The sequence below is a fragment of the Anthonomus grandis genome, chromosome 5 (assembly GCF_022605725.1).
Source record: "Anthonomus grandis grandis chromosome 5, icAntGran1.3, whole genome shotgun sequence".
NCBI classification, from domain to species: domain Eukaryota; kingdom Metazoa; phylum Arthropoda; class Insecta; order Coleoptera; family Curculionidae; genus Anthonomus; species Anthonomus grandis.
Window position 1 is genome coordinate 37,072,143 of NC_065550.1, and position 60,948 is coordinate 37,133,090.

Genomic DNA, 60,948 nt, shown 5'->3' on the forward strand with positions numbered 1-60,948 from the left:
ACATTTTCTAAGTGATCCAGCCATCCAGCGGGTATTTTATTTCCACATTTCCAGACTAACGAGCGGGATTTATATCGAAAAAGGGAGTGAAGGCGTCTTACAAATCGAACCGTTTCCGTTTCTTTTCTTACCGTCGTTGGAAGAAGAGAAAATCCTTTTAAGCAAATCGAATCTCCCTCTCGCCTACTTCTAATCTCCTTTAACTCCAAAACACCGTGGTCGCTTTAAATATGCTTATTTTCGGCTTACGCCTGCTGTGTATACCTTTATATATATATTAGCATTGTCGATAAAATAAATATGGGAAAATAAATTTTAAAACAAAAATAACGAAATAATCATCATGACAATCCAAATCAGCGCCATCTTCAATAGTCAAAGTAAGCTTTGCCAAGGTTACCTGAAATCGCCAGCAAAAAAAACAAAATTCAATAATAATAACAACATAAATAATTACACAATAAGCTTTTACAGCACCAAACAAATCACAAAAACATTCTTCTTTCTAATGATCTGTGCTGTAGTATAGTATGTAAATACGCTACCGGGTGACACAGAAAAGAGGGAACACTTAATAACTTTTCAAGATAAACAAATGAAATATGGTATATCGATAGAATAGTTATAAGATCATCTTTTGACATAATTTATTATTTTCCATCACTTCCGGTTTAACAGAAAATGACACTAACTTTCTTATTTTAAATGGGACACTGGAAATGATTTTTTTAGGTAGTTAAATATTGAGGAACTGTGTTTTTCTACCTAAACTGCTTGGAAGAATTTTTTCCAGTCAATTAAAACCTCCTTTTTTAGGTTGTTATGCTCTTTCTTTTGAAACGAAACCTATTACTTACGTATATAAACTGTTTGGAAAACGCTGATTCTTTCCAGGCAGTTGAAAATCTAGAATAAACATTAACCTCCTCAATTGTCTGGAAAAGAAATATTTGATTTATTCCAAGAACTTCAGCCAGTAACCAGGTTTCTGCACTTCAACTACCTGGAAGAGAAAAATGATTTATTTGTCATTTGTAAAATAAATCGTTGATTTTATCGGTTTCAGGCTTTTGAAGAAACTTTTGATTTCTTCTTAACCTTTGATCTTCCTTGAAGATTCTATTTTCTATCTATATATAGTTATTTTATTAAGAAGAATTTTTGCAATTCTCAATTATTATTATAAGTATGTTACCAGTAATTGGCAACCACAATAACATTTTATTTAAATTTGATTTAATTGTGCTAATTTGTCTGTGAAAATAAATCTCGATTGTTATATAACTTTTTTCAATAAATAACTTATTATTTCGTCGATACTGCAGGCATAAATTAAATTTTAAATGTTAATCTTGGAGTATTCGTTGCCACTTTGTTATGTCTTCGTTTTCCAGCCTTGAGTGTGTTTGAGTAAATTTTTTCTTATATTTTAAGAGGCTTTATATACCAATTTTTTTAATTAATTGAAAATAAAAATATTGTGTTTTGTTAGTTACATTATTTTAGGGTGCTTTAAACACCACATACGCGCTTTTTAGTTCGTTTGTGTTATCGGTTTCGTGTAATCGCTATTCAGTGCGCATTATCCTTAATATTTATAAATTTTCTTATGTAAGAAAAAAAAATTATTATTATTGTGACTATAATGTTAATTGGAATAATGACGTCATTTATCAATTAACAACATGTGTCTACACCATTAAGTAAAAAATATTTGTCAGCCGACATCACCGTCATAATTTGACAAGTTGGCGCCATTTTCGGGGTGTTCTTTAGATGTAATTTTAACAAAAATCAACGTAAACAATGCGAAAGCGAGCGAATATTTTTCCACATGAAAAAACGCCGAAAATCGCCATAAATTAATACTACAGTTTTCGACCGTAAGGGAATTCTCATTTCGGGGATTCGGGGAGGTCCAAACCTAAATAATTATTGTTTTCTCTACTGTATATGCGGCATTTTTTTTAATTAAAAAAGCCACAAGGTAATTTGAAAATGTTTTGTCCAAAGGTCACTGTGACGTGAAATTTTTTTTTCGGATATATGTTTTTAATATTCCCAAAAAGGTATGTTTGTATACAGGCTGTCCGGAAGCTAGATGCAATCCTTTAAGGGGGTGATAACTGACTTAATTTCAAATATTTTAAGCTAAATATGTGTAGGTCGAAATTTGTTTATAATTTTTTTTTTTTGGCAATTTTTGCATTTTTCTCAAGAAATACCAAAATTTCACACTTAACACGTTGACTGCCATGTGTATATATATTATACACAGCGTGTGTGTCACTGTGTATAAAATATATACATAGTTCTATTGATGACTGCAGGCCGCGTGTATACGATTTACGCACACATTACGTGTATTTCTTATGGGTTCTCTATTTGTCCGGCGTAGGACTAACATATAATGTGATTGGCGTGAAAATATTTTTCTATTTTTTTGAAAATATAGCTGTTTTAAATTTTGCATTGCAAAAAAGTGCCCAATAATGCGGGTCTAAGTTGGATAGGATTTTCTTTGTTTTTTAGTAAGAAAATACGGCATTTTAGGTTAGGAAATGTAACATAAAGTAAATTGGAAAATGTTTTATTAAAAAAAAAATAGAAGGTGATAACTAAAAATGACTTCTAAACTAATGGAAAAATACACCAAATATTTAAAACATCGTGGAAAAAATGGCATAATTGATAAAAATATGGAAAATCCCTTTATTACTTTAATTTGGCTTTATGAATTACAAAAAAACATTCAACACATATTGGTGGTTTACCTGGACAGGCATAGGTATAAATTTTAGCGGTTCTGTATAGTATTTACACACACGGCGCAGATTGATAAAAAATAATACTGCGCCGCGTGTATACATATTATACATGCTTCTAAACAAGGTCAAATACAAAAAAAAGTGTCTCTTGCTATTTTATTTGGATCTAAAATCTACTTATTAGAAAACAAAATGAATACAACACTCCCGGCGCACCTGACCCAAGTTCTGATAATATAAATCTATTTGCATGGATAATTAGTTCCAGTGGCTTTAAAACAATTTAATGAAATTCCAGTACTAACAATAATCAATAAACTTTTTTATCAATTAAATAATTCCGGTGATCATAAAACATTTTAGATCCGTTATTAGACAATTTTTAACCACGTATCAGGCATTAATAAATTCCTTTGAAATTTGTCAAAATTTTAAAATTTAGGTAAGTTCCAGTGGTTCTTAAACTATTTTAACAAAACATGTATATGTCAGTCTTTTTGGCAAATTGAGATTTACTTTTAAAAGATACATCAATAAACTTTGGAAAAACTGAAAGGATAATAATAGTACCTTTCATGTATGTATATCAGTGCCTCTCAAACAACTGTTAATAGCTATTGACAATTTTGACATCGAAATTAGTTCGGTGATTCTCAAACAACTTGACAAACTTTAACTCTGAACAAAAAAAAATAGAAATTATTCGTCAGAGGTTCTAAAACAATTAAAACGACTTGCAAACATTTTTTTAATGAAACACTAACTAGGTAAGTAATAAAATTCAGTGCTTCTCAAACAACTTGATAAAATTCCAATAAGTACCACTAAAAATGCTTAAATATAAATCGAGTTCCAGTGCTTCTAAAATAATTTAAATCTATTTTAAGGAACTCGATAATAATAAATCATTAAAAAGTTACAATATTGATTAAAATTGATATTAAATGTAGATTCAGTTGAGTGGTTCTAAAACGGCTGAAAAATCCATTTACATGAATAACTAATTCCAGTGGTTCTCAAACAACTAAATGAAATTATTTTTGGTAATAAAAATACTTCAACATTTATAAATTCCAGTGGTCCTTAAGCCTCTTAAATTTTTAAAGATTTATTAGTTTTAAGATTTTTAGGCATAAACGAGTTTCAGTGCTTCTCAAACAATTAAGTATAGTTCCATTACGTATTCACATTCACTTGAAATGTTTAAATTTTAATCGAGTGTCAGTTGAAATCAGTTTTCAAGCATAAATTGGTTCCAGTGCTTCTCAAACATTTTAATAAAATTTCATCAAGTACAAAATTTAGTAAAAAAAATTGATATTTTCAGGTATATTTCTTCAGTGCTTCTAAAACAATTAAAATCTATTTCTAGTTGTTAATGAGCTCCAGTGCTTCTCAAACGACTTAATATAGTTCTATTGCGTAATAATATTAAATAATTTTTTTAAAATGTTAATTGAGTTCAGTGGTTCTAAATGACTTAAAAATCCATTTCAATAAATAATTAATTCTATTAAGGAGTAACGACATTTAATAAAATATTTTATAAATTAAATACTTCCAGCGGTCCTAAAACAATTTGCAAGTATTAATCAGCTCCAGCGCTTCTGAAACAACTTAATATAGTTCTATTGGGTAATAATTTTCAATAAAAAATTTGAAATGTTAAATGAGTTCAGTGGTTCTAAAGCGACTTAAAAATCCATTTGCAATAATCATTAGTCCCAGAGACCTTCAGACAATTTGATAAAATTCTTCAATAAAAATTTTGAATAATTTAAATGCAGTGGTTCTAAAACAATTTAAATCCATTAGTTACAGTGGTTCCCAAACAGTTATCATAACAAAACATGTATATCAGTGCCTCTCGAACAACTTAAATTAATTCGGTGATACTCAAAAAACTTGATAAACTTTTACTGAACATTAAAAAAATAGAAGCTATTTGTCAGGGGTTCTGAAACAACTAAAATAACTTTGCAAAGATTTTTTTAATGAAACACTAGTTAAGTAAGTAATAAAATCCAGTGGTTCTCAAACAACTAAATGAAATTATTTTTATTATATATTAACTTCAATTATCATTTTTCAGCATTAATGAGTTCCAGTGCTTCTCAAACAACTTAATATAGCTCTATTGGGTAATAATATTCAATAAAAAAATTTAAATGTAATTTGAATTCAGTGGTTCTAAAACGATTTAAAAATGCATTTCAATGAACAGTTTCAGTTATCTTTAAACGATTTGATAAAATTCCATTAAGAAATAATGACATTTAATAAAATATTTGATGAATTTAATACTTCCAGTGGTCCTAAAACAATTTAAATCCATTATTGGACAGTTTTTAATAAAATATAAACTTCAATTGACATTTTTTAGTATAGATGAGTTTTAGTGCTTCTCAAACAATTTCACAAGCTTTTACCAAAACCTTCAATAAAAATGTGTAAATATTTAAATGCAGTGGTTCTAAAACCATTTAATAAGATTCCATATTAAGTACTAACAACATTTATTTAATTAAATATTTTTAACAGTCCTAAAACCATTGACATTGACTTCAATTGACATTTATCAGTATAAATGAGTTTCAGTGTTTCCCAAACAATTTCACTAAAACCTTCAATAAAAATATTTAAATATTTCAAAGTTTCTAAAACAAGCAAACAGAGCTCCAGTGCTTCTCAAACAACTTAATAAAGTTCTATTGGGTAATAATATTTAATAAAAAAAATTAAATGAAAATTGAGTTCAGTGGTTCTAAAACAACTTAAAAATCCATTAAATTAATAATTAGTTTCAGTGGTCTTCAAATAAATTCTATAAATAAAGTGGTCCTAAAACGATTTAATTCTAATTGCAAGTATTAATGAGCTACAGTGCATCTCAAACAATTTTATAAAATTCCACTGAAATCTTCAATAAAATTTTTTAATTATTTAAATGCAGTGGTTCTAAAACAATTTAAATCCATTAGTTCCAGTTGTTTTCAAATTATTTAATAAGATTCCAAACATTTCTTTAATAAAATAATTCTAATAGCCTTAAAACCATTGACATTGACTTCAATTAGCATTTTCGGGTATAAATGAGTTTCAGTGCTTCTCAAACAATTTCACAACCTTCCACTAAAATGTTTAATAACAATATTCAATTATTTAAATCCAGTAGTTCTAAAACAGGAGTAAAAGGATTCCAATGCCTCTCAAACAACTTGTAAATTGAGCTCAGGGGTTTTAAAATCCGTTTGCATGAATATTTAATTTCAGTGTTGTTCTAAGCCATCTTTATAAAATTCCATTAAGCTCTAACATAAAATCGATTGCAGGTAATTTTTAACTGAATCATAGTTTCAATTGAGCATCTTCAGGCATGACTTTTCAAACTACTTAACTATATTTTGAAGCCCTAATGAGTTCCAGTGCTTCTCAATAAAACTCGTATAAAAAAACGTATCAAGATTTTTTTTAAATGTTCCCATTGTTAAATGTGTGTCAGTGGTTCTCAATCAAACAAATTAAGTCCGAATGCCTTGCCGTAAGCATGAATAACTTAAATTAATATAAGGAACATAATGTGATAAAAAGGCACGTTTATAAGAGCTTTCTATGCAAATTTGAACTACTTATGGCTGGCAAAATATCAGTTTCTCTCTCTCTCTATTTCGCACAATTAAAAAGCAGCGGAGTTTGCCTATTTCTGCAGAAATTGCGGGCGTGAGCGTGCATTTGCCAAGATTGCATTACCCACAATGCTTTTCTCTAATAATAATTAAAAAGTTCAGTTTTTTTCTTTCTCTCTCTCTCTCTCTCTCTCTCTGTGTCATGGATTGTTTCGGACTTTCGAACAGAAAAACTTTACCGAAGTAGGCGTCAACTCGAACTTTCCGAAGAAGAAGAAGAAGAGGAGGAAGGAGAGAAGTAAAACAGTTGAAATTTCGCACCGACGACAACACAAAGTTTGATGACAAGCAAATTGAATATTTTGACCCGGATCTACCTTTACATGTGTGTTTTGCCTAAAATATGCAAACTAACTTTCCGAGAACTTTGCGAGACTTGAGGGATTTATCTTGTTCTTGTGCAAAACGGGCAAGTCATCTTTTGTTTTTTTTTTAATATCCTCTAAAGTTTAACACATTTACTAGGAGATGCAAATGGTGACTTTTATTCACCCTAACGCATTAACACGCCGATTCATATTAAATATCTCAAAAATAATTAATACAAGTATTGTAAAGAAATTTTTAACAAAATATTAAAAAGTTGACGAAAATCAACCAACGCTTTGTATTTTTGTAGACTTGTCAAAAGCAGTTGACACTGTAGATCACAATTTTGTTTTTTAAGTAACTGGAAATGCATGGCACTCACAGCAATCTCAGAAAAGTGACATTTGGAATATATATGAACAGTCTTTTACATTTATCCATGATAGAAAAAATTATATAAAGTACGCAGATGACACCGTAATACTCTATATAGGAAAAACTTGGCACAGTCTAAAAACTGAAGCAGAAAGGCATTTTTTGGAAACGGTTTAAGGCAAATAAATTATCAGTTAATGTTGATAAAACAAAATACGTAAATTTCACTTCATACGAAAGAAACTTACGAGAATTGAATCTTTTAAAAATCAATAAATATTCTAGAGACAAGTACCATAAATTAATAATCAGCATCTAAAATTGAATACACAAATAAAAGAACTTACGGGAAAGATCAGAGGATTGGTTCCGAAATTTAAGAGTATCTAACAATGCCTAGAATAAATAAAACAACTTAATACGTTGTAATATTCTCTAGTTCAGTCTCGATTAAGTTATTAGCTAACCTAAGACAACTAAATACTGTACAAAAATGAATAATTAAAGTTACTTTACGATGAAACAAAAATAATAGACATGCGACAAATATATTCTTTTACTCTTTTAATAAACGTTAAAAAAAACAATCAAATTCAAAAAGGCACATAGATCTAATTGATCCATGCAATTCAGTTATATCTGCAAATGATTTTAAATTGTTTTAGAACCGCTGCCTTTAAATATTTAAACATTTTTATTGGAACTTTTAGTGGAAGCTTGTGAAATTGTTTTAGAAGCACCGGAACTCATTTATACTAGAAAATGTCAATTGAAGTTAATATTGTTATTAAAAATTATCTAACAATTCATTTAAATTGTTTTAGGACTACTGAAAATATTTAATTTGAAATGTCGTTAATAATTAATAGAATTTTATAAAATTGTTTGAAGACCACTGGAACTGATTTTTAGGCCGTTTTAAACCCAATTTATATGTAATATGTTTTATTGAATATTAATTCTTAACTAATAGTTTCGTAATTATATTAAGTTGTTTCAGATGCACTGGAGCTGATTAATAACGACAAATGGATTTAGATTGTTTTAAAATCACTGAAACTCGAATAAAATTTTTATTGAATTTTAGTATGTAATGGAACTATATTTAGTTGTTTGGGAAGCACTGAAACTTTTTTTTGAGGTAGATGATTTTTTTTTAATGAAAAATGTTTTAAAATCACTGAAACTCGAATAAAATTTTTATTGAATTTTAGTATGTAATGAAACTATATTTAGTTGTTTGGGAAGCACTGAAACTTTTTTTTGAGGTAGATGATTTTTTTTTAATGAAAAATCCAGAAAATAGCTATAACTCAAAAATCACTCCACTTACAGTTCTGAAAATTTGTACACACATTCCTCAATTCATTTCATTGCACACCTATTTGAGGATTTTCCAAAAAAATTTAAAAATTTTGAGAAAAAAAATTTTTGAAGAAGATAATTTTTTTTTATTGAGAAATCCAGAAAATAGCTATAACTCAAAGGCCACTCAACTTACAGTTCTGAAATATTGTACACACATTCTTCAATTAATTTAATTGGACACCTATTTCAGGGTTTTTCAAAAAAATTAAAATATTTTGATAAAAAAAAATTTTTGAGGAAGATAATTTTTTTTTATTGAGAAATCCAGAAAATAGCTATAACTCAAAAACCACTCAACTTACAGTTTTGAAAATTTGTACACACATTCCCCAATTAATTTAATTGGACACATATTCTAGGGTTTTCCAAAAAAATTAAAACATTTTGAGAAAAAAAATTTTTTTTGAGGAAGATGATTTTTTTTTATTGAGAAATCCAGAAAATAGCTATAACTCAAAAGCCACTCAATTTGGAGTTTTGAAAATTTGTACACACATTTCTCAATTAATTTAATTGGACATCTATTTCAGGGTTTTCCAAAAAAATTAAAACATTTTGAGAAAAAAAAAATTTTTTGAGGAAGAAGATTTTTTTTTATTGAGAAATCCAGAAAATAGCTATAACTCATAAACCACTCAACTTACAGTTCTGAAAATTTGTACACACATTCCCCAACTAATTTAATTGGACACCTATTTCAGGATTTTCCAAAAAATTTAAAACATTTTGAGAAAAAAAAAATTTTTTGAGGAAGATATTTTTTTTTATTGAAAAATCCAGAAAATAGCTATAACTCAAAAGCCACTCAACTTATAGTTCTGAAAATGTGTACACACATTCCTCAATTAATTTAATTGGATACATATTTTGGGGTTTTCCAAAAAAATTAAAACATTTTGAGAAAAAATTTTTTTTTTGAGGAAAATGATTTTTTTTAATGAAAAATCCAGAAAATAGCTATAACTCAAAAATCACTTAACTTACAGTTCTGCATATTTGTACACACATTCCTCAACTAATTTAATTGAACACCTATTTCAAAGTTTTCCAAAAAATTTAAAACATTTTGAGAAAAAAAAAATTTTTTGAGGAAGATATTTTTTTTTATTGAGAAATCCAGAAAATAGCTATAACTCAAAAGCCACTCAACTTATAGTTCTGAAAATGTGTACACACATTCCTCAATTAATTTAATTGGATACATATTTCAGGGTTTTTCAAAAAAATTAAAACATTTTGAGAAAAAAAAAATTTTGAGGAAGATGATTTTTTTTTATTGAGAAATCAAAAAAATATCTATAACTCAAATGCCACTTAACTTACAATTTTTAAAATTTGTACACACATTCCTCAATTAATTTAATTGGATACATATTTTAGGGTTTTCCAAAAAAATTAAAACATTTTGAGAAAAATTTTTTTTTTGAGGAAAATGATTTTTTTTAATGAAAAATCCAGAAAATAGCTATAACTCAAAAATCACTTAACTTACAGTTCTGCATATTTGTACACACATTCCTCAACTAATTTAATTGAACACCTATTTCAAAGTTTTCCAAAAATATTAAAACATTCTGAGAAAAAAAAAAATTTTTGAGGAAGAATTTTTTTTTTTTATTGAGAAATCAGAAAATAGCTATAACTCAAAAACCACTCAACTTACAGTTTTGAAAATTTGTACACATATTCCTCAATTAATTTCATTGGACACCTATTTCAGGATTTTCCAAAAAAATTTTAATATTTTGAGAAAAAAATTGTTTTGAGGAAGATGATTTTTTTTTATTGAGAAATCCAGAAAATAGCTATAACTCAAAAACCACTCAACTTACAATTCTGAAAATTTGTACACATATTCCTCAATTAATTTCATTGGACACCTATTTCAGGATTTTCCAAAAAAATTTTAACATTTTGAGAAAAAAATTGTTTTGAGGAAGATGATTTTTTATTATTGAGAAATGCAGAAAAAAGCTATAGCTCATAAACCACTCAACTTACAGTTCTGAAAATTTGTACACACATTCCTCAATTAATTTCATTGGATACCTATTTCAGGGTTTTCCAAAAAAATTAAAACATTTTGAGAAAAAATTTTTTTTTGAGGAAGATGATTTTTTTTTATTGAGAAATCCAGAAAATAGCTATAACTCAAAAACCACTCAACTTACAGTTCTAAAAATTTGTACACACATTCCTCAATTAATTTTATTGGATACCTATTTTAGCGTTTTCCAAAAAAAATCAAAATATTTTGAAAAAAAAAATCTTTTTGAGGAAGATAATTTTTTTTTATTGAGAAATCCAGAAAATATCTTTAACTCAAAAACCACTCAACTTAATGTTCTGAAAATTTGTACACACATTCCTCAATTAATTTAATTGGAAACCTATTTCAGGATTTTCCAAAAAAAAATTAATATTTTGAGAAAAAAAAATTTTTGAGGAAGCTAATTTTTTTTATTGAGAAATCCAGAAAATAGGTATAACTCAAAAACCACTCAACTTACAGTTCTGAAAATTTGTACATACATTCCTCAATTAATTTAATTGGACACCTATTTCAGCATTTTTCAAAAAAATTAAAACGTTTTGAGAAAAAAATCTTTTTGTGGACGATGATTTTTTTTAATGAAAAATCCAGAAAATATAATACAATTTATTGAATATTATTTACCACTGAAAATAATCTTATTTGGCTGTTTGAATACCACTGGAAATAATTATTCATGCAAATAAATTTTTGTTGTAGAACCACTGAACTGGATTTACATTTAATCATTTTGAAACAATATCGTAACTTTTTAAAAATTTATCGATTGGTTTGAGGATCACTGGAACCCACTTACGTCTACAATTAGACCTAAATGGTTTTAGAAGCACTGGAACTCGATTTATATTTAAGCAGTTTTAATGGTACGTAAATTTGATCAAGTTGTTTAAAAAGTACTGAAATTTATTAATTCATAAAAATGTTCTACTGAAATTGGTATTTCTAAATTGCAAACGAATGAATGTTGATAGTTGTTTGAGAGGCACTGATATACATTTTTATTAAAATAGTTTGAGAACCACTGAAAAATAATTTCTATTAAAAAATGTCCAATGAATAAAATATTATCAAATTGTTTGAGAGCCACTGGAACTAATAAAATTATTCGTTTAAATGAATTTTTAAGCCATTTTAGAACCACTGGAATTCGATTTAAATTATATATTTACCTACTATATAGAACTATATTAAATTGTTTGAGAAGCACTGGAGCTCATTTATGTTTTAAAACAATCAATTTATACTTGAGAATGTTCAATTTAAAGTTATTTGAGAAGCACTGGAAATAATTATGCGTGAATTATTTAATATAAATGAGTACACACATTTCCTGCAAATAGACTTTATTTGTTTGAGAACCACTGAAATATAATGTTTAGTAAAAAATGCAAAAAGAATGGAATTTTATTAAATAGTTTGAGAACTTTAAAATTTTGGTACCGATTGGATTATTATCAAGTATGTACGTAGGTTCAGATCCACTAGACAAACTAATGCGCATAATGTGCCTCGTATCAATGCTTATGCCTAATATGGGTTAAACGGTTCAGTTGTTTGAGAACTACTGCCTAAAAATGTTCATCATCAATTCAATCAAAATAAATAACGATCGCATTTGCGACACAATTTCTCTTTAGCTAAATCAATTTCCAGTTGGAAGTTTGTCTCTTTTATTTTCTCCATTAAGAGAGGGAGGGAAGGAGGGTGGTAGGGCGGTTTTATATTCATCCATCCATCATCTGGTGTATTGGATTATATTTCCTTTCACTTTGAACAACTTTATTGATATTAAACAAAGACAGATTATCAATTTATGATGATGTTCTTCTTGTCGTTAGACGAGGGAATGTTTTATTTCGCATTTTGATGTAATGTAAGGTTTTCATCAAGTTGTTTGAGAACCACTGGGATCCATTTGTGCCCTCCTAAGCTCAATAAATTAAATTAATGATATTTAATTAAAAAAAGTGTTTGCAAAAGGATTTTAGTTGTTTGGAAGTCACTGAAAGTCAATTTATATTTAAATAGTATATAGTGTGGTGACTTTAACTGGAATAAATTCAGTTAAAACTAATCAAATTTTATCTCGCAAAATTCCTGAGACCCGTCGATTTTTGTTTAATTATTTTTCACATTTCAAAATAGTTTTTGTATTTTTTCACCTTCACAGGGGGAGGTCCAAATTAACCCTAACTTTTTTTTTTCAAATGGAAAGCCACTTTTTTTAAACTGTCATTGAAAAGAGCCCTTTTTCTTGATTAAATTGCCCTATTTACTTTTGTCTTGATTATCTAAAGGAGAAATGCGAAAAAAAATAAAAACCATTAAATTATTAAAAGTTGCGTTTAATGTATAAGATGCTCAAAATGAGCACCATTTACTTGTTGGCAAATCCCAAGACGATAATAAAATTCGTTTCTGACATTTTCTAACACTTCTGGAGATATTTGTTGGATTTCTTGCCTAATACGTTCTTTGAGTTCGTCTAGGTTTCCTGGTTTGCTCATATAAATTTGACTTTTCAAATGTCAAATGGTGAGATCGGGAGAACGTGCCGGCCACTCGATTGCACCCCTTCTACCAATCCATCTGTTTGGAAAATTGTCATCTAAATACTGGCGTACATTACGGGCATAATGTGGGGGAGCACCATCTTGTTGCATCCAGATTCTTTCATCATACAAATCTGGATCGAACTGACTCGGATATAAGGCACGTACGATTGGAACTAGTTCATGTCCAAGAAATTCTAGATATCTTTCCCCAGTTAAAGTATCATTGAAGAATATCGGCCCTATAACTTGTCTCTTGCCCAAACATTAGTTTTCTGGGGATATTGTGTATTAGTTTCCCTTACCCAGTGTGGGTTCTTGTCAGACCAGTAGTAGCGACAGTTCTGCTCATTAACATGGCTATTTAGGGTTAATGTAGCCTCATCAGAAAAAAGGACCCACTCCGAAGATATGCGATTTTCGTCAATGGCGTTTATCATTAATTCACAGAACTGAACTCTGCGATCTGGATCGCCTTCCAATAACTCTTGAACGGGTTGCATTTTATAAGGTCGTTTGTTTGCACTTTTTAAAATTTTTAGCACAGATTTATGATGAATAGAGTTTTCGCGAGCTACTCTACTGGCTGCAGTTACCGGATTTTCTTCCATCGCTAACAATACATTTAATTGGGTGTTTTCATCGATTTTAGAAGACCTTTGTCTTGAAACATCCCTCACGTGCCCAACTTCTCGAAATCTGCTTTCGATTTTACCTTGGTTAATAGATGGCAAATCTGGATATTTCTGCCTGAATAAGTGGACAACCTCTAGCTGAGTACGACTTCTGTCCCCATAACCAATCATCATTAAGATTTCAATCTTGTGGGATTCGGATAAGTAAGGCATTTTTGCAATATAAGTTAACTTATTTAACAACTGGTTGAAATTCACTTTAACAGTGACACTACAACAATGTCAGGAAATGTTTCGATACCAATAAAATTTGTTTATTTTCACGCCAAAAATTTACCAACACAAAATATTTCGAGACTTTTAATAATTTAATGTGTTTTTTTTCGTATTTCTCCTTTAGATAATCACAAAAGTAAATAGGGCAATTTAATCAAGAAAAAGGGCTCTTTTCAATGACAGTTTAAAAAAAGTGGCTTTCCATTTGAAAAAAAAGTTTGGGTTAATTTGGACCCCCCCCCTGTAGGTGAAAAAATACAAAAACTATTTTGAAAAGTGAAAAAAAATAAACATAAATCGACGAGATAAATTTTGATTAGTTTTAACTGAATTTATTCCAGTTAAAGTCACCACACTGTATAAAATAATAAAGTCGGGTCAACCCCCTTATTTAAATAAGTTATTTACTACTCTCTCGCATTTACACAATGCTTGTGGAATAACTTGCCAAATAATATTGAAGATTTACCACTTAATAAATTTTACACCAAGGTTAAGCAAATTCTTCGCGACTCCCAACGAGATGCCTAGTATAGTATGTTTAACATAAACTGCAAAATCAACTAAGACCAAAGATAAGCTGGCCTGGTTAATCTTTCTTTTATAGTTCTCTATCGTCCATTCTTGTTGCCTTCCGTCGCATGCCAGCCAAATTGCTTTGCCATTTTTTGGTTCGGCCCTTTTTGGTTTTAGTTTTGTTCTTTTTTTATTTTGTGTTTATTTATAATCTTTTCAGTTTCAATATGATGGTTTGTAATGACATTATGTTGTTAAGGCCTTTTTCATGCATTTGCGCTATCGGTTTTATATAATCGCTAAGCAGTTCCTTTTACCAAAAATCGTCAAATTTTATTTTCTCATTATATTTATGACTATTTTTTTTGGTAATAAACTTTTTTTGACTGTTGACTTTGACTTAAATATAGAGGGTGATACCTTTTTAAATTAACATCCTGTATGTCATTAAATTGTATGAAAATTTTAATTCATACGCTTTAAAACTGTTTCTATGCCTTATCTAAAGAAGCCTTATTTACATAATAAAGTTTATTTTTGTAAGATATTTAGGATTGTTATCGCATTAGAGACAAAGTTTATCATTTTAGACGTGCTTAAGATGTTTTTAAATTAAGTTCAGTTTTCTTTTTAATGTTGAAGATGGTGCATTTTGAAATTTCGGGCAAAGTTGGCCTGGTTACAGGCGGTGCCTCTGGTTTAGGCCTTTATTATGCCAAAGCCTTGTTGGGAAAAGGTGCTAAGGTAGGAAAACTAGCATTAAAAGAAAGAAAAAAACAAAAACTTTTTTTTTATATTTTAGGGGGTTACTTTGGCTGATTTAGATCCTAAAGTAGGTCAGCAAGCTTTAGCAGAAATAGAAAAGGAGTTTGGTGAAAATAAGGCCGTTTTTGTTAAATGTGATGTTACTGATTACAATCAGTTCGAAGGTAAGTAATGTGTGTATGTATTTTTTTTTTTCATAAAAAATACCGTACCTATTTTTTCCTTCCAGGTATAGTTATATTAGTTATTTATGTAACAAGTGTATAAATAAAACGATTCGTTTTTTATGAATGGAAAATTTTTCGCAACACACGATGGTTAAATAAACGTTTATTTTTGGTTTACACCACATGTACATTTTTGGTTGAACTTCAATTATTGTTAATGTTTTACTCACGTTTAACAAGAAGGGTTATTACATCCTAATATTATAGAATTATTATTTTATAAAAGTCAAACGTTTAAGTATGGTATATGGTGAAATATTTTAAGACGTGTATAAAATGCAATGAATTTTTTTTTTAATTTGCAGAAGTGTTTTATGCATCAGGGGGCATTTTTCGACGTACAAAGAAAAAAAATAATTTTTACCAATGGAGTAAATATTATTTAATGAAAAAAAAGTACAGCAGCAAATTTTATTTTTTAAATCCTTGTTTAGTTTTAAGCAAATTTGTATTCTTAAATTTTTTTAAATTTGTATATCTTATTTGGCATAGCTATTGTTTCATACACGCATGCATTTCCTACATTTTTCTTAGTTTCTTTGGATATTATATTATTTTATTACACTATAAATATAACGTCTATGAAAAGTATCTCGTATCCTACACAGTGTACTACATATGTGATATCGGGGCCATTTTGACACTTATTTGAAGTAAAGACTAACTATGTAAATTCCTTGTAATTATTTTTAAATGCCGAAATTTTCTTCTTTGTGTAAACAGAAACATATCTGATGAACAGAATAATATACGTATACTCTACAGTTTAATAAATATACCTTGACCATATACGGTTGACAAATATACCATTTAGGTTTGTATGAAAAATTATAGATTTTTTATGACCTCCAATTTTCCTAAAAATCAATTTTTTCTCAAGCAATTATCTACTGCAAAAAAAAAACAATTTTGCATTAATTCTACCCTTACCCCCCCACCCACCCCACACAAATTACCAGTAAAAAAAATTGTTTCCAATAATCATTCTTTTCCAAAATAATACTAATGAATAACAGCTGATTTCGTCGTTAATATCCAATTTAATTAATAAGTTTGTTTATTGAAATTTCATATAATTATATATGTATATTATTAAATATTTAATATAAAAAAACAGTGCTATTAGATTGAATATTATGAACAAAACACAGTGATTTTTCAGAAGAATCTGATCAAATATTTGAGAACTATTAATAGAGTTTAGAAATTAGATATGTAAATTTCATATCCATTTTTTTAAACGAAAATTTTCTCCTTTTTTTAAACAGAATAGTATATGATATATGTATATTCTACAGATAACATACAAAACCAAAAATTTACTAAAAAAATCGATGAATAACGGTAATAATATATGATGTGTTGCTTGGATAGTTTTGAGTTTTTCTGCTCAAAAAACATAGTTTATTAATTTTTTTTGCTTATAATTATTTAACTTTTAACTAAAGTCTTCCATTTTCTAGTGCCTGGAAAAAAAACATATTTCTTTATCTTACAAAAAACACTCTTAAATGTGCATTTTAATTGCTAATAAATATTATATAAACACTCTTTTACTCACTTTCCACCCTCATTTAATAATAAATTCATCAATTTTAGATGCATTTAAGGAGACCATCAAAGCATTCGGGAATATTGACATTTTAATAAACAACGCCGGCATTATGAACGATTCTGTATGGGACAAGGAAGTAGACATTAATGTTGTAAGTATTTTTAATTTTGAAACTTAATTCATTCAATATAATTCGAAACATCTCATAGAAAGGAGTTATCAATGGAATGCTCCTTGGCCTAGATAACTACATCCCTAAACATAAATCAGGTGCAGAAGGAGTCATCCTGAACGTTTCTTCTACCGCAGGAGTAGGAAAGTATGGTTGCTTACCAGTTTATGTGGCAACGAAGTTTGCTGTCCATGGTTTAACCCTTTCGTGGGGTTTACCAAGCCACTATGAAAGAACCAAAGTGAGGGTGGTGGGAATATGCCCTGGACCGACTGATACACCTCTGATAAGAGACATGGCATGTAGAAATTTGGGGGATGCCTATGAGAAAATCCGTCAGGAGGAAGTTAAAGTTATGAAGTCTCAAACGTAAGTGGATTTTTTTTCTAAATGGTATTTTGGGGTTAAAGGGTGGTTTTTAGGCCCGAACAAATGGTTCCGGATGTAATGAGGGTTATCGAAACGGCCCCGTGTGGTACCATGTGGTTAATGGAGGGTGGCGAGCCTGCTTATCAATACGAAATGGTCGACAGATTCGAAATGGAGAATAAGAAATATCTTGGCAAATAATCAGTCTTGGAATATGGAAATATTTGAAATTTATTTGGTTTTATATAAAAAATAATAATTTGAATGAACTTTTAAACGTTTTTCTATTTGCCTAAAAAACTTTTTATAAAAATTTTACTAAAATAAACAGAACAGCATCTTCTGGGCACTTGAACAATTTTGCAAATGTTTTTTAGAATGCCGTGAAAAATACATTAGCAATTTTTACTGTCTTAAAATGAAAAAGAAATCTAAGGATTTAAAACGATTTTTCAGATGTTTTGTACGATAGAGTAATAAAAATATTAACAATTTTACTGCCTAGAAGGGAAAAACAATTTTTTTCCAGGCATTTAGGTTAATTTTTTAAATGTTTTTGTAGAAAAGAATGAAAGAGAAAAGCAATTTTATTGCCTAGAAGGCAAAAAACAATAATTTCTTCAAGACACTTAAACAATTTTTCAAGACATTTATACGTTGCTTAAAAAGTATAATTTAATTGTCTGGAAGGCTTATGAGTCTTTTCCAGGTATATGAAACAATTTTCGGCAATTTTTAATGTTGCTTTAAAGAACACAACAATTTTTTCCAGGCACTTGAAACTATTTTTACAATGCTTTGCTGCTTTTTTACTGTCTGAAAATTGGAAAAAAAATTTTAAACAATAAAAATTTTACTTCCTGGAAAGGTAAAACAATTTTTTACAGGCATTTATGATGTATGATTTTTTAAGAAAAAAATGAAAGGGAAAATCAATTTTAATGCCTAGAAGGCAAAAAACAATAATTTCTTCTAGACACTTAAACAATTTGTCGGAACTTTTATATGTTACCTAAAAAGTATAATTTAATAATCTGGAAAGCATATTCCTTTTTTTCCAAGTATTTCAAACAATTTTCGACTGTTTTTGGTGTTGCCTTAAAAAACGTAACAATTTTTTCCTGGCACGCGAAACTATTTTTACAATGCTTTGGTATAATGCCATGAAAAACACATTAACAATTTTACTGCCTGGAAGGGAAAAACAATAATTTCTTCAAGACACTTAAACAATTTTTCATGACATTTATACGTTGCTTAAAAAGTATAATTTAATTTTCTGGAAGGCATATGACTTTTTTTCCAACTATATCAAACCATTTTCGGCAATTTTTGATGTTGCTTCAAAAAGCATAACAATTTTTTCCAGACACTTGAAACTACTTTTCCAATGCTTTGGTATGATATGAAAAAATATTAACAACTTTCTGAAAATTAAAAAATAAATTCTAAGCATTTAAAACAATTTTTGACTTAAACAATTTTGCAAATGTTTTTTAGAATGCCGTGAAAAATACATTAGCAATTTTTACTGTCTTAAAATGAAAAATAAATCTAAGGATTTAAAACGATTTTTCAGATGTTTTGTACGATAGAGTAATAAAAATATTAACAATTTTACTGCCTAGAAGGGAAAAACAATTTTTTTGTAGAAAAGAATGAAAGAGAAAAGCAATTTTATTGCCTAGAAGGAAAAAAACAATTATTTCTTCTAGACACTTAAACAATTTTTCAAGACATTTATACGTTGCTTAAAAAGTATAATTTAATTGTCTGGAAGGCTTATGAGTCTTTTCCAGGTATATGAAACAATTTTCGGCAATTTTTAACGTTGCTTTAAAGAACACAACAATTTTTTCCAGGCACTTGAAACTATTTTTACAATGCTTTGGTATGATGCCAGGAAAAAAACATTAACAATTTTACTGTCTAAAAATTGGAAAAAAAAATTTCAAACAATAAAAATTTTACTTCCTGGAAAGGAAAAACAATTTTTTACAGGCATTTATGATGTATGATTTTTTAAGAAAAAAATGAAAGGGAAAATCAATTTTAATGCCTAGAAGGCAAAAAACAATAATTTCTTCTAGACACTTAAACAATTTGTCGGAACTTTTATATGTTATCTAAAAAGTATAGTTTAATAATCTGGAAAGCATATTCCTTTTTTTCCAAGTATTTCAAACAATTTTCGACTGTTTTTGGTGTTGCCTTAAAAAACGTAACAATTTTTTCCTGGCACGCGAAACTATTTTTACAATGCTTTGGTATAATGCCATGAAAAACACATTAACAATTTTACTGCCTGGAAGGGAAAAACAATAATTTCTTCAAGACACTTAAACAATTTTTCAACACATTTATACGTTGCTTAAAAAGTATAATTTAATTGTCTGGAAGCCTTATGACTTTTTTTCCAGGTATATGAAACAATTTTCGGTAATTTTTGATGTTGCTTTAAAGAACACAACAATTTTTTCCAGGCACTTTTCCAATGCTTTGGTATGATATAAAAAACATTAACAACTGTCTGAAAATTGAAAAATAAATTCTAAGCGTTTAAAACAATTTTTCAGATGTTTTGTGCGATAGAGTAATAAAAACATTAACAATTTTACTAAAAACAATTTTTTCCAGGCATTTAAGTTAATTTTTTAAATGTTTTGTATGATGTTTTGAGAAAAAAATAAAAGAGAAAAGCAATTTTATTGCCTAGAAGGCAAAAAACAATCATTTCTTCTAGACACTTAAAACAATTTCTCGGGACTTTTATATGTTGCCTAAAAAATATTGTCTGGAAGGCTTATGACTTTTTCCAGGTATATCTGGAAACACTAGGGTTACTTTAACCCTAAATAAAACAATAAATCTTCAAAACAAAGGACAATAATTTATTATTAAACTTATACAAAATAACTTGACGCTACAGTTATACGGTGCCCGCGAAGACTGATGCAACGGTGCCAGAACGCGCGACCAATTCCCGTGTTACCCTCGCCTCAAGCTCAGCTTTGCTGAGCTTGCAAACAACCAAAATCAAGTCGATGATCTCATCTTCAGGCTTATACACAGGCATCCGCTTACATATCAAACAATTTTCGAGATTTTTTGATGTTGCTTTAAAGAACATAACAATTTTTTCCAGGCACTTAAAACTACTTTTCCAATGTTTTCGTATGATGTCATGACAAATACTTTTTCTTCTTTACGTATACATTTTTATACCTCCATTTTTTTTTCACAATTCTTGCAAGTTTTTAACAATTATTTCACATATTTTTTTTATTACCTCGTAGAAATGCAATTTTTCTGATTAAAGGATTTTTTAATTAACTTGCCCCAAATAAACAGTTTTTTTTACAAATTGTTTATGTAGGGCTTATTTTTAAAAAGATTTTTTTTAAAGTTGGCTTAAATAAACAAATTTTTACAGATACCGTAAATAAACGAACTTTCAGACAATTAAATAATTTTCTTAGCAATTTTCCGAAATAAACAGTTTATTTTAACAATTTTTTGATTGATTAAATTGCGTTAATAAAGCGAACTCTCTAAAAATGGTTATCAATGGAATTAAAAAAGATTAGTTCCTATAAAAAACATTTAGATAATTACTTTAATTAATTTTGTTATAATTTGCTAATATTAAATTATTTCATGAAAGTTACCCGATATTAAATTAATTATTTTAAAATTCCTCCAAGTAAATAAATTTTATTAAACATCGCTTCGAATTAACAATTTTTTTTTGTAAAATGAATTTTTGACAATTATCCTAAATAAACGAAGTTATCAATAATTGTCAAAATTCTCTAAAAATACGATTTTTTTTCTAATTATTTTAATAAAGAAATGTTGATAATTATAATAAATAAATAAATTTTTTGAAAATTGCTCTAGTTGAATCATAATAATGATTTCCCAAATTGCAATAAGAAACAATTCGCCCACAAGGACTAATTTCCATTTACAGCGTCCCCATCAGTGTTTCAAATAAATGAATTTTTGGCATATTAAACCCCCCAAATAGCCCCACTCCCCAAGGAATCCATTTATCGACTTTAGACTTTGTTATCGGAATTTTAGTACTCGCCCTCTTAAAGTTTAAAATAATTTCGCACCTTACACGTTTGAAAATATTAAGGGATCGTTCAGAGTCCCGAAACACCTGGTTTCCACTGCTAAGTAATTTACAAAATGGCAGTTTCCCCGAGCGAAACTCTCATTATAAGGTGTATTTACTGTAAGCTGAATACGATTATCCTGAAAAGGCTCGTAAAACGTCTGTGTGGAAGAAAATTTTATTTTATTTATTATTATTAGGTCAATTATAAAACAAACATTAATTTAAATACATAATTAGTACTTTAAAGCGACGTTTTCCAACTTGCTAAGCAACTCGCTGGTTTTTTTCGTGCAAATGTCGTCGATGCCCGCGTTGGCACTGGAAATTTCGGTTTTGATTCCGGATATCAAACGGTCCAGTTTCTCGTTAGTGCATGCGTAAATGTCGTTTTGAAATTCCACTAAAAAAAAATGTTACAAAATTAAATTTTTTAAATAAAAACTCGAGTTTAGCACCTTTTAATTCCCCGATAGCATTCTGGACGATTGTTTTTACTTGCTCCCAAATATTTTGAGTTTTCTGGTTTTTTCTTTGTTTTCCCGAAGTTTTTCCAAGTTTCCTTTTGAAATTCGGTTTGAGATTTGATTGTAGTGGGCTACTGGTAGCGCGGGCAGTCGATGCAGCCATTTTCTCGTTTCGGTTCAGGTAAAGACGCACCAAATATTTCGTCATCTGAAATTTAATGGTTATAACTGTTTTATTAGTGTGCAAAGTGGTGCTTTTCAGATGTGTAAGGTAAAATATAATGGAAAGCTAATTGTGTGGCAACTGCTAATATTCAAACGATAAGAGATAATATTCAACGAATTCATTTGCATAATTTTCAAAAAAAAGTTGAGAATTATTTCCAAAAAAAACATTCAATGAGAGTAATTTTTTAAATTTCTTTATTTAAGAGCATTTATTTTTAAAATCTTTTTCAAAAAATTTTCAGATAGGTCTAAATTAATTCATAATAAAAAATCGCATTTTTAGGGAAATTTATAGTCAATTAGCTGGGGTAATTTCAATAAAAAAATGTTTACTTCTTTAATCCTTTAGTTTAGTCAATTGCAAATAATGCATTTGACAAAGAAAATTATTAATTTAAAACAATTCTCGATAAGAATCCTTTGTTTGGAAGAGTTTTTTTTTTCATTAATTTTCTGATATTTTTTACGTATAGTGTCGAGTAAAATAATTCAAAAAATCTGTTTACAATTTTTTAAGCCTCTATGTTATTTTATCAATGGGTTATGGGTCATTTCTCAATTTTTGGAAAAAAATTATTTTTTGTTCAAAAGAACTAATTTTTTTCCTATTTGAATATTTTCACAAAAAATCTTGAAATAAGTGTCTAATGAAAAAGCCCAGACAACCTGTGAACAAATTTTAAAATCTCTATATTATTCATTCATTCATTCATTATTTATTATATAAAAATTCCAAAAAGAATTATTTTTTCTCAGTCTGTAAATTTTTGGAAAAAATCCTGAAATAAGTGTCCAATGAAATAACACATTCAATCTGTGTGCAAATTTTCAAGCCTTTATATCACCTAGTTGATGAGTTATGAATAATTTCTCAATTTAAAAAAAAAGATCCCAAAAAACTGTTTTTTTCTCCGTCTGCATATTTTTGGCAAAAACCCTGAAATAGGTGTCCAATAAAATAATTCAAACAATTTGTAAAAATTTTCAAATCTCTATGTTATGTGGTTAATGAATTATAAGACATTTCTCAATTTTTAGGAAAAAAATGTTTTTTTCCTTGTGTATATAGTTTTAGAAAAAATCCTGAAATAGGTATCCAATAAAATAATTTAGACAATCTGTGTACAAATTTTTAAATTTCTATGTTACTTGGTTATAAGACATTTCTCAATTTTTAGGAAAACTATTTTTTTTCCAGGACAACTTATTTTTTTCATTGTCTGTACATTTTTGGAAAAAATCCTGAAATAGGTATCTAATAAAATAATTCAGACAATATGTGTACAAGTTTTCAAATCTCGATGTTACTTGCTTAATTAGTTATGAGTCATTTCTCAATTTTTAGGAAAACACATTTTTTTTCCAAAAAAATCTTATTTTTTTTCCTATATATAAATTTTTTGAAAAAATCCTGAATTGGTGTTCAATAAAATAATTCAGACAATTTGTGCACAAATGTTCAAATCTCTATTTTATTTTGTTAATAAGTTATGGGTCAGTTCTCAATTTATGGAAAACAAAATTCTCAAAAAACTGTTTTTTTCCTTACCTGTACAGGGTGAGTTTTTCAAAGCGCGGAGTAGTATTATGCATTGATGATATTATTTATCGATGACGTGCTCCTGGACTATTATTTGGTTAAGCATTCTTCACATTTTAAAAATATTTTGGACTATACAGAGTGCTCCGAAAAAGCAGGGCACTACAAAAGTTATTTTTTTTAAATGGAACACCCTGTATTGCAAAACATTTTTGAATTCTTTGCGTAATTACTAATCTTTTTTGATAATGGTTTAATATGCCAAAAACTAATAGTTTAGGAGATAAATCAAATTTTGTTAAAAATTTAGAATTTGCACGCATCTCTTTAATATTAAAATTTTTCGTCGCACAATTTTAATATTAAAGAGATGCGTGCAAATTCTAAATTTTTAACAAAATTTGATTTATCTCCTAAACTATTAATTTTTGGCATATTAAACCATTATCAAAAAAGATTGGTAATTACGCAAAGAATTCAAAAATGTTTTGCAATACAGGGTGTTCCATTTTAAAAAATTAACTTTTGTAGTGCCCTGCTTTTTCGGAACACCCTGTATAGTCCAAAATATTTTTAAAATGTGAAGAATGCTTAACCAAATAATAGTCCAGGAGCACGTCATCGATAAATAATATCATCAATGCATAATACTACTCCGCGCTTTGAAAAACTCACCCTGTACATTTTTGGCAAAAAATAATTTTTTGAAAAAAAAATCCAATATTACGTACAACTAAATTGAAAAAAAAAATGTTAAATTAATTATGGTATTTCCCTTTTAACATCCTTGATTGATTTCATACGATATTCAAGGAACCCATTAGACATAAAAGTCGTATTTAATTATTATTAAAAAAATTGTATATACTTTTAAACAATATTAATTTGAACTGTTTTAATCATATTTCAGCGCCCATAAGAGCTCAAAACATCTCATTTTCACAACATTTTTTCTCAAACAAAAAAAATGTATTAACCTATTCTAGGCTATAATAACTTGAGCATTATTTCCTTAAAAAATCACTTTTTCACTCGAAGAAACACCCTCTTACCTCATACAATTCTTGGTTTTGCAACACCTGCGAACGTCCCACAGCACTATTCAAATTCTCAATATAAGAATCGTAGTCATCGTCGATGTACTCTTCACCGATCAAAATTAAATTGTAATCGTTGATCCCGAACAGGTCCCGACTTTTTACCCCATTATCCAGATCGTCCGATTTGCAAGTGATATCGTAGTACTTCTTACTTCTGGCACTATTGGTGAGGTCTTTGGTTTTCGTCTCTAATAACTCGGACAGATTCTTCAATTTTGATTGTGGAGTAGAGTAAATTGAATCCAGAGGATCTTTAGAGGGTTTTAGCTCAGTGGTTTTCTCATCGTCAGTGATGTTTAGGTCCTTCGGTTTCGGTTGCTCACTAGGACTAAGATTTTTGTTGTAATTTTTTTTTTTGAATATAAATTTAATGGTTGTTACTCACTTTTTGTTCCTTACCTCTTCGTCGATCTTCGGTAGAATCGTGTAGCTGACATTCAAAGGGTTCAGCGATTCATTCTTTAATGAATCTTGTTCGATGCTTTCGCTTGTTAAGTTGTTTCTATCTTGCTTCACACTCGGTTTCAGACGAGTTGAATGTTCCGAGTTGGTCTCTTGTTTTGCGTAGCAATTGTGTACGGTCTTTTGTCTCCTCATAAAGGAAAATGCCTAAAAATTCACTAATTTTTGTGGATTTATATATTTCAGTTTTTTTTATTTACGTGTGTTTCCGTAGCATTCTTCTTAAACCGAGGAATCGATGATTGGCCACTTGAGAACTTTCTTTGGCTACTTTGAATGTTTTCTTTGTTTTCACTGTATGAGAGGCTTAGCCTGGGTCTAAGGGAACGACGAGAATCCTTAAAACAATATAAAAGGATTTTTTCAGGTTGATTATTGAAATTAAATTACTTTTAATGGTTTGGTTACTTAACATGACCCTGGTTAAACCATTCTGGAAATATAAAGAGTTCAAAATCTTCTTTTTTTTACTTTGACAGTTCATAACGTCAAGGTCTGATGTTCCAAGAAATTTGATTCGGATAGACTGTTTTAAAGATATGCACAATCGAATTTTTTTTTTGACTTTCAGAGGTCATAGAATCGAACATGTTTGACTTAGAGAAAAATGATTTTCACTTTCTTGAACTAGTTTTTTAAGACCTATTTAATGACAAGAATTTTTTGAAATAGTAAAAACTTGGTTATTTTAAATAGGACACCCTATATATTATTACATTTTTAAATTCTACGTGAAATTTTAAGAAATTTAATGAGTCACATGATTTACTTTGATTAAATCGTTTTAAAGATATAAACAGTTGAAGTATCTCCTTTTTTTGACTTTGAAAGTCATGGTGTCAAGGCTATTAGACATAGAATTTTTTAAGATCTATTTAATAAAAAAAAAATGAAACGCACACAGTCCTCTACTTGCCATTATATTTACAAATGTGCCGGTGTGCGCTACATGTTTCGAACATAAAAATGCTCATTTTCAAGGGTTCAAAAATAAAGTCTATAAACGTTGTTGTTTAACTAGGCGCTAACTACTTACTTTAGTGACTCATCGAAAAATTTCTTGAAAGGTTAATAAAAAATAATTATAAGGGTACAAAAAGAATTGTATTTAAGTGTAAAGAAATTCATATTAAGTTAAGTCATTATGTAATTAAAATTAATGGTAATCACTCTTATTTTTAATTTTAAAATTAAAAGGTTAAATTTCGAAAAATTGACTACTAAAAATTAGTTATGAAAGAAAATTTCAATATACAAGGTTTTAAAAATTAAAAAATACCTTATGTACTGTAGATGCTATATAAATATTTATTATGTATAATATAGTGAATGCGTCCGTCTATTAAAACTTTATTATTATTATTTTCAAAGTAAATTTGGTTATTTTAAATAGAACACCCTATATAGTATTACATTTTTGGATTCTACGTAAAATTTAAAGGAATTTTATGGCTCACATGACCTCCTAGAAGAAAATCATTTTAAAGATATAAACAATTGAAAATATCTTTTTTTTTATTTTAAGAGGTTATAGCATCAAAAATATTTGACATAGAGAAAAATGATTTTCAATTTCTTATACTAGTTTTTTAAGACCTATTTAATGACAGAAATGTAATTATAAAAATCTCGTTATTTTTAATGAAAGTAGTGTACACTTTTTATTTTTTTGTGAGACGCCCTATACATTATTTAATTTTCGGATTTTACGTAAAAATTCAAGAAATTTGATAGGTCACATGATCCACTTTCGCCAAACCGTTTTCAAGATATAAGTGGTTGAAAGTCGCTCCTTTTCTGACTTTGAGAAGTCATAGCATCAAAACTATTTAACATAGAGAAAAACGGTTTTCACTTACTTATACGAGATTTTCAAGAACTATTTAATGACAGAAACTTAATATTAAAAATCTTAATATAATAGTAATAATAGGGCATCTTATATATTATTAAATTTTTAGATTCTTCCTTGGAATTTTATGGGTCACTCACAACCCCACTTTGGACAAATCGTTCTAGAAACATAAACAGTTAAAAGTCATCACTTTCTTTGACATTTCCACTCTTCAAAAAGACTTTTCGCCATGTATTTTTACAATAAAAACTATTTACCTTTTCCTTATTAGATGTTTCAGAGCAAATAAAACTTGGATTCAAGGATAACCGTCTCGAACCAACTGGGTTGCTCTTAAACAAAAATATAACAAATTAAAAGTAGAAGATACTGGAAAAGCTTATATACCTGATTATTGCATCTCTTATGACATTTACCGCTGTACCTGCTACAAATGGGACCACAACCGCAATTGTCATCGCATTTTTGAGAATCAACCAATGGGTGTCTCTAAAAATGAAATTATGAAATGACTTACAATCGATTAAACCACATGAATACCGTCCAAGAAGTGCCGTGTCTAACAGCATTTTCATTAAACGTTTTTGAAACAGTATAGGCTGTAGGAGATGGACTGGCTAAAATCGAAATTTTCAATAATTAAAATGCCCCATGTAATGGAAAAATTGAATAATTACCCACGACGTTTTCAGGAAACCTGGAGGACAAGGAAAAAGACATTTTCAGTATTATTTTAATACACACGCACACATAGACATACACACAAAAATATACTGGTGATAGTGCTGCTGAAATATGTACATAAAAACGCACAAATGTTTTTAGTGCAAATACCTTTACGTTTACCAGGGACGCACTAAAAGAATTTGCAAAATTCTTCTAAGAAAAATATTATATTTTCATTTTTTGTAAATTAAAAACAAAATAAATAAATAATTAAAGACAATTTAAAACAAAGGGAAACCCACCAAAATTATCTGGAAGAAACGATAATTTGTTCTAGAAACTTGAAACACATGAAAGCCCCATTAGAACTACTTGGAAAACTAGAAAAACATGATCAAAACTGCGTGGAATGAATAACAATTTATCGTAGGACCTTAAAGACGATGAAAATCCAATTTAACTGCTTGGAAAACTGGACAAAATGACCCCAAATGCCAGGAATAAATGAAGATTTATTTGAGGTGCTTAAGACCGATAACAATTTTTTTAATTGCCTAGAAAATTTAAAAAAAAGACCCAAATTGTGTGAAGTAAATAAAAATTATTTCAGGAACTTGAAATACATATAAAAAAATTGAAGTACCAGGAAAATCTAAAAAAATTACCCCAATTCCCTGCAAAAAATGAAAATTTATTATAGTATTTTTAAATATATAAAAATCCTCTTCAACTGCTTGAAATATTAGAAAAAAAGACTTAAATTGTGTGAAATAAAGAAAATTATTCCAGGAGCTTGAAAAACATGAAAATCGACTATTTGGAAAACTTCGAAAATATGATCAAAACTGCCTGGAATAAATTACAATTTATTAAAAGAATTTAAAATAAAGGAAAACCCACTACAAATGCGTGGAAAATTGGGAAAAAGAGCTAACTGCCTGAAAGAAACGATAATTTATTCTAGGAACTTGAAACACATGAAAAACTCATTTCAGCTACTTGGAAAAGTGGTAAAAAATGACTTCAACTGCCTGGAATAAATGGCAGTTTAATCTAGGAACTTAAAACACATAAAAACTCACTGTAATTGCCTAAAAAATTAAGAAAAATTTCCCAACTTTTGTAAAAGAAATAAGAATTTATTCCAGGAGTTTAAACTTCACTAAACTACCTGGAAAACAACAAAAACATGATCCACACTACCTGTATAAATGATAATTTATTCTAGAAATTTAAAATACATGAAATCCAATTTTTGTGTCCTGGAAAATCTTCCTTTTTTTACCATTTTTCTTTCCTGAAATTTTAAAAACAGAGAAACGTACATCTTCGTACAACTACGTAATTTACCAGAGATATTTGCCCAAAAATGAAAAGTTATGAAAGAATTTGAGTTAAAAATATTTCACTGTATAGTAAATGGAATTTCTTAACGATTTTAAATATTTTTAGTACGTCCTACTCTATTACACGTAATCCGGCAATGGAGAACTTTAAATTGAAACAAGATGCCCTATAATAGATAAAAAAAACTCCGACTCTGGAGCGGAGATGCGGTCGGTTATATTTCAAAAGTTTCGAGCGGTGCTTTCTTAAATTAAATTTTAATTTAAAAAGTCGGTTTACTGATCGAATGGAGTATATTAAGTTGGTAACAAACGTTCGTTCGGATAAGAGTCATTTTATGAACGAAAAAACAAACAAACAAACATAAAAAAGGGCGTCCCCGGTTGGAAAAAGGACATTATTGGGAATTACCGCAATAATCCCGAAAACGATCCCGACTAATGGTCCGGCGAACCGCTAATAAGGAAACGATACACCGCATTTGACAGGAATTTAGTTTGATTTATCGTGGGGAATTTTGGTCGGGACCGGTCGTTATTTTTGACCGCAGTAGACCATCCACCTAATGGCCAAACCGATAACGCCCGAATAAAAACTATTTTGTAACTTGCACCTTCGTATTAAAATAGCAAAAAAAAAATTCCGATTTTTTGTTTTCTTATGATGAAGATAAGAATCAGCAAGACTTGGGTTTGAAAAACAGGAAGTACATACACCGTCAAGACGAAATAAAGCCAAGCGGGCGTATTTCTGTGTAAAAATCACTTGGGTTTTCGCAGTATGACACCTTGTCAAAGATTTTGAAACGATACCATTGTTTAATACTGTAACGAAATTCCGCCCAGGGTCTTCTCGATAAAGCATCGGCATTTTGGTGATATTCGCCTTTCCTATGTTCTCTTGTAATCGTTGAAGCCCCCTTGCTATTGGCCCTTCGGGATTTTTAAAATGAAACAGCCATTTCAACGAAGCATGGTCAGTTCTAAGGATAAATCGTTGACCATACAAATATTTATGGAAATGTTCAATAGCTTTTACTGCTGCCAATAGCTCTCGTCTGGTGACACAATAGTTTCTTTCTGGTTTTGATAACGTTTTACTGAAATAAGCTATCACTTGCTCGCCATCTTCATATTTTTGTGATAGAACGGCCCCAATTCCAACATTACTTGCATCGGTATCCAAAATAAAAGTTTGTCCAGGAATCGGATATGTTAAAAGCAGAGATGTGCATAGTGCTCTTTTTAACCGTTGAAATGCTTCTTCACAGTCTGTTGACCAACTAAATACCATTTTGTCCTCCGTGAGCTTATGTAGAGGCTTTGCAAGATTAGCGAAATTTCTTACAAATCTTCTGTAATAGGTACAAAGGCCCAGAAAGCTTCTTAACTGGTGTTTGTCAGTGGGTCAATCAATGCTTTATTGTCAAGAAATTGTTACAATTTGTAGACAAAGCTGTAAAACAAAAAAGACACAAAAATGCAAACAAAACACAATTAAAAAAAAGAAAAACAAAACAAAATTTAAAAAAAATATAAATAAATAAATAGAATAGATTATCTACAATATATACAGATTAATACAATTTAGAAATTGTAAGTAGTCAAAAATATTATTATAAAATATACAATTTAATGTATACAATGTCAAAAAAAAAGATCATTAAAAAATCTCTCTACGTTAAAAAAAATGTAAAAAATGTTTAAAAAAGTAAAAAATTATAAAAAATCCTAAAATAGCTACAAAAAGCAGTATACCTAAACATGTACAGATAGTAAAAATACATAATCTGCTAGTGCGAAATTTCAAATCAATGATTACAAAAAAAAAATCGTTAACTGTGTAAAAAGCTCTCTCCAGTAAGAATGCTTTTAATGCTTTACGAAATGCAAAAAAAGATGTGATGGATTTAATTTCCAATGGCAGATGATTGTGCATTTTTTTTGCATTATATAATATGGAACTTTTGACCAACTCTGAATGTGGGGTAGGCAGGTATAGATCATGTTCCGTGTATCTAAGTAGATAACTATGGGAAGGCCTATCAGATGCTGAACCGTGTTTGCGTATTAGACAAAGGGACTCAAATATGAATAAAGATGAACGTAACATAAATAGCTATTTATGTTACGTTTCTTGGTCTAGGAATTTACGTCACTGTAAAAATCACTGCGGTGATAAGAATTTCGAGATTTCAATTATTTTTAGAGAATTGCAATAACGAAATATACAAATTTATCAATTTTACTGTCTGAAAGGGAAAAAAATAAATTTTTTCTAGTTGCAGACGTTGCTGTTTACGCAAAATAATTTTTTTTATGTTTTTTAGGTTTTTATATTTTTTTTTTAAAGAAATCAGGTATGTTGAAAAATTGAAATTATATAAAATTAAACAATTTGGAAAAATATAAAACTTAAAATTGAATTATTAAAAAACAGTATTGAAAATGAGGAAATAGTAATAAAAAAAAATTAAACTTTTTCAAGCAATTTGAAAACAATTTTCAAAGTGTAATACTCTACAATTTTTGATATATTGTATGATGCTTTGATTAAAAAAAAAACAGTCTACTTTTGCTATATCCAATCCACTTGTATTTATTTTATTTGTCGCACCTTTTGCTAAATAAAGATTATGGTTGATTGATTGATTGAAATGCCTGGAAAAAATAATTTTTTCCCTCCAGGTAATAAAAATGTTTTTTTTTTATTTAAAGCATCATACAATAATTATGAAAAATTGTAAATAAAGAGTATTACACTTTGAAAATTATTTTCAAATTGCTTGAAAAAGTTTAATTTTTTTTTATTACTATTTCCTCATTTTCAATGTTGTTTTTTAATATTTTAAGTAATACAAAAAGATGGTAAGACTAGACAGTTACAAAGACACTAGTAAAATAATTAAAATCGAGTATAAATAAAACCTTAAAAAACTATCTAACTTATTAAATAAAACTTAATCTAAAACAAAATATTAAATTATATAAAAATAAAATGATCTAGTAAAACAATGTGGAACGATATCTTAAAATGGAATTTCTGATCTAAAAGTTTTGTGTGTAGAATCCTTTTTTTTATTCATGGGAATATGGTGGTACCTACAACTATTTTATCTCCCGTTGAATGACATTCATGGGAACGTCATTCAAGGGAAATACCTATTTTTAGCGGTTTTCGAGAAAAAAAACTGCGTGTTTTTTGCTAAAAATCAAGGAATAACTAATTGTTTAGTTCCTTGATTTTTTTTTCTGCTTTTTCTCAGCTTTTTAAGTTCCTAAAAAGTTCAAACATTTTAAAAAACTGTTTTGATTAACTTGCTTTAGCCTGATTCATCGAAAATTAAATTAAAATCTTTCATTTACTAAAATGGTGAAAGGTTAATTTTTTTAAATGGAACACCCTATATTTTATTTTCTGATAGGCATTTCCTAATTTTATTTGTCGCAGTTTTGATTTCGACAAATTTCCTATTTATAAAAAAAAGGTTCATTTTACACACTTGTTACATAAATAGCTATTTATGTTACGTTTCTTAGTCTAGGAATTTACGTCACTGTAAAAATCACTGCGGTGATAAGAATTTCGAGATTTCAAAACCAAGATCAGAGAAAGTGAAAGCTTTTTTTACTTGTTCAATAAAACCGCTACTTCGAGAGAAAAAATAGTTACCAGGATACCCTTATTGGGTTGGCAAACTTAAACTTTATTATTACAAAAAAAAAAAACTAAAAAACCCAAAACAAATCGAACGTTTTCAGTGGGGAAGGTTCGATTCCAATTATCGGATCGTCGTATCCCATTCATGGCCGCCGAGTTTTCAATTATTTCAATTAACAATCTCCGGCAAATTGCACATGTGCCCCCGACGACACACGAGAAAATGTAAAAAACAAAAAAAGGGCAATTGGAAATGCGAACAAAAAGTCTCCCTTAAAATGAAAAATTACACATAAAACGGATATGAGGGGAAACAATAATGCTTCCGGATTTATTTTATTTTTAACGTTAACGTGTAAATATTAACGGCAATCGATGTCTAATGTTAAAAGAGTAAGTGCCCCAATAATAAGCTATTTATCTTAGAAGAGTGTAGTACTCCTCCATCAGGGGGGGTATGCGAAAAGCAATAGCTGTCACGTTCCATTGAATCTGCTTTTTGTATCAATAAAAGGACTTTTCTGGGATTTTCTTTTCGTTCTTGTTATTGCGAAAAATAAATAGCACTTTTTTAGGGAGACGTATTTTGCGTAAACAGCAACGTCTGCAACTAGGAAAAATTTATTTTTTTCCCTTTCAGACAGTAAAATTGATAAATTTGTATATTTCGTTATTGCAATTCTCTAAAAATAATTGATATTTCTTTTTTACTATTACTTAATTTTTGATGTTTTTTTTTTTAATATTCTGATCTTAAATTGCATATTTCTTCCAGTATTCCCTCTAAAGTCTCCTCGTTTAAATTTCTCAAAATTCACAACGTTTTTCTCAGAAAAAAATACTCAAAAGTTATCTGAAAGTCCCTGTGAGAAAACTGATTTTTTTATTAATTTCTTGAGCTGTTCAAGGTAACTTCATCCAATCATATTTCCGTGTAATAAACCTAACAACCCCATCTCCTATTTGTCTTCTTAACTCGCATTCGCTAATTAGTTCAAACACTATTTCGCCCCATAGTCACGTTTACATTAGCACTTAGGCATTTAAATTAACCGACCCTCTGTATATACCTGTTTACGGTTTCTCAGATTAAATTCTTCTAAAAGTAAACAATAAAACCATTTAGGGACCATTGTCAAGTCATATTGACTTAGTGTAATATAAGATGAGCGACTATTGACTGAGATACGAAGAACCGTTAAGAATCTTAAGTTGAAGTTGAAATTTGCCTAAAGGCTTAAGTGTAGGAACCAATAAATACTGTTAAGTAAATAATTGTGTGTTTTAAAGTGTATATAAGGTTGGGAACTTAGTACATTGCTTCAAGTTGAATTATGTTGTTTTGACTAAACATGCTTAGTTTTTTGGTGTTTTTTGTTAGTTTTTCTTTTGTTCGTGCGGGGTTTTTTGATTTAACTGATGTGGAAGATCCTCTGGCTTTATTATGGAATTTACGTACGTACAAAATTTGTTTTATTAAATTTTAACTGCCTGAAAAGAAAACCATATTTCTGCTTTAATAATTTTTGCATTTGCTTGAAAAAACTTAATTAATTCAATAATTTTGGGAAACAATGTAAGAAATTATAAGTAATATATAAGTAAGAGACCCAAGAATCATTGACAATTACTATGAAATAGAAATATAATTAGAAAATTTTTTATAGACTGTCAAAGATAAATGGAAGAAATTTGTCTTTAGACCCTCAGTACAAAAAAGTCCATAACTTTTTAAAAAATGATCTAAATTGGTCCAAAGTTTCAATAAATTGTTAAGAAAACTTCATTTTATGCTAAAAAAAATATTTCAAGGCGATACTTTAAATAGAAACATTTTTACAGCCTGTCAAAGTTGATGGTAGAAATTTTTCCATATTTTTGGACCCTCAATACAAAAAAATTGTATAGGTTCCTTAAAATTTGTCTAAATTTGCGCAAAGCTCCACTAAACCGTTAAGAAAACTTCATTTTATGTTAAAAATAATATTTCAAGTCGATACTTTAAATAGAAAAATTTTTACAGTCTGTCAAAGTTGGTGCTAGAAATTTTTCCATATTTTGGACCCTCAATACAAAAAAGTTTTATAGCTTCCTTAAAATTTGTCCAAATTTGCTCAAAATTTCACTAGACCATTAAGAAAACTTCGTTTTATGTTCAAAAAAATATTTCAAGTCAATACTTTAAATAAAAAAAATTTTCCAGCCTGTCAAATTTGATGGTAGAAATTTTTCCATATTTTTTGACCCTCAATACAAACAAGTTTTATAGCTTCCTTAAAATTTGTTCAAATTTGCTCAAAGCTACACTAAACCATTAAGAAAACTTCATTTTATGTTCAAAAAAATATTTCAAGTCAATACATTAAATAGAAAAATTTTTACAGCCTGTCAAAGTTAATGGTAAATACTTTTTTATATTTTTGGACTCTCAATAAAAAAAAATTGTATAGCTTCCTTAAAATTTTTCCAAATTTGCTCAAAGCTTTACTAAACCATTAAGAAAACTTCATTTTATGTCCAAAAAAATATTTCAAGTCGATACTTTAAATAGAAAAGTTTTTACAGTCTGTCAAAGTTGATGGTAGATAATTTTTCATATTTTTGGACTCTCAATACAAAAAAATTGTATAGGTTCCTTAAAATTTGTCCGAATTTGCTCAAAGTTCCACTAAGTTATTAAGAAAACTTCATTTTATGTTCAAAAAAAAATTTCAAGTCGATACATTAAACAAAAACATTTTTACAGCCTGTCAAAGTTGGTGCTAGAAATTTTTCTATATTTTGGACCCTCAATACAAAAAAGTTTTATAGCTTCCTAGAAAATTGTCCAAATTTGCTCAAAGTTCCACTAGACCATTAAGAAAACTTCATTTTATGTTCAAAATAATATTTCAAGTCGATACTTTAAATAGAAACATTTTTATAGCCTGTCAAAGTTGGTGTTAGAAATGTTTCCATATTTTTGGACCCTCAATACAAAAAAATTGTATAGGTTCCTTAAAATTTGTCCAAATTTGCTCAAAGCTCCACTAAACCGTTAAGAAAGCTTTATTTTATGTTCAAAAAAATATTTTAAGTCGATACATTAAATAGAAACATTTTTACAGCCTGTCAAAGTTGATGGTAGAAATTTTTCCATATTTTTGAACCCTCAATACAAAAAGGTTTTATAGCTTCCTAGAAAATTATCCAAATTTGCTCAAAGTTCCACTCAATTATTAAGAAAACTTTATTTTATGTTCAGAAAAATATTTCAAGTCGATTCATTTAATAAAAACATTTTTACAGCCTGTCAAAGTTGGTGCTAGAAATTTTTCTATATTTTGGACCCTCAATACAAAAAAGTTTTATAGCTTCCTAGAAAATTGTCCAAATTTGCTCAAAGTTCCACTAAACTGTTAAGAAAACATTGCTTTATGTTTAAAAAAAATTTGAAGTCGATACTTTAATTAGAAACATTTTTACAGCCTGTCAAAGTTGATGGTAAATATTTTTTTATATTTTTGGACTCTTAATAAAAAAAAATTGTATAGGTTCCTTAAAATTTGTCCAAATTTGCTCAAAGCTCCACTAAACCGTTAAGAAAGCTTTATTTTATGTTCAAAAAAATATTTCAAGTCGATACATTAAATAGAAACATTTTTACAGCCTGTCAAAGTTGATGGTAGAAATTTTTCCATATTTTTGAACCCTCAATACAAAAAGGTTTTATAGCTTCCTAGAAAATTATCCAAATTTGCTCAAAGTTCCACTCAATTATTAAGAAAACTCTATTTTATGTTTAAAATTTAATATATCAAGTCGATACTTTTATTGTAAAATTTTTTACAGGCCGTCAAAATTGAATGGTAGAAGTTTCCCCATTTTCTTCAACCCTCAATGAAAAAAAGTCCATAACTTTCTTGAAACTTCTCCAAATTTGCTTAAAATTTCCATTAAACTATTAGGTGAACTTCATTTTATGTCAAAAAAAATATTTCCAGTCGATAGTTCAATTAGAACTTTTTTTACAGGCTGTCAAAGTTGATGGTAAAAATATGTCATATTTTTGGACCCTCAAGACAAAAAAATCCTATAAGTCTCTTGAAGATTGTCCAAATTTGCTCAAAGTTTCACTAAACCATTAAGGAAACTTCATTTTATATCTAAAAAAATATTTCAAGTTGATACGTTTATTGGAAATTTTTTTACAGGCTCTCAATATTGAGAGTAGAAATTTTTCAACTTTTTTGGACTTTCAATACAAAAAAGTCCATAAATCCCTTAACAGTTGTACAAATTTGTCCAAGATTTCACTTAACCGCCAAGAGAACTTCCTTTTTGTATCTGCTGTCGTGCCTGGACTATGAAATGCGACAGAAATTGAAAAAATGCACTTTTTACACCTAAAAAAAGCAGTGGAACGAAAAAAAAATCCAAGCATTTCAACGTCTTTTCAAGCTGGCAAAACTACTTTATTAACTAGAAATAATCGCTCAATTTCTAAGCAAAAATTGAATAAAATTCCCTAACTTTAAAGGGTCATATCTAAACACCTAAAAAGGCAACTGTATGCCCAATAATGTCAAACAATTCCAGAGGTTTAACCCTTTTAAAACAAACATTTCATGAATTTACCTTTACTTTAGCTGTTCATCAAAAAATCACCCAGTGCATAATAGACACCAACCGCTACGGCACCTGTATGGACAAACCGAGATGTCTTCTAACAGGCGGAACACCTTCTGGAAAATGCGGACCTTTATTCACATGCTGCTCGTGTAAGTCAACATTTACAAAAAAGAAAAAATTGAAAATCTAAAAAAAACCGTTGCAGATGACACCGATTGCGTCAAAACCTCTGATAAGAAACAGGGCCATTTCGAATCAAGAAATTTAAATACCGCCGTGACTAATTGCAAATACACAATCAGACTGAGAAGTAAAAATGTATGCCAAGTGAGGCAAGTGGAATTTCTTAACAATATATTTAAAAATTTAATATTTTCATTTTTAGGTTAGATTTTGAAGAGTTCTACTTGGCACCGGCCACATTGACCCGATCCTCAACCGAATCGGACGTGTCGATTTACAAGTGCGTTAATGACGCCCTTAAGATCGATCCGGACACGTATGGTGTTCCGGTTTTGTGTGGGAACAATACTAGGCAACACTGTAAGTTCTTTTTTTTTTGTTAAAAAAATGGAAAAAGGATAATTTTCGATTGTTTTTGTGTAGGTTAGTTAGTCCTTTCTGTGTTCAAGAATTCGTTGTCTCGATCGATGTGTATATAATTGTTAAGGATTTTTAAAACTAGGGGTTCTTTCTTAGTAAGTTCAATGTTTATGCCACATTGCAAATGTTGTGACTTGTATATTTTTGTAGAAATTGCTTTTGGTAAAACAATATTTTGTTTCATATAAAAGTAGTAAAAAAAGCTATAAGCTAGCTGTAAACGTTTCAATAAGCTCCTAGCTATCACAGGCAGTTCAGAAGCAAAATAGATTTCATTACTTGGCCAAAATTAACAATTACTTCTTTGTACTACTTTGTACTTGGTAGTTCGTAGTAGTCCAAGCAGTTAACACGTATGATACGCCCATAGTTTTTCGCGTGTTTCAAAGGGTTAAAATACAGTTTTTGATTAATAATTTATATCAAAAGAAGTCTTTTAAAATTTTGCATCTTTGAAGCTAAGTATTGACTTATTTTAGAATCACGGTTGCCATAAATCAGTAAAATTCAATTTTTATTTCTCTAATTTGTGTAATAAGTATAACATAAATATAGTGCACGTACGTGATAATTACAGTGTTTACATTAACGGGTTTTTTATTGTAAACAGTATTTGTCTAAACTAACTTATATTTAATTCATATACGGGGTGATTTTGAAATTGTGATTAACTAATGAAATAATGGCTGGAGGAAGTACTACGGATGACGGTGATCCAGAAAGTAATTGTGCTAAATGTAATTTAGTATTTGATGACATTAAGTCGATAATACAATGTACCAGGTGTGCTAAGTATTTTCATGGAAAGTGTGTTAATGTTGACATGCGCGGTTTTCATTTGAGAAAATCGACATGAAAATGTGAATCGTGTGATCCCTCTGCATCTAGTGATGGTGCATACAAAATAGAGCGCGCTAGGAAAAGAAGCCGCACAGATGATATTGTTATTGATTTAGATAATGTAGGAGATATTATGGCCACCTTGCAGCTCTTAGTCAGTAAAACTAACGAGTTAAATCAAAAAGTCAATCTCCTGTTAAACGAAAACCAGAATTTGAAACGTGAAATTGCCAGCCTGAAGGATCGTAAGCCCTCAACAGCCCCTATCAAGTGTGAATTCCAAGTTGTCATATGCTGCAGCAATAGGCACCAAAAATGATAGCAAAGTTTTGGTTGTAAAGCAAAAGTGTCCGGAGAAAGATGTAAAGCAAGTGAAGGAGGATTTGAGAAAGAAAGTCAATCCTACTGTTATTGGAGCCGGTTTATCTCTAGGAAAAGCAACCAAAAGTGGCGGCGTTAAGGAAATAATGTTTAAAATAATGTTTAGGTTAAGTCTAGTTTTAATTTATGGTCTACCTCTGACCGGATATTTCTGGAATCGGGATGCTGTTTCTGGATTACCGAGACCATCCATGGACAAACCGGAGTGTCCTGATACAGTGATGGTCAACTTAAACGTTTACTTTATTTTTTATTTATGTTTTTATTGAATGTAGCTTTTGCTAAATAAAGATATTAAATTTATTTATTTACTATCTGAAGAAAACAAATTTTAATTATTCCAGGCAGTTGAAATTATTTAAAAAAAATAATTATTCAGCATTTTACCTAGGCGCTAAAAAATGACTTCTGTTGCCTAAAAGAAAATTTCAAAATTCACGATTCACTTCTATTCACTTCTACGAAACAATTAAAATAGTCATTTTTTTGCCTCAAAAATAAATCGAACTTTCGAAAAATGCTTTAAATGTCAAAAAAAAAATGATTTTTTTTTTTTAGGATAAAAAAATATTTTAGTTATCCAAGGCAGTTGGGTAAGCAAATGGTGCCTAAAATACCCACAAATTAACAATTCGAGGTTGAAAAATTTAATTTTGTTGTTCTAGGCAATTGACGCATAAAATATATAATTTAACTGCCTAGAACTACTTTTAGTGCTATCTGAAAAAAATTATCCTAGCTCTAATTTCTTATGCTATTATAATTATTAATATTAAGGAAAACAATCTAAAATAAATTGTCCTAAAGATAATTTCATAGAGATCCATAATAAATCCAACGAAAGCAAATATTAAGTAAACTGAGGTCACGAGAAATAATTCACACCAAAATTTAATATTTTTTCAAAAAAGTCTTTTATTTAATTTTTTGATTTTCTTATAGAAAATTGGACCGTCTTATTCTTAGTACATAAACATAATTTACTACTGAATTTTTTCTGCTATTTTCGAGCAGTTAAATTGAATTTTTGCATGTAAAAACGCGCATCATTTTCTATTAAATTTGCATCAAGTTGGGCTGTGTTTATACTTTAATTTTTAAATCGAGGCTGATAAATTAAATTTTTCTTTATAAAAATGTAGATCATTTCCTATTAAAAATTACATCAATTATTTGGGCGTAATAAGATGCTTTTTTTCATTTTTAAATTTTTTTTCGAAGACCTAATTCTACTGTATCAAAAAGAACACAAAAATGTCTCTTTGAAAAAAAAACATTTTATTTTTTAAATTTTAGATTTTTCCAAAAACCTAGAAAAAAAAATAGGATAGTGCCTCGAATAAATTGAAAATTTGTTATGAAAAATAATTTCAAAAATGTAATTTTTCAGACAAAAAAGAATCACTTGAAAAAACTGAAATTTCATATACAAAAAATATTTTCTTGCCTAAAACTACGTTTAAAATAAATCGAGTATTTTAACTGCCTGAAAGTGTTTTTTATTTGTGTCTGTTCCTAAACAGAGGGAATATTTTAACAGTTTTTCAGGCATTTAAAAAAAATCCGTGGATTTAAACGTCTTTTTCAAAAAAAAACTCATTTTGTAAGCAAGGAATAGTCGAAAATGATATAGTTTAATTATAAAAAATTTATTTTAACTGCTTGGGAGAAACTAAAAATTTATTTTTCCAACTAACGGACCAAACGAAAAAAAAGGAAAATTAAATTTTTGAATGAATTTAATAATTTTTCCTAGATACTTATTTATAGGTTTTTTCTAGTTGGAAAGAAAGAAAAATTCCAGGTATTAAAGAATAAAAAATATAATCGAAAATTTCGTAATTTTTGCAATAAGAGAAAACTATGAATTTTATTTTTATAATTTTAACGGTTTTTTGATTTTCTTGTCCTTGTCAATCCAACGAGATCATCCGCAAGGTCGTACCTCTATATTAATTACACAATTACGAATCAATTTTCAAATGTTAAGAAAAAATTTTCTTAATTTTCATGTAAAATTAAAAACTTATTGAAAGAATTTTGAAAAATATAATTTTTGGGCCTGAAAAATGAGAAAAATTGATATCAATTGCCTGGAAAAATTTAAGAATTACTTTGCTTAAAGAAATTAGTGAAACTTATTAAAAGAACATTGAAAAAATTGATTTTTAGTGTGTGAAAAACACGAAGTTCAACAATTATTTGAAAAGAAAATTATTTTTGATTTTTGACCAAAAAAAATGGCTTGAGTTGCCTGGAAAAACTTGACAATAAATCAAACTCTAAAAATAAATTAAATTTTTAAAAACAATTTAAATCGAAAAAACTTTGACAAAATGTATTTTTAGTACGTAAAAATACGATAATTTAGCGCCAATTGTCTAGAAAAATTCATCAATTTTTCAAGTTCTAAAAAAATAATTAATTACGGTCCTGGTGGTTTCATAAAAAAAAATTACTTTTAGTTTCTAGAAAACCTGAAAAAAAGACTTCAATTGCCTGAGAAATTAAAGAAATATTTAGACCCTTAAGAAATTTAATCAACAACTACCTAAATAAGAGATTTGATCATCAACTGCCTGGAATTGAAAACACAATTATTGTCCAGGTATCCTTTTAGGAAACCAATATTTATATTATATTTTCTTTCACATACTTAAAAAATCTATAGATATTAAGTAGTTGACTACTAAATTCATAAAATACCATTTACAGTTATACAGTGTGTGGGACTGTATATATTTAAAATAAATCCAAAACTTTAAAGTTTCCTTAAGTCTGCAGTTTTGTTTAGATCCTATCACAATCCGATGTTTTTGTGCTCTATAGGATGGTAGTATGTCGCTGGTACAGTTCAATTTAAAAAAAAAAGAAAATTGTGAGAAAAAAATATGAATTTTTATTTTCAATATGTTAACCTTCAAAACTAGCTCTTATAGTACTTAAAATGTGGCATTTTTGGAGGTCAATTTTGTGCTTCAAAAATTTCAACTATAAAAAAATATCAATTTTCAAAATGCTGTATGTTCTATATACCTTTTTAGTATTAACAAAAAAAAAAACTATAAAACGTTTGATTTTAAGCCGCAAAAATATACAGGATGTTAATTAGATAATAAGCCACCAATTTTGCGAGTATCAAATGATGATAAGAAAATATCTTCGTTTATCTTAAAAAATTCAAAAATTATTTAGAAAAGTAGTAGTATCAAATGCCTGGAAAAATTTATCAATTTTTCAGGTCCTAGGGGGATAAGTTGAACTTATTATGGTTTTAGTGCCTAAAAAAACAGAAAAAATCGCTTCAATTGCCTGGAAAAAATTCAACAATTTTTCTGATGCTAGAGACAAAAACAAAGCTTATTATTTTTTACCAAGATCTATTTTCATCCCTAAAAAATGGTTTCAATTGCCTGGAAAAGTTAAATAATTAATTACACCCTCAAAAAATCAATTTAAACTCATTTTGTAAAACAATTAATGCCTAATAAAAACGAAAAAATGGCTTAAATAGTTTGAAAAGCTTCGACAGTAAATCAGATCCTAAAAATAAATTAAATTTATTGAAAGAGCGTTGACCAAACGTATTTTTAGTACTTGAAATACGCGTTAATTTAGCGCCAATTGCCTAGAAAATTAAAGAATTAATTAGAATTAACCAAAAACTGCCTGGAATTGAAAACCCATTATCCAGGCATCCTTTTAGGTGACCAATAGTCATATCGTATTTTCTTTCACACACTTAAGTAATCTATAGATATCAAGTAGAGAAAAATTAAGTGTTTTGGGCTATCTTGAGACTCACCTGCCTGAAATTATTAAAATATAATTTACACCACAGACGAAATTTCCAGTGTATATTCATTTTAACACCCCCACCGAACCACGCAGCACAGTAAATCTCGACATAAACATCGCGAATCGTCTGAGTGTGGATTACAAAGACCTGCAGAAACCCAGTTGGAAAATCAAGTTCACCCAACTCGAATGTCCCATGAAAAGACATAAGTTCGATTTTTCTAAATATGCCGAAATCGAGCATATTAATGAAGACTTTAGCTCGTTAGGTGAGAAGTCACGTTGCCTAAATAAAGCTTAAAATTTAACAAAAAGATTATTGTAGCTCCACAAGGTGCCATACAATACTTCACCGAAACACACGGCGAGATCAGATCGTTTGGCTTGGATACCACCGCGCCCCTTAAGAGTGAGGAGGCCACCAGTTATCCTTACTCGGAGCATTATAGTATTGCCTTTAAAAGGCCCAATAACGTTTGTGGGATCAAGTAAGTTACTAGAAAATAACAAAAAAAAACAAGAAGACGGTTTAATTTTTTTAAGGTTCACCGCTACTTATTTTAACGTACTGAGGAGCGACAAGGATGTTTGCTATCACTACTTGTATATTCCGGAATACTTTTCGGAGACCAGCTTAAGTAGCGCTGGCGCTGGTACAGTTTGTTCTGGAACGGATCAACCATTTTATAGTAAGTATGCATGTTGTGTCATTTTAAGCACAGGCTGTTTAAATATTGTAACGAAACTTTTATTGGCAACGTTAAAAACACTAGCCTAATTCGCCTTGACTGTCGTTTAATTGTTTCCAAGGTAAAAACTGACTAAAAAATTATAAAACGCGCCCTTTTTAAAGCCCGATGGAACAGTTTCGAAATATGTTGAATTTCTTCATTGTTTCATAGAGGATAATTTTTGAAGAATACTGACAGTTAAAGCAAGCAAGTATACAAGTTCTAGAAAATTTAAAATATAAGGCTTTACAATAATATAACCTAAATTGGGGCTTTCAAACAAGATGAACTACTTAAAAAAAAATAGACACTTTGATGAAAATATTAAACCAAACGCAAGTAGAACCCTAAATAAACCCTATGAATAAAATAGTACAAAAACTAGGAGAATAATTAACGGTAAAGTTAAAGGGACGTCTAAAAACCGATTTTTTTTCTGAAAATGTTTTAAGTTTGAACATGTTATTGATAAAAAAATGAGGATGAAGTAAAAAAATTTTTAAAATTATTAAGGATTTTCACAATTACAACCGGCTTAACTACACTCTATTTGCGACTAGCCATTACGTTGACCATATGCTATTAATTTAAATTTAAAGCCTTAGTTAACCAAATTCTGTAACTTAAAAGGATTTCCATCACTTCTTTAGGTCATAAACACAAATTTCCAAAAGCAAATCAGAAATATCAAATACGTAAATACGGATTTTCTGTCGTGTCTCATTTGTCCCGAAATTACATCGCAATATTTTACCAGCCGCATCTTTGTCTAAAAATAAAACAACAACTTCATATACAGGAATCTTGAAAAGTGAATCGTTTTCATTTTACAGGGTGTTTTATAATTCCTATTGAAGATGGTTTTTTGTTGATATTTGCGAAACGCCCGGTTGTTATTTTTCGATTTTTTTATCATATACTACTGCTATTGTAACTGATTTTATCAGAACACTTTATGCTAAAATGTATACAGGGTTGCTTAAAATTAGTGGTTAGCAAAGATAAAAATGTCTTAACTTTTTTTCTAGTTACTTTTTAATTATTTGGATAGTAAAATTAAAAAGAACCAACATTTTTACATAAAAAAGGTACTCATAAGTTTTAAATAAAATAAAAAATATTTGTTTAGATGGAAAGAATGGTAAGAATCCAAGGGTTACATCCCTATCATTACCAGAGTGATCAAAAAATTTTTTATGAGTATAGGTTGCAAAACATTGATGAAAACGGGTGCTCCTATCGAAATAAGACAAGAGCACCTTTTTTAATTAAAAATTATGATTCTTTTCAATTTTATAACCAAAATTATTAGAAAGTAGCTAGAAAAAATCAATTGGTAACAATAACAGTAGTATACGATAAAAGTTTCGAAAAATAACGACCAGGACTTTCGAAAATAATAAGAAAAATCCAACTTTAATAAGAATTAGAAAACACCCTAAATATGAAGTTTTTGTCTGATTTTTAGATAAAGATGCGGCTGGTAAAATATTGCGATGTAATTTCGGGACACCCTGTATAATCATAATAAAATAAAATTTGTGATCATTAGATTATAGTTTTGGATATAAGTTCTTATGGTTGCGCTTAGTTATTTATATCAATGTTTTATTAATAAAGTTATTTATTGTTTTGCCTATAAGTTAATTTACATTAAATCTCATCGTTATTATTTACCTACTAATAATTAAATATCTCAAATTATGTTTTTTTTTTCAAAATACTTATAATAAATTAAATTACATAAAATATCAAATAATACTTATTTTTTTAACACCTGATAAGTGTGTTTTATGCATTTAATGTAAAATCTAACTATGTACAGGTTGTGCCAACAAGGTGTACGGCTAAGATAGTGCCTTAACTATACGAGGTAGAGCAAAAAGTTCTACAGCAAAGTTGTAGGGTTGACAAAAACCTACGAACTAAAAATATTTTTATGTATACCGGGTGTGTCACAAAAAAGTTACTATAAAATATGATTTTTTTTAAATGGTACGCCCTGTATATTATGGTACTAAAATGTGAGGCAAAAAGAGTACTTTACTTTGGTATAACGTTTTTAAAATTTCCGTGCGGCGTTGCAACGTAATTAATTTTTTTATGTTATTTTTTGCCTTTTAGAGGGTTCGTTTAAAAAATCATAATTAACTTAAAATTTATTTTGCGCCTATGAAACTTTTACCACAGTTAGTCTAGGGTACCTCCTCTAGGCTGACTATGATAATTTGTAATTTTTTAATACAGGGTGTTTTTAAAGAACTTTCAAACTTGCTGAAATTAAATACGCAATATCTCAAACTTTTCAAATGGAACACCCTGTATATTTTTATCTAATTAAGTTTGTCCCTCAAATACCTTCATTTTTTATTTAATATGTCCTATAGCTAAACCAAGTACTTTTTGAGATATTTTAACTTTTCTGTAAAATACTATGCATAAAACGGGTATTCTTTAAGTTTTGATCAAGATTGCCTAAAAACATTGGTTTAAATGTCAAATAATAATTGAATGACCTAGATGAAAAAGGGCCCATCTTTGAAAAAGTGGATTTTTCAGGAAATGCAAAAAATTGTATTTCGGATAAAGAAAGTAAAAATGTAATATATGAAATTGACCTATGTATTTGTGACATATTTCAAAATGTTTTTACACCAAATTTTTTTCTGAAAATATATGTCTACAGGATATACAGGGTTACAAAAATTCTAAAAATGGGCCCTTTTTCTTCCAAGTGATAATCTATTGAAGATTACAAAAGAACTACTAGAAAATAAAATGAAAAACAGGAAATGAAAAATATTTATTTGAAAATCTAATTACGTTTTTTTATACAGAAATATGTTTTCCATGAGCTAAGGGTCTTCCTGATCATCCTCGTGTGTACATGTAGCACCTGACAAGGTATCATAAAATGCGATAGCATTTTCATCTTTCAAAAACTTGCAAAACTCCTTGATGTTTTGTAGTTTTAGGGCATTTATTGGTATATCACCAGAATAAGCAAGCTTTTCGGGTATAGGGACACGTTCAACGCCAGGTTTCAGAAGACGAAATACATCGGGACACACACCATTCAAAGAAAAGCTGCCAAACATGAAGTACTTTGATTCAGCTTTAAAGTCAAAGATCTTGTATTTGGTTATTTGAAACTTTAACTTATTTGTGGTAAAGGTTTTTTTAAAAAACGATTCAGACAATCCGGCTACAAAGTCCTTTACCATATTGCTTTTAAGCTCAACAACGGTAAATTTGGTACTTATGATGCTGTTCCAATTTGAAGGCGATTCAACTACTTCCCTTTTTCTTTGTATTTTTTCTATAACAGCAAAATGCCTGTCACAAGGCAGGAAACTGTGACCCCGTTGTGGAAAAAAATGCTGAACATTTTTAAACTTTCCATTAAGTACCAATGACTGCCAAAATTTTAGCATGTTTTGATTATGATTCTGGCCCCTGCAACCGTCAGTAAATATATATAACTTTTTAACAGTGCTAGGTAGGAATGCTTCTATGTAATGGTTAAGTACATAGAGAACTTCGTTACAGCCCCGCTTTGCAATATTTTCAGGCCAAGTATACATAATGCTCTTTGCTTTTTTGCCAGAGTAAATGGACATACAGTACAACCAAAGTTGTCTTTTATAAAAGACATCACTAGTACACATATGTGGACAGGGAATATTTTGTTTAAAGTCGAAGCAGAGAACTTCTGTATCTTCATTTTCTTTAGCTTTCATCAAACATTCTTGCATCTTTGTGTAAAATAGCTTTGCTTTTTTCTTATGTAACTTAAGATCTATTTCATAACCTCTTCTTAATGCGCCATTTTTTTCGCGGGAAATTTTGGCCTCTATTTCTGAACACGTAGTACAAACATCTGAACGAGGGCGACCAAACGTGTAGTTGTAGTTGTCACGAAAATACTGTAGATAAAAAGAATATTTCAATTTTTGGAAATTCAGATCATTTTGTTTGGCGTCGAGTAGGACTTCTGGGTAATGTTTTTCCAGAAACATTTCATACATTTTCAAAACACTCAGCTGTGGTGACAGATACCTTCTTCGCTCACCGCTTGGTCCATAGTGCACAATATAATATGGAAAACTTTGTATATGTGCATCAATATTTTGAACAACAATACCAGATAATTTGTTTTTTCGGTTAGTGTGCTTGCCACGATTATCGGTTGGCACAGCGGCTAAAGTCTTGCATGCTCCAATATTTCGCACCCTCTTGACTCCAATTCCATGCAAACTGGCAAAGCCTTCACGACATACAGATAACACCCTTTCACCGACATGCACTTTCTACGAAAAATTAAACTTCTTCTTGAACACTCCCTTTCTTTTTCGGTTTACTGACGATACTGTGATAAGAGGTTGTAAGTGAACATTCTGGGCCCCATGATCTCCAATCTCATTAAAATTTTTCAATATACGAGCCATCTCTTCTTTTGATAATGATGTAAGACATTTTCGTTTACATCTTCACAAAAATAAGATATATTTTAAACAATATACAACATTCTTTACAATCCTAACTTACCTGCATTTTTGACCTGTTTGTCTAGCAGCTTTTCTTCCTGATTTACCAATGTACTCCTCCCCTTTTGCCTTTAACTTTTTATTTTTGACACTTTTCCACTCTTCAATTTTCTTCTTTCTTTTCAATTTTATAACACTTGCTTCCTCATTTTCTAAGACATCCATGATTATATGAATCAAGAAACAAAAATCCAAAAACCACACTAATATTTTATTGTTATTATTATGATTTGAAGGTTATGTTTACAAATATCAACACAAATTATGGGTATTTAACTTGGCGAAAGAAAGGCCCAAATGTAGCAGATGGGCCCTTATTCTTCTCAGCAGAGAAAAACAGCTGATTCAATCCGTTTTAGAGTACGTTTAGTGGGCCTTTCTTCTACTCGGTATATGCCAACTTTGACAAGGAATCAGAATTCATAAAAAACGGGTTTTCGACAAACTGCACAGATGGGCCCTTTTTCGTCTAGGCTATTCAATTGTCAGATTATTAGTTTTATGACAGCAGTAGACAAGATCAATGTTTCTTCTTCAAAAACCATTTTAGAAATTAGTTAATCGATTTTTAATTTTTATTGTTCATTTTGTAATCAATATGAATTTTCCTCGTGAGGAATTTGTTGATATGATATATGCCCTTGGAGCTGCTGAAAGAAATAGCCTTTTGGCATCTAGAATTTATGCGCAACTTTATCCTGAAAGGAGACATCCCCAAGCACAAGTGTTTCAAAAACTAAAAGAAAGATTTGAGAGAACAGGAAGTGTAATTTATGAAAGCCAGTTACAAATGAGGAAAACAGTATGACAGTAGCTTTAAGTGTCGTTGAAGATCCTCATAAAAGCGTTAGGCAGCTTGCTAAAGAATTACCCTTTAGTGCAACATCAATATCTCGCATGCTTCGAAGCGAAAAATTCCATACTTACCATATTCAATTGTTGCAGGAATTACTTCCGCAGGATTATGAAACAAGAATGGCTTTCTGTCAGTGGGCGCAAAATAAGATTCGTCAGCCTGAATTTTTAAATTTTGTGCTTTTTTCGGATGAAGCTACATTCCATAATAATGGCAGTGTAAAAATAAACATAATTTTCATTATTACGACACCGGCAATCCATTCTTCACCCGAGAAATTCATCATCAACATAGATGGTCGCTTAATGTTTGGGCAGGAATAATAGGACATTACGTTATTGGACCGCACTTTTTTAATGGACATCTTACAGGTGAAATGTATTTAAACTTTTTACAAAACGATTTTAATGTCCTTCTACAAACGTTGCTTGACCATGTTCGAGATAGGATTGGGTTTCAGCATGACGGCGCTCCAGCTCATTATAGCCATGCTGTTAGAAATTTTTTAAATGAGCATTTTGTTGGCTGGCGGATAGGGAGAGGTGGGCCGGTCTCTTGGCCCGCAAGGTCCCCAGATTTGACCAAACTGGATTTTTTCTTGTGGGGATATGTGAAGGAAAAAGTCTATCAAACAACTCCTACCACAAGTGAAAATATGAAAAATAAAATTCGGGAGATTTTTCAAACAGTCACGCCAATTATGTTGGTAAAGGTTAATGACTCATTCTCAAAAAGGGTAAACGCTTGCGTACAAAATTTAGGAGGTCATATTGAACACAATTTATAATAATTGTAATTGATCTTTAAAATTTGAAATTAGTGTAACGATGTACATTTATGCAAAAATACGTAAGTAATTTAATTTTGCTGTTTTTTTAGCAGTTTAGGTGAATAATTGTGTTGGTTAATTTTTCAAGTATGTAATAATAATAATTGTAGGAAAAGTAATAATTCTAATTCTTCAATAATTTTCTCTAAGCAATCTTGATCAAAACTTAAAGAATACCCGTTTTATGCATAGTATTTTACAGAAAAGTTAAAATATCTCAAAAAGTACTTGGTTTAGCTATAGGGTATATTAAATAAAAAATGAAGGTATTTGAGGGACAAACTTAATTAGATAAAAATATACAGGGTGTTCCATTTGAAAAATTTGAGATATTGCGTATTTAATTTCAGCAAGTTTGAAAGTTCTTTAAAAACACCCTGTATTAAAAAATTACAAATTATCATAGTCAGCCTAGAGGAGGTACCCTAGACTAACTGTGGTACAAGTTTCATAGGCGCAAAATAAATTTTAAGTTAATTATGATTTTTTAAACGAACACTCTAAAAGGCAAAAAATAAAATAAAAAAATTAATTACGTTGCAACGCCGCATGGAAATTTTAAAAACGTTATACCAAAGTAAAGTACTCTTTTTGCCTCACATTTTAGTACCATAATATACAGGGCGTACCATTTAAAAAAAATCATATTTTATAGTAACTTTTTTGTGACACACCCGGTATACATAAAAATATTTTTAGTTCGTAGGTTTTTGTCAACCCTACAACTTTGCTGTAGAACTTTTTGCTCTACCTCGTATAGTTAAGGCGCTATCCGTACACCTTGTATATTATGCTTTTATTTACTAAAATTGGGTCCACGGCCAACTCATCCAGCTAAAAAGTGTTCCAGACAAAACCAAAAGATACTCTTGGAGACATAGTGAAGCCATTCCCATTTTTGTCAATAAGGTTATTGTTTTATTTTTCATGCGTGTAAATTACAAATTATGTAATTATAGTCCCCATAAGAATTGAAAATTGCCCCAATATACAGGATGTCTCACGACGAATAGATGCGATCGATATCTCTGAAACTAATTTTTCAAAAACTTTGAAAATTTGGTAACATGGCACAGTCGATGAGGGCCACACGACTAAAATATTTTGACTTTTCCGGTTATTATGCGGCTTTTAATATTAGGTCAAATTTAAACTTCTAATATTTTAAAAACTATCAATTTTTGGACTAGATAACCTTATATAAAGTTAACCTTATTTTTAATTATGTTTATAAGAAAATTATAAAAATAGGGAGTTTCCATTTAAAAAAATTGACTTTTCATGATTTTTTCATTTTAATTTTTAATGCTAGTTTTTGACCCCCCTGTATCTTTTTCTAAAAGCGAAATATTAAAATAGCCTTTTAAAGTCGTCCTTCCAATAAATAAAGGCTACTAAAAAAGAGTAATCGCTAATTATGTTAGGGCTTATAAATATAGTTTTTCACATAAAATTAAAAATATGTCAAAAACGGTTACACTTAGACATAGGACAGTATACACAAAATATATCTCGAATTTCACGTGGAAGCTAAAAATGTAAAAATATACAGGGTGTTCCATTTAAAATAACGAAGTTGACACCTACTTCCGGTATAACCGGAAACGTCACAACTGTCAAAATATTTTAGTTGTGTGGCCTCCATCGACTGTGCCAAATTTTCAAAATTTTTAAAAAATTATTTTCCGAAATATCGTTCGCGTCTATTCGTCGTGAGACGCTGTTTATATATTTTTTAATTATAGCAAAATCAAGAGCTAAAAAACCGTGTGCAAGCCGGCAATGATTACGTATGTAAAAAAATCTTCATAATTTCCATAGTTTTATATTTTTTCCAATCATTCTCACTTTTTTATCAATATTTTGACCACACTCAACATTCTATGTAAAAACAAAAAAAAAAAAAACCAGTTTTTAGACGCCCCTTTAACATTACCGTACCCAATTAACGTATTTACATTTTCATAATAATATAAACCCATGCATATTGTCAAAATAATCTTTTAATGTTCCAGGTCTGGTTCCTGGACCGTTTTACGTTAACTTCAAATCGATGGATACCTCGCAGTACGTCGCTCCTACACTAGAAAATCGAGGTTTCATATTAAATTACGAACTACAAGCCGCTAATAGTTGTCCGTTAAATAACAATTTTTAATTATTAATAAAATCATTTTTAAGAAAGAAATTGAGGTTTTTCTCACCCTCTCCGGGAGGAGAAAATCGATTTTATACGAAGGCAAAAGCAAATTGGTGCGAGTTCGATAGGGCAAAGGGATCCATGTTCCAGTTCAAGTGAGAGGTGATTCATCAACGTCTTTTTGTATGACTGGCAGCTTGGAAACAGCAGTCGAATCGATTTAATTGATGCTTGAATGTTTTTTTGTCCAGTATGAGGAATTGTGATAGGCTTTCTTTAGAAAATCGTCACAGTAAAATTTATCTGATTTTCAAGATTTTAACTATAAAATATAACTAGAGTAAAATTTTATCAATAGCTACGAGCAACGAATTATGTTGTGAAATCAGCCGAAAAAAATTAGTATCACCTTTGGTGCTAAACCAATAAAATTCATTCTCCAGAAATACTTTCACTGCTTTCATTCTTTGTCAATGTTGATAGCACTAGACAAAGAAGGACTTTTAATTTAGACATTTTTAGACATACACATTTCTAAGGGTTCACCAGTTTAATATTCATGCTAGTGACTTTTAGATTTAATTAGCCTGGGTAGGTTAGTAAAACTTGTAAATGCCAGATTATTTACTTCTCAGATGCAGCAGAGTTTGAAGATATAGTTTGCATTAATTTTTCTTTGCTAGATAATTGGGTCGTTTGGGATGACTCTGTAGGTATACGACGCGTTTTCAGTATTTTTTATTTCTACGTAAATTTTTAGTATTTTAAAAATGTAATATTAGATTTATATCCGGCCTTTTTACTATTGATGCTATAAATAATGATTTTTGTTTGAAAACTCCCGGTGTTGATCAATCTGTATACGAATTATCGAATTTAATTTGTTTTAATATTTTCAGTTTGCCAATTAAGATTACGAAGAGTTTCAGTGCCTTTACTTGAATATTAGTGATCATAGTCGCTATAATGTAACCACTATATTTTATTTATCTTGAATTCCCTTGAGAACCTCTCAATCAATATAAAAGGCAAATCGTAATATTCACATGAATGATTCTTAATATCCGGAAATTCAAACTTATCTTTGTATGTCGAAGAGTCTCGACACTAACGCGTGTTAAAGTCAAAATAGAAACAAGGACTTTCACCACTTTTTACAAGAATTTCACGTAGAATTTAAAAGTGAAATAATATATAGAGCGTCCCTAAAAAATAACGTAGTTTTTGAATTTCTTAAAAGATGCATCAAAAATATTGACCCTTAATTAATGTCATTTTATAGATCTTGAAAAAGTAAAAGCCGTTTTTTTCTATGTCAATTAATTTTAACACTATGACCTTTCAAAATTTAGTAAAATGTGATTGTCAATTTTTTATATCTTTGAAACGGTTCAAATAATTGCATTGATCATTTCAAAGGCAATTAAAACACCATTTTTTAAATCGATGTTAATAAAATTATTTTATTTTGTTTTATTATATTTCTCCTTCGGCAAACTCTTTAACTGCCTGGAAAATCGGTAAAAAGGGCTTCAACTGCCTGAAACATACAGCAATTTATTCTAGGAACTTCAAACATATAAAAACCCATTTCAACTGTCTGGAAAACAGACCCCCAGAAAAATGACCCCAACTGCTTGGAATAAATTGCAATTTATTTTAGCAGCTTGAAACACATGAAAACCCACTTTAATTACCTGGAAAATTAAGAAAAAAGAACCAAGTTGCGTAAAATAAATAAAAATTAATTCCATGAGCTTAAAGCACATAAAAAACCCATTCAAGTACCTGAAAAAACTGATAATAAATTATTTAAACTGTTTGAAATAAATGACAATTTAATCCAGAAGCTGAAAACAAAGGGAAATCGATGTCAACTGCCTGAAAAGTAAGAAAAAATGACCCCAACTGCTTAGAATAAATGACAATTTATTAAAGGGGTCTGAAATATATGAAAACTAACGTTAATTACCTGGAAAATTAAGAAAGAAGATCCAAGTTGCGTGAAATAAATAAAAAATTATTCCATGAGCTTGAGGCACATAAAAAACTCATTCAACTACCTGAAAAACTGGAAAAAATTTACTCCAACTACTTGGAAGGAATGACAATTCAATTGAGAAGCTTAAAACAAAGGAAAATCCATTTCAACTACCTGGAAAGTAAGAAAAAATGACCCCAACTGCTTAGAATAAATGACAATTTATTTCAGGAGCCTGAAACATATGAAAATTAACATTAGTTTCCTGGAAACTTAAGAAAAAAGATCCAAATTGCGTGAAATAAATAAGGATTTATTCCAGGAGATTAAAGCACGTAAAAAAACCATTCAACTACCTGAAAAACTAGAAATACAGGATTCAAACTGTCTGAAATAAAAGACAATTTATTCTAAGAAATTAGCGCAAAGGAAAACCCACTTCAACTGCCTGGAAAACTGGAAAAAATCACGCCAGCTGCTTGAAATAAATAACAATTTATTCAAGGAGCTTGATATATATGAAAAACCCCTTCAACTACCTGGAAACTTGGGATAAATCGCTTAAATTGGATGAAATAAATGAAAAGTTACTCCAGGAGCTTAAGACAAAGGAAACCCCGTTCCAACTGCCTGGAAAACTGGGAAAAATGACCCCATCTGCCTGCAGTAAATGACAGTTTATTGTGACAATAATAACAATGTTCCGCACAACAACTCAATTACAAACATCAATATTGAAATTAAAAAAAATTATTTTACTAGCACTTCGTAAGTCTAAATTTATACCTACAATAGGTCCTGATTTAATTCCTTAATTTTTTTCTCATACGAGAGTATCGTTTTGCACTCGTGAAACCTCGTATTTTAAGAAAAAAATTAAACACCAAAAAACACCTCACGTATGGAACAAATGTAAAGTTTATCCTATATTTTAAAAAAAGCGACAAAAATTATAATAAATAATATATTAGTTTGTAAAAAATCGTGTATTTCTTGACCAATAAAGTGGCTTGAGTAAGATAAAATAATTATCACAGCAGTGATTTAAAAAAAAATGGTTTTCTCTTAGCGGTGATAGTTATTTAAAAAGTCAATAAAAAAATTAAATCATAATTTGTTTATGAAATTTGTCATGGACAATTCCCATGAATAACATAAAAACTTGTTTCTACTACCGAAGAGAAGATTAAAAGAAAATCAAAAATACCAAATTACTTTACGCACTAGTGCTTAAAAAATTAAACCTGGAAAGTGTGTTTAGTGAGTACTTTACGCACGGTAGTAGAAAAATTCTTTTTTGCACTTGACGTAATCATTGTACCGATTTAGAGCTCCTTGTTGACCATAAATCGGACTAATTTATTAATCGTAACGGTTATTCCATGCAGTCTATTTTCATGATAGTGATTATGATAATAAAAAAAAAATCCAGAAAATTTAACTGTTTTTTTTTTCCATTTTGGTTCAATATAGTAAAGAATTTTTAATATCCCTGGACATTACGTAGTGGCAGGTGAGAGGGAAAGGGAGGAGGGAGGCAGCCGAAGGAGTAAAAATGCGAAGGACGTAGCTCGCACGTTCCGGTGCACCCCGTTTGCCTCCCCCACACCCTCCTGTTCACTCCCGGGGGAATATAGAGCCCCCCTGGACCAAAGAAGGGAGGAGGGGGTCTCAAGGCGACGACGCCAAAGAAAGAATGAAAATAAACGACGGTAAAAACGGCGATTATAAAGTTTATTTTGCCGGTTTTTCGCCGCCTTTTTTAATTCACGAGATGTGTTTATTAAATTTTTAGGATCTACGAACACGCCCCGGTTCTTTTCGATTTAATTAGATCCAGTTTTTGGCATATTAGTGCTTCGTTCAGTACGTGTTAATTTAGCGAGGAGTCATGGGGTTTTTACCGTTTTTAGTGAAAAATTATAATTTTTTTCATGTTTTATTCAAATGCTTGGACGATTTTAAGAAATCTAAAACGGAGAAAAAAAGCTAAAATAGTCAGAAATATATGGAAAAAAAATATATTTCGGGCAGTGAAAACCTTTTTTCCACTTCTTAGGTAATTAAGGTCCTTTTCAGTGAATTTTCCACTACCATTGCCTGGGCGTAATATTTAATTGTCCTTTTATAAAGCGGTTTATCCCTTACTTCATTTTTTTTAAATCGTCTAAATAGTTAAATAATTGATTTTCTTCTAAGCAGTTGAAAATTATCTGGATGTAATAAATAACTCGATTAATGTCGAGAAATTTTTAACTACCGGGAAATAAGATTTTAAATGATCATTGCCAAGCATTTGAAAAAAAACTGAATAAAAAGAAAATCTCAGAGACGTTTTCATGCCAACAAAGTGGTCAAAAGTCCATTATTTGGCATTCTACGGCATCTCACCTCCCTCATATGCCTTGAATCATCTTTAAATGTTACTTTTCGTATGTAATTGAACCCACCACAACCGTGAACTATTAATGCATTGCGATCGTCAATGATTCCAGGGTCTCAGAGAGGTTTAAATGCCGAAAAAGGGGTCAAAAGTCTAATATTTGGCATTCTACCGCATCTCACCTCTCTCATATGCCTTGAATCTCCTTGAAATGTTACTTTTCATATGTAATTGAACCAACCACAGATGTGAACCACCAAATCATTGCGATCGTCAATGATTCCTGTATCTCAGAAAGGTTTTCATGGCAAAAAGAGGGTCAAACGTCCATTATTTGGCATTCTACCGCATCTTACTTCCCTCATATGCCATGAATCTTCTTGAAATGTTACTTGTCATATGTAATTGAATCAACCACAGACGTGAACTATCAATTCATTGTGATCGTCAATGATTCCAGGGTCTCAGAGAGGTTTTAATGCCAAAAAAGGGGTCAAAAGTCCAATATTTGGCATTCTACCGCATCTCACCTCTCTCAAATGCCTTGAATCAACTTGAAATGTTACTTTTCGTATGTAATTGAACCAATCACAAACGTGAACCATCAATTCGTTGCGATCGTCAATGATTGCTGGGTCTCAGAGAGGTTTTCATTCCAAAAAAGGGGTCAAAAGTCCAATATTTGGCATTCTACCGCATCTCACCTCTCTCAAATGCCTTGAATCATCTTGAGATGTTACTTTTCGTATGATGTAAAACCGACGACAGATATAAACCATCAATTCATTGCGATCGTCAATGATTCCAAGTCTCAGACAGGTTTTAATGCCGAAAAAGGGGTCAAAAGTCCAATATTTGACACTCTACCGCAGCTCATCTCTTTCACATGCCTTAAATTATCTTGAAACGTTACTTTTCATATGTTATTGAACCAACTCGTCTGTTTAAATGTAATAAGAGTATTCTGAAGATTCTACTGTTCATAGGTTCCAAGATATTCTAAAATTTTAGTCCATTATTACGATCAAAAAGGCATTTTTCACAATGTTCAAAAAGATTGAATTTTTTCCATTTAAGTAATTTATCATCATAACACAGTGTTTTTATGATCTATATGATGAGAGTATGCCAAGGATAATAATGAGTATGCAATGACATTTTTCAAAGTTTTACGCTCGTTTAGGAGAAAAGCTATTTATATTTTTTTTATAGTTTTAACGGATCTTACGTATCTTTATCCGTTTGAATCGAATGAGACTATTCGCAAAGTCATACCATTTACACTTCTCGAGATATTACAATATTTTAGGACAATTTTAAGGCCAAAAAAACCCATGCTCTTATTTTTACAAATCTACTCAGATCCTATAATAACCCGGTATTTTCGAAATGCATAAGATAAAATCATACCACTACGTAAAAAAATCTTCACTTTAGAGACGAATTATTTAGGACTCTCCACTCTCACAATTTTTTTACGGCATTTTTATCCTCTTAACGCGCTTAATCCATCTATCCGAAAACCGAAATTGCCGAAACTTTCCAATCATCTCCCTTATGTAAACGAATCTCTTTATTACTCCCCAAAAGTCTCTTGGTTTTTCTTAAATATTTATTCATGGTCCTTCACATTTTCCCACTTGTTTGTCGTTTAAAATGGCAATAAGACTCCGAAGGCATACAACACGTGTTCCGGTTTTCCTACAGGAAACCACCGTAAGATCGATCCCGTGAATATATTCCTTATATACGAGAGAAGGAAGGTATTCGTTCAGAAGAAACACAGATGTTCCGATTGCCTTTAGGTACATATATTACGGGTTTCAATAAAACTTATTGGATATGAGACGTAGAGCCGGGGGGGGAGGGAGGGGAAATATAACCTCATTTAACCGTATTTTATAGATTATAACCCCCCTGCCCTTCCTCGTTCAACGTTTAAAAAAAAACACGTAAATCCATAGGGGTGATAATTCATCCACGCCACGTTCCCATATGACAAATATACAGCAGTTACTGGAAAAATGATCCACAAATTACTTCAAACAAACACAAAAGATTATCAGGGTTGTTTTTTTGCTGTGCCATGCTGTTTTTTACGCCTAAAAGCGTATGAAAATACACTTTTTTTTTCGAGGATTTATTTTGAATGTGCGCCCGAATTACGTACAAATTTTGCGTTGGTTTTTTTGATAAGGTGTTGCTTGTATCCAATTTTTTGCAATTTAAAACTTGACTAAATTACCTTGAATTAGTTCATAACATAATTTGATTTTTATGTTAAAAGTTTCTTTAGACTCTCATGTGTCAGTGGTACGTAATCAAATATTGGCTTGATGACTTTGTGAACCAATTAAAATGTTTTCTGGATTATTTTACATCAATATAGAGAAGTTGGATAGATTTAATGGTAAAAGCGTTGTTTTGAGTTAAGAAGTTTGGTAGTTACAACCGTTTTTACTAATTTACGTTATTCTTAAGAATATTTCACTTCTGATGGATGCACATATAATTTAAGAAAAAATGCTTTCACTACCTGCAAAAGATACATTTTAAATTTTCATTTAAACGCCTGTAAAAAATATAGCTAGTTTTTTTTCAAGCAGTTAATTATTATAAATTAAAGTATGTAAGGTGAAACCAAATCTACTGCAACTGCTTGGAAAAAATACTTTAATTTTCTTTTACGTCCAGGCAGTTGAATGAATTTTTAGAAGAAATGATTCAACTGATTGGAAAAAACTGCATATTTTTATTTTATTTATAAACAGCTGCAAAATTTAAAGAAAAAATGCTTCTACTCCTTGAAAGAAAACAAAAAGTCAGGAAATTTCTTCTAGGCAGTTAATTATTTGAAATTTAATTGTTAGAACAGTTAAATATCTTTATTAATCGGTTCTAACATATATTTATAAAAAATTTTTTTTTCAATACTTTCAGGGCATTTTTACTTTTTTACGGACAAAAAAAATGTTTTTTTTTTCTTTTCAGACTGTAAAATTGTTACTGTGTTTTTAAGGTTCATATAAAACATTATTTTAAGTGTCTGGAAAAATATTTTCTCTTACAGGCACTAAAATTGTTCATGTTTTTAAGAAAGCCTCAGAAAAAATATTTTAAAAATTGTTTTATTCCTTCCAGACAGAAAAATTGTTTGAAATATCTGAGAAAAATTATTTTCTAGTTTTCAGGCAGTAAAATTGTTAATGTTTTTTTTTCAAGGCTTTATACAAAACATTGAAAAAATTGTTTCATTGGAAAAATCTATTTAAGTGCAGAACTATGGCTAAAATAAATTATTTATCCCATCCAGGTATTAAAATTGTTTTTTAGATCTTAAAAAAAAAATAGTACATTTATCCTTTGATTGAAACAGTTGGTGTGACAGTGATATCAAACAGTGACACTCGAAGCACAAAACACTTTAACCACTAACCAAAACTCTTTATTTTACTCTAAAATTTGGTTTTATATAGGTTCTTTGTATATTGCCTAAAAAATTTAACAATTTTACTGCCTCAAAGGGAAATACGCACTTTTTTCCAGGCACTTTCACGGGACAATTTTTTAAATGTTTTGTAGGATGACTTGAGAAAGAAATGAAAAGAAAAAACGATTTCTTTTAGGCAATAGAATATTATCGCCTAAAAAAATGTTGCCTAAAGAATACAATAATTTCTAGGCACGATAAGGCAATGAAAACATTATAACAATAACAATTTTACTGCCTGGAAAATTTTAAAAAAATTTCTAAATAATATTTAAAAACGTGTATATAATAAATCTATATTGTGTAGAGAAAATTGTTTTTTCCAGGTATTTTAAACAATTTTCGACAGTTTTTTATGTTGCCTAAAAAATTAACAATTTTTCTTCCAGGAAGGGAATGCAGCAATTATGTTCAGGCATTTGAAACAATTTTCCAGATGTTGTGTTTTGTACGATGAGGTAATAATAACATTAACAATTTTACTGCCTGGAAGATAAAAAAAATGTTTCTCCAGGCACTTTAAATAATTTTTAAAAACGTCTATATAATAAATCTATATTCTGTAGAGAAAATTGTTTTTTCCAGGTATTTTAAACAATTTTCGACAGTTTTTTATGTTGCCTAAAAAATTAACAATTTTACTTCCAGGAAGGGAATGCAGCAATTATGTTCAGGCATTTGAAA

At 29.5% G+C, this 60,948-nt stretch overlaps 3 protein-coding genes across 3 annotated transcripts; 2 read left to right on the forward strand and 1 right to left on the reverse strand.

The window, feature by feature from the left end:
• The first annotated feature begins 15,114 nt into the window (after window positions 1-15,114).
• Window positions 15,115-17,903, forward strand: LOC126736219 (15-hydroxyprostaglandin dehydrogenase [NAD(+)]-like). Its single transcript, XM_050440474.1, has 5 exons — window positions 15,115-15,282; window positions 15,341-15,467; window positions 17,130-17,236; window positions 17,295-17,626; window positions 17,680-17,903. Exons 1-5 carry the CDS (start codon window positions 15,172-15,174, stop codon window positions 17,825-17,827), a joined length of 825 nt encoding a protein of 274 aa, XP_050296431.1. The 5' UTR covers window positions 15,115-15,171; the 3' UTR covers window positions 17,828-17,903.
• Window positions 17,904-21,915: 4,012 nt separating this feature from the next.
• LOC126736287 (uncharacterized) lies at window positions 21,916-28,213 on the reverse strand. Its single transcript, XM_050440573.1, has 9 exons — window positions 28,079-28,213; window positions 27,942-28,018; window positions 27,789-27,890; window positions 27,659-27,733; window positions 25,747-25,884; window positions 25,470-25,693; window positions 25,037-25,412; window positions 22,208-22,424; window positions 21,916-22,152 (listed from the first exon to the last, which is right to left on the reverse strand). The coding sequence occupies exons 1-9, from the start codon at window positions 28,119-28,121 to the stop codon at window positions 21,986-21,988; spliced, it is 1,419 nt and encodes a 472-aa protein (XP_050296530.1). The 5' UTR covers window positions 28,122-28,213; the 3' UTR covers window positions 21,916-21,985.
• Window positions 28,214-33,922: 5,709 nt separating this feature from the next.
• Window positions 33,923-52,458, forward strand: LOC126736780 (uncharacterized). Its single transcript, XM_050441313.1, has 8 exons — window positions 33,923-34,529; window positions 37,703-37,834; window positions 37,891-38,017; window positions 38,071-38,228; window positions 43,364-43,576; window positions 43,633-43,795; window positions 43,851-43,996; window positions 52,286-52,458. Exons 1-8 carry the CDS (start codon window positions 34,427-34,429, stop codon window positions 52,426-52,428), a joined length of 1,185 nt encoding a protein of 394 aa, XP_050297270.1. The 5' UTR covers window positions 33,923-34,426; the 3' UTR covers window positions 52,429-52,458.
• Window positions 52,459-60,948: the final 8,490 nt, after the last annotated feature.

Excerpts from the sequence above, each read along its gene's own strand:
- LOC126736219 (XM_050440474.1), top strand. The coding sequence starts at position 15,172 with ATGTTGAAGATGGTGCATTTTGAAATTTCGGGCAAAGTTGGCCTGGTT. Across the intron at positions 15,283-15,340 it reads TGTTGGGAAAAGGTGCTAAG|GGGGTTACTTTGGCTGATTT; the intron begins GTAGGAAAACTA and ends TTTATATTTTAG. Across the intron at positions 17,627-17,679 it reads AAAGTTATGAAGTCTCAAAC|GCCCGAACAAATGGTTCCGG; the intron begins GTAAGTGGATTT and ends GGTGGTTTTTAG.
- LOC126736287 (XM_050440573.1), bottom strand. The coding sequence starts at position 28,121 with ATGTCTTTTTCCTTGTCCTCCAGGTTTCCTGAAAACGTCGTGG. Across the intron at positions 27,891-27,941 it reads GACACGGCACTTCTTGGACG|AGACACCCATTGGTTGATTC; the intron begins GTATTCATGTGG and ends TTTCATTTTTAG. Across the intron at positions 27,734-27,788 it reads ATAAGAGATGCAATAATCAG|AGCAACCCAGTTGGTTCGAG; the intron begins GTATATAAGCTT and ends TTTTTGTTTAAG.
- LOC126736780 (XM_050441313.1), top strand. The coding sequence starts at position 34,427 with ATGCTTAGTTTTTTGGTGTTTTTTGTTAGTTTTTCTTTTGTTCGTGCG. Across the intron at positions 38,229-43,363 it reads GAACAATACTAGGCAACACT|TGTATATTCATTTTAACACC; the intron begins GTAAGTTCTTTT and ends CGAAATTTCCAG. Across the intron at positions 43,997-52,285 it reads AACGGATCAACCATTTTATA|GTCTGGTTCCTGGACCGTTT; the intron begins GTAAGTATGCAT and ends TTAATGTTCCAG.